Source organism: Myodes glareolus, chromosome 13 (genome assembly GCF_982192425.1).
Source record: "Myodes glareolus chromosome 13, mMyoGla1.1, whole genome shotgun sequence".
Classification (NCBI taxonomy): Eukaryota; Metazoa; Chordata; class Mammalia; order Rodentia; family Cricetidae; genus Myodes; species Myodes glareolus.
Genome location: NC_142038.1, coordinates 57,663,314 through 57,735,402, shown reverse-complemented (window position 1 = coordinate 57,735,402; position 72,089 = coordinate 57,663,314). Strand labels below are relative to the sequence as shown.

The window sequence follows — 72,089 nt, the reverse complement described above, 5'->3', positions numbered from 1 at the left end:
AGATAGTGTGCCATGGTACTAAAAGGTACTTGGGGCTTCCTTTCCGAGATTCTACGGAAAGAGGAGTTTGGTTGCTAATGACATAGTGAGAGAGGCTCTCTGCTTTAACTGACAGGTCTAGTTATATTACTTTTTTCTAATGTGCATGTCCCTGCTCCTAATGCACATCAATATTTGAATAAGCATTAGATGCTAAATAAGCCATTCTCCTTGAAAGTTCTCTTTGAGAACACAGATGTACCAGCCTAAGAACATTCAGTCAGATCACTGCATTATCTGTAATTTTCAGAATGTGTTCAAGGATTTCCTTAAATAGAAGTGAGTGCTGTCAAGTTTGCTAAGGAGAATAGTTTATTTCCATTGTTTAATTCCAGGATATATGAGCTCATTGTAACTGGGGATTCTAGGTCGCTAACAGTTTGCTATGTAAATTGTTCATAGAGGACTGTGTTCATGGTGACCTGGGATATTTAACTACACTGTATGATTCTCTGCCTTACTTGGAATTTAATCAAAAAAGCAGAATACAAAAGCAATTAGAAAAAGACAGAATGAGAGATCTATACTTAGACAGATGATATTGAGTGTGATAAATCAATAACATGAAACTGACTTCATACGAAGGATAGCTGGTTTTAGTTTTGTTTTTGTTTTGTTTTTCTTAACCAAGCTGCCTTAAATGGTGCTGGTATCCAAAAGTGAAGCTCCAGGAATTGAGCAGGGTACAGGAAAGACAGACTGAAATGAAAAATGGTGGGCTAGAATCTACAGAGAAAGTTGAGGTTTATGTCTGTTCTTCTTCCCTACTACTCTGAAGTGAGGAATGTGTGCAGAAGCCATAACTTTCTATCTGGAGTTGAATAGGAACAGACATGGCCCAGGATCCAGGACAATGAAAAGTCTGGGAAAATTACAGACAAGGCTTTCCAAGCATATACTGTAGAACACTCACTACCAACAAAGTAGCGTAAAGTAACACACACTTATTTTATATTTTCTGTGCCATAATTTCATGAGTCCTGCCATTTTTTACCATTGGCGTGGCCCATATAGGTGTGGCCAATATAGAACATCTTTCCTAAGGGTTAACTGTTGAAAAATGAGCATTAGACAATTCAGTTTCTTGCACTGGAGAATTCAGTTTCTTCCTCACTGTTAGCCAGTGTATTCTCATACCCTCTAAAGCACTTGTAGTTGCTTTCCATGTCAAATGTCAAAAGATTTGCTTGTGCTTGTTTCATGGTTCTAGGAAGCGAGAGGGAATGTGAGACTCCAACAAGGCGGACACCATAACTTTGTGAAACACTATCTTGCAATCACACATGTAACTTTACACACATTGTCATTCTCGTTATATTCCATTTCTCAGAAGGAATTCCCAGGTCCTGTCCACTACTGAGACAGGGGCTCATCACGATCAACAAGAAGAACAAATCATGAGGACACTGTCTTCAAAGTAATACCTGTACTCCTCAGTACGTCATGCTCTTCATGCAGGTAAACTACATCAACACCATCCCAACACTCGGAATCTCATTTTAATACAGTATCTGCTTACAATCCAGATTCTTATTGTCTCAATCAGGTTCTTCTGATAATAAGATCACTTGCATAAGTGTTATTTTGGCTGCATATTTTAAGGCCATTGATTGATCAGGTGGCAAATGGCCTAAATTCCTGTTGTGATGCTTTAAAGATGACTTTGCTTGTAAATTTATTGAAGCTTGCATTTCAGAAATATGACTATGTATATTGATACCTCCAGCAATTTATTCACTGACTTACAAATACTAGTCATTCTTAGATAGTGTTGAATGGCTAATAAGCTTACTTAAACAGATGACTTGCTGATCATAGTTAGAAAGACACCATTTATAGAAAATCATGGCTGCATTTCATAGGTCATTTATTTTTGCTTCATGCCCTGTTTATTTTTCTATTTATGTTTTATATTTATTAAATATTTTCTTAGAAATTCAAATATTAATCAAAATTTATATGATAAAAAAATAACATGCTCATTTTATTCCTCAAAATTGCTATTAAGTATAAGCAGAGACTACACATTGGTTCCTAGGCCACCAAGACATGAATAATCACACAGAAACTTTATTAATTACAACACTGTTTGGCTGATGACTCAGGTGTATTTCTAGCTAGCTCTTACATCTTAAATTAACCCTTCTCTATTAATCTATGTAATTAAATGCTACATTTTAGAATTTTTTTTCAGTTTTGTGCTTCTTGGTCAAGGTAGGTATCTCATTAGTGTAAATTTTGTGAGAAATACCATTTTCTAGGTTTAAGAATATTTTGCCTGATTGGCTTACAAGTCAGGTCATTTAAGTCACAGCCACAAATAAAGTATTTCTTTAGAGAAACAAATAACATTCTTCATTTTCTTAATTATATTTAAATCAAAGTGTATCTATTGAATATCACTCTGTTCCAGGACTTAGATTGCAGAGGTCAAATATATTAGGAAATGATTAAATGAATAAATACTATAAGAAAGCAAAGAAATGATGAGCACATGGCAGAAAACACCACTTCAACCTGTCTGTCATCCAGTATATGGAGAAGATTATAGAGGAAGTTGCCAAATAGTAAATTGGAAATGACAAATTGGGAATGACAGATAAAGAGAAAACCAGGTTGACTGAAATCTCAATGACCAAGAAAGTCTAATCGTGTACTGATCAGACGGGTGGGAACAAGGGGGAAAATCCACTGGAGAGAAAAAAAAAGGTACAAATATGATAGAGGCTAGAAGGTTCTCACTTGTTCAGGGGACCAGAAGAGATTAATGAAGTATGGAAGGGATGTTTAATTCTCTAGAGCTGAGTACAGGAAGCAGACATACACAGGATAAAGATGGCTTTTAGCACATGACCAATGTTTATGTGTGTGTGTGTGTGTGTGTGTGTGTGTGTGTGTATATATATATATATATATAAACCTATGACAAATGGAATTTATTTTATGACATTCATCATGAGATCTGCTTTATTTGGTCAATACTTTAAAATTACTATTTCTATGAAGTGGTGGAGAAACATTATAAAATTAGGGTTACAAATAATGCTACTACGAACATACTTGAGCAAGTATCCTTGGGGCATGGTTAAGCATCCTCTGGGTACCTGTTCAAGAGTGCTTTCTCTACATTGAGGTAGATTGATTCCCATTTTTCTGAGAAACTGCCATACTAATTTCCCAAGTGGCTGTATAAGTTTGCACTCCCACCAGCAATGAAGGAGTATTCCCTTATTCCACATCCTCTCCAACATAAGCTGTCCGCAGGATTTTTGATCTTAGTCATTCTGACAGGTATAATATGGTATCTCAGAGCTGTTTTATTTGTATTTTCCTGATGATTAAGGATGCTGAGCAATTCCTTAAATGTCTTTCGGCCATTTGAGATTGTTCTGGTGAAAATCCTTTGTTTAGCTCTGTACCCCATTTTTTAATTGGATTAATTTATATGTTGATTTCTAGTTTCCGGAGTGTTTTATATATTTTGTAGATTTGTCCTCAGTCATATGTAGAAACTGGAAACAATCTAGATGCCCCTCAACTGAAGAATGGATAAAGAAAATGTGGTCCATTTACACAACAGAGTATTACTCAACTGTAAAAAATAATGACACTATGAAATTTGCAGGCAAATGGATGGAACTCGATAATATCATCCTGAGTGAGGTAATTCAGACTCTGAAAGACAAGCATAGCATGTACTTACTCATAAGTGAATATTAGATGTAAAATGAAGATAACCAGACTACAATCCACAGCTCTGGAGAAGTTAGGTAATAAGGAAGACCCTAGGAGGGAAATATGGATCACACTAGGGATGGGAATTAGATGAGATCTCCTGGATAAACTGGGGTCAAGATGAAATATTACAGAGAAGGGGTGGGGTGAGTAAATGAGGGAATTGGATGGTTGAGACAGGGAAGAATGGAGTGGAAGAGCAATGAAAGAGAGATCTTGATAAAAAAGAGCAATTATAGGGTTAGGGAAAAACATGGTGCTAGGGAAATTACCAAGAATCCACAAGGATGACCACAACTATAACAAAAGAGGATAAGATGCCTGAACTGGCCTTCCCCTTTAATCAGATTGGTGAATATCCCAACTATCATCATACAGCCTCCATCAACCAGGAACCAGGTGCAGAGATCCTCAATCTAACTCCAGGCCGAACTCCGGGAATACAGTGTGAGGGAGAAAGGAGGGCATGTATGAGCTAGGGAGGTCAAGATCATGATGAAGAAATCTGTAGAGACAGCTGAACCAAGCTCATGGAAAATAATAAAATCTAGACCAACAGCTGTGGAGCCTCCATGGGACCAAACTAGGCCTTCCAGATGTGAGAAACAGTTGTGAAACCAGGATCCCCTGACCAAGATCTATCCCTGGTGCATGAACTAGTTTGTTGGAGCACATTTCCTCTGGTGGAATGCCATGCTCAGTCTTAATGCACAGGGGAAGGGGCATGGTCTGCCCCAATTTAATGTGCTAGGCTTTGTTAACTCCCCATCGAAACCCTTACTCATTGAAAGCAGTGAATGGAGAGTGGGTTGGGGCTGGGGAGAGATTGAGGGAGAGTAGAAGGTGGGAGGTAGAACTGTGGTTGGAATATAAAATGAAATTAAAAAATACTACAGAGAATCTCTCTTGAAAAACAAAAAAATTTAAAAAAAATGTTGGGTTATAGGAAAGAATGCCCTAAATACCTGTGAATATCCTGTTAATACTGTGAAGCTTGAGAAAAGAAAATAAAAATTCCATTTGTCTAAGGATGGGGTTCCTTCATGGGTTCATGTAGAAGACCAATGAGAAAGGAATAAATTAGAGGTAGAGTTCAGGTTTGTTGATATGACAAATGACTGGCAGTGGTAAATTTTATCTAAAAGCACTGGTAGACTGAATACTTAGTGAGTTAATGCTGAGTTTTCATTTTTCCATAATTAAGATTTTCCATTTAAGCATGCTGTAAGTTCATGAGATATCCGAGAAATATCAGGAAGAAGTCTGAAGGAAGGAAACCTGTACAATATAGGTGAAAACTGTCTAGATATGTACACTAAGAAGTTTAACTTGTAGAAGATACTGAGTATCTTAAGAATAACTAAGGTTTCGTGGGGTTCCCTTCTGCTGTAGAAATTCCTACAGCCAGTAGTCTTTAAGTTATCTGCCCACTGGGGCAGGAACTCTTATATTTATGCCCAGGTGTGTCCAGCCTCTTTTCCAGTTGCGGAATTCTGTTGCTCTTAGCTGTTCCAGCAGAGGATATTGATTTATAAGTCTACCCCTAAATAAATAACCCTTTATCATTCTCAATTCTGAGCTAGTGTAGGATTCCTTTTAAACGTTCTTCTTCACCCTTCTCTTAGAATTGCAGTTTCTTTAGTTTATATTAAACTGCAACTACAGAAAATTATGGAGTCTGAATAGCAAATTGTAATTAGTTTATGTCAATTAGGATTAGAAGTGGCTTCATGAATAAGTTCACTGTTTAGATAAATGACTCAGAATGCATGGACGTAAAGATACAAGCCCGACAGCTTCCACTGTTGCTAATAGTTAAGTTCCTGGACCAGACATCAAATACCCATTTAGCCAAGGATGCAACTTCATTGACTGGAAGTTTCCTATGAGCACACAGTACCATGACTTCCCAGCTTGCCATAACACTATTGTTACATTAAGTATGGAAATAGAGATTTCTGCTGCCCACAAGAGGAATCTGGGCATGGAAACACTGCTTCTAATTGTGCTTATGAAGGAAATGTCACACCTGTTAAAATGACTGGAAGACTTCCAACATTCATGCTCCACCCCAATTACTCAGAACACAAGCCTGTAGATAAACACTAGAGATGCATTTGAGTTATACTCAGACAAGTTTGATAGCTAGCAGCTGTTCAGAATGGGAAGGGGAATACTTCACTTATGCGTAAGACTCACAGAGGGGAGATATCTGTGCTTAGTCTGTAGAACCAGGTAGGCAGTTGGAGGATGGCGGTTGGAGGACAGCTACTCTTCTGCATAAGATGGAACTAATAATGTCTGATCACATCTTTAAAGCACTTTAAATTCAATTAGACTTGAAAAATATAGGATAAAGATAACTTTCTTTCAATATTACTAAACTAGCTCTAAGCTCCTTTATTTTCCTCAACCTTCTTTGGATTAGGGACTGTAACAATTAAAAATACCTGTGGTGGAAAATTGAACTGGTGCTGAGTGATGAAAGCCATGTGCTTAATTGCTGTAAGATGGAGAGGTGCAGTGATTCCGGTGTCAATCTGATGAAGTCAGCACTCATATTTTTCATATGATGCGGACTGTGACCTGGTCTCAGATTGATTCAATTAAGTCTAGTACAATTCCACATTTTTGCCTTCACATCTGCCAAATCAGCACCACTTTGTGATTTATTACAATAATTATCCCTATCACTAGTCCAAAGATAAGGGTCAAGTAAAAGTGGGTGATCTGAAAAATATAATGTAAAAAACAATTATGAGACTATGAGCAAAAGTGAACAGCTAGGGCTCACATCCTGTACCAGCATTTGCAGTAGCCAAGCAACTCTTGTCTCCTAGAGACCTGGACTATATACTGTCAAATTAAAGGAATGATACTAACTATAGCTAAGGTTTCCTTTACCCTAGCCCTATAATTCATATGCATACAGTTTATTCTTTTCTCTGTGCCATGGGAGCCTAATCCTTATGCATATTTACCTTCCATAGAAGATACTGGATCTGTTGTAACCTTTTTTCCTCACATAATGACACAGACAGGAGTTAGGGACTCTGTCAAACATAGGTATTGATAATTAGGTATCAATAGAGAGCACTGGAATTGTCAGTAGTAACTTGATCATTTATAGACTTGTATGCACATGTGTGTGTTCTCTCTCTCTCTCTCTCTCTCTCTTTCTCTCTCTCTCTGTGTGTGTGTGTGTGTGTGTGTATGTGTGTCTGTGTGTCTGTGTGTGTGTGTGTGTGTGTGTGTGTGTGTAAGTGCACCCATATGCTTGAATGCATAGAAGCTAGATGAGATCCTCAGATGTTGTGGTGGATTGCAAGGAAATGGTTCCAAAAGGGAGGTACACTATTAGGAAATGTGGCTTTGCTTGAGTAGGTGTGGCCTTATTGGAGGAACTGTGTCACTGTAGGGGTGGGCTCTGGGGTCTCCTTTGCTCAAGCTTTGCTGGGTGTATGATCAGATCACTTCCTGTTTCCTTTGGATCAAGCTGTAGAATTCTCAGTTCTTTCTCCAGGATCATGTCTGCCTGTATGCCACCATGTCTCACTTTGATAATAGTAATCTAAACATCTGAAACTGCAAGCCACCCAAGTAAATGTTTGTCTTTATAAAAGTTGCCATGGTCATGCTGTCTCTTACAGCAGTAGAAAGCTTAAGACAGAGTCTTCATCTATAACTCTTCATTCTATTCCTGTAAAGAGTCTCTCATTTAACCTGGAGCTGATGGATTCGCAGCTTAGTTTCCTGGCTCACAAGCCCAAGACTTTCTCCTATTTCCTATCCCATACAACACTGAGGCTAAAGAGCACAAGGGGATACCCAACTCTTTATTTGGGTGCTGGGACTAAAACTAAAGTCTTCATTCTGAGCCATCTTGCTAACACCTAACTTGATAATATTTCTGTCTCATAGGTTTTATAATACTAAATATTCCAATATTTGCACATTTAGGAAAATCTTAATAATGTTTCTTTGAGTAACGTATTCTTTAACTTTACAAGTCTTCAGGCATCTTCATGCAGGCACATACACCCAAACACACACACATATACACACCTAGAGAAATACGTATTTTTCAAAAGAGTAGGCGACATAGTGCCTGCTGTCCTTGTTTACAATGGTAACATACCAAGTTGGGTTATATCCAGAAAATTAGTCTTAAGAACTGAATAATAAAATGGCTTTTTTTGGTTGCCAGCATAAGAAGAACAATAGCTTTCAATTGGAAGCAGTGCATCTTGTGTTGGGAAGTCTTTTTGGTTAAGGGTGAGTGAGCATGTAACTGCTGGAGACGAGAGCATGCAGCTTGGGAGCTCTGCTTGAGAAACTCATAATGAAGAAGTTCCCACTCACCTTCAAGAAGCAGAGGAAAACCTAATCTCAGGTGCTACATCCCAAGTCAGTATCCCTACACATATCCCTTCAACCTGCTCTTTGAGTTCTTAGCCGCATGTGGAGATTCGCTGTTGAAGCTACGTCACATAATCTACTCAACAGCTGAACTCTACCTGCCCACTTTCTGACTCATACAATTAGTACTCATTTTAAAAGTAACTTTAATCTTTAAACAGAACTCTGTTGTTGAGACCAAAGTTCTTGACAGAAAATTCTGTCAACTTGCAAATATACCCAATTTAAAAATTTTTAGTGCCAGTTCAAACAAATTAGAGAAAACGTCACCAGAGTATTCTGCTCACTGTGACAAAAAGTTCTAAAATAAATAGAGAAGTTCTCGTGCCAGAGATGAACTGGAAATATCTACAGCAGTTGTAAAGGACTCAGGTAAATATTGCCGTATAGGAAAAGGTAGCTACCACCGCTGAATAGGCCTGAATTCTGCCAAAGCCCGATGCTCACTTGCACTGTTCAAAGTCAAAGAAGAACCTTTACCCTCTGAAATTCTCCTCATCCAGCAAGAGGTATATTTTAGGCAGGTTACCAAGATTTTCTTCTCTGCTTTTGGACTTCTATCCATGCCTTGGTTCTGAGACAGCCAGCTTATAGGCTAATGACTTTCAGCTCTGCAGAACTGGTATCTCTGGTTTTTGTAGGCTTTTAAATTCCTCTCTATTTATTCTGCACTCTGCTTTCCATTCTACTTCTCCATTAGAAAAATTACATTGAAGCTAGAGGGATCCCATCTGTGTGACTCAGGGAAGAAATCAAGCAGGCCAGGGACAGGTGCAACAGACAGCAGGAAGGTGACCCTGGACATGCAGCAGGTGGATGGAACAGTTCAGGAATCATCCAGCAGCAGGCAAGATGAAGAGCAGAAGGGCCCAGGCCACTAATGTCCAGGCAGCACATCAAGCAGAGTAGAGCCAGTAAGGAGGTGACAGGAGGGCAGAGCCAGGAATGTGACCAAGAGATGGAAAAACAGAAGGCAATTAGCTAGGGGAAAAGGGCAGATGGAGGGCATCCCTGATAATTATCAGGGGAAAGGGTAGCAGACGTATGGTAATAAGAGGGCATTCTGAAGGGCTCGAGGACACTGAGATGGCAAGATACAGCAGCAGCAAGAAAACCAGGTACATCTTTCTCAGGAAATGTACTGGAGAAGAATTCCAACGGAAGCATCTGCAAGCAATCAGTGGTGCCAGAAGTATCCAAGAATATGTGGTTTCCAGATCCTGTTGCTTTCTACAAACAAGTCCTCAAATACACTGGCCTCACTTTAGGGCTTCAGAAACAAGCAATTTGGTGGGGATTACGGAGAAAGTAGAGGCTAACAGTGTTAACAAGACATAACCCAGTACCCTAGACTGAGACTCACAGACAATGGAAATATCCTGTTCCTAGTGCTGTGTCTGGAAACCCAAGGTCACAGGACCAATAATGGATATGACAGCTTTTTGGTTACAGACTACCATCCCATTAGGGATGAAAAATGAAAGGGTTTTCCTGATATAAAAAGACTCTCCTAGTCGGAGGGATTACATATGAAAGGGCATCACCAGCTTGTGATTTGAGTGCCTGGTCCCCAGATGGTGCCATTGCTTTGATAAGCTAGATGTTGGACATTTTAAGATATTTAACATATAAGTAGATTGCAAGGAGTGTCTCTGGGGCTGTAGCATTTCTGAGCACTTCCTATGAACTGTTCTATGTCTCCCTGCCATGGTGGGATGAACTCTCTCAAAGTATGCATCATAACCAACAATTGTTTCTTCAAGACATTGTGACTGATATTTTATCATAGTAGATACACTGAAATCTCCTTTTAAAAGGCACTTCCTGAGGGTCCCATCCTCATGATTTTATTACCTGGCAAAAGTCTCTACTTCCTACTGTATTAAAGTTGGGGCTGCAATTTCAGCACATGGTAGTCAAACCTCTTCACAAGCTCTTCCCATGCAGCAAGTACAGACAAATCCTACCCAGTCCAGTGGCATCAGATGACGTGAAATTCCATTTCCTTGATGCTTTTATGTTTCATGTTCTATTAATACTTAAGTTTTATGTATTTCTCAACCCCACGAAAATATTTGCAGTCTAATTTTGTCTTTTATTGGAAGTTGAAAAACTTGAGGTTAAGAGACGCTATGAAACGAGTCCAAGCCTCAGGCTTTTTGGCTTTCTATGGTGCTATTTTCTAAGGACTCCTTGAACATTGTAAGCTCTCTTCTAAGTATTAGCAGATAGATATTTTCATATTTATAAAAAGCCTTTGGTGTCTATTATGTATAAATGTAGTCAGAAAAGCATATATTATGAAACAGTTTTTATGACAAATAGGTACTATGTAGAAAATAAAACTAGGTCACCTCTTCAAATCCTAGAGGACTCTGGAAAAGGAAGTGTGAAACACTGTGGTCAGGATTGTAGCTATCTGTAGAGGGAAGTTCCTGAAGGTAACTAACTGTACAAGCTACGTCTGCCTGTGAACTCATTGGGACTTGGGGTTAGTTAGCTACAGGCTATTCCAGATGTATACAAGCCACAGTAAAGATGTATATTTGCCTCTAGAGACATTCTAGGTCAGATGTACCCTGTATGCAAATAGCTTACAGAGAAAAGAGGAAACACTGTGTTAGGATGAGTTGGTTTATTTTGATTAGGCATTTTATTTAGAGTAGCCAAAGGAGGTTTTTGATTGCTGCACTTCAGTACTTTGTTAGCTGGACTTTGGGTGTCAGTTTCAGGAGGAAGAAGTGGATAAAAAAGGGAACAGACCTTGGTGATTAGCATTAGAAATATATGGTTTTTAGCAACAAAGAAAAGAGTAAACCTTTTGGGGTAGCCCTAACCCCCCAAAAAAAAGTAAAAAAAGGAAATTAAAACAAAAACACAGAAGATATTGTTTTTCTACCAGATTAGGAAATTGACTAAATCGTTGACAAACCTCTGATCCAGTTGGTCAGTGTGTGGTGTAAACAGATAAGAACTCATATGAGCGGTTGGTAGACTCTACTTTTTATGTTGATACCTGGCTCATATCTACCTGTATTGCGAATACAGCTGAACTCACTATTTACTTGGTTCTGGTTACAACTGTTCCAACAATATGGTAAAGTCATTAGTTTTTAAGACTTTCACATCTTTTCTCAACAACTTCTTTATTTATATATTTTATATGCTATTGTTAGGAAAAATTCTAAGACAAGTCACTCTGCTGGCACAAAAAAATCCAATCAGGCCAAATCAAACCAAATTAAAATGCCCATGTTTTCTTAAATGCAGCACTCTCAGGTGACCGAGAGCATGGCAGAAGAGACAGAAAACCGGAGAGCACATGCGAAACCCATGTGTTCCTCTTCTGGACATCCACTTAAATACCCTGTGGGAGTGGTCCTGACCTTCCCCCAGGGAGGGGTTAGGACCTGGCATGCGGGGATTTGGAGTACAGACCAATGCAACTCGCAGGCCAGGGGGCTGGGATGGATGCCAGGGGCTGAGGTGACTCTTCCAACTTAACATCACAGCTATTATAAGTAATTTTTTGAACAAAAATTAGCTTTCAATGAGTATTTTCTATTGCATATAAGAAACTTATATATAACTTATATAAACTTATATATGTATGTATATATATAAGAAACAACTTATATATATACATACATATATGTGTATATATATATATATATAAGTTGTAGGCTCAAGTAACTTCAACAAAAGAAATTTGAATGATATGTATAAATTTCTTTTGTTGAAGTTACTTGATCCTACAACTTTAACAAAAATATTTTATTGTTAACCTTTTGTTTATCTTGTGATTTTTCTACGTAGATAATCATATAGAGTGAAATATTTACTTTTTTCTCTTTAGTTAGGATGTCTCTTGTTTGTTTTTTCACACTTGGTCCTGCAGACACTCCAAGAATACAATCAATAGAAGTTATTTATGACAAGGATCTAGGTTTGTGTCTGATTTTAGTTCATCTAATTTATCTTATGCTGCTATAATAAAATGCAACCAGTTACGTGAATTACAAGGAAAACCAAAGCTATTTGTCTCATGGTGTTGTAGGCTGGTAAGTTTAAAATCATTCATCAGCTTCTGAGCCATTTGATGTTGACCAGTGTCATATGTAGAAGGTGATAGCAAGAGAACATCCATGAAGGAAAAAGCCCCAAACTCACTTTTATAACAAGCTGCTCTTCAAATAACAACTTCTGTCCTCAAATAATGACATTGGCCCAGTCAGCTACTGTGTATATTACCTTTTAGTGTTGCTGTATTGTTAAGCTTCTAGCTCACACACTCAAGTATGCATCCTGTATATGATCAGTCTTATACTAACAAGTAGAATGTTAATTAAGAGCTTTGCAAGGGTTGGTTTCTAAAAGACAGTTCTAAAAATTTGTGTGTATGTGTATGTTTGTGTAAAGGTATGCACTGCATACATCAATGCCCTTAGAGGCCAAGTGAGGGCATTAGAGCTCTGGAGTTAGAGTAATAGACGGTTGTGAGAATCCTGATGTGGATCCTGAGAATCGAAGTTGGGTCATCTCTACGAACTATCAGAAGTCTTAATCCCTGAACCATCTCTTCCACTCAACAAAGGTCAATTTTATCTGGCGGATGCAATTCTGGTCTGTTTTTTTTACTTTGTTTAAGTTTTAAACATGACTGAGTGTTGATTTTGTTGAGCTTTTATGCATGCTGACTTAGATGATAATATAGATTTTTTTCTTTATTCTATTAATGCAGTGTATTGTATTAATTGATTTTAGACCTTAAGCTAACTGTGCATTTCAAGATGAATTTAACTCAGTCACAGTGTGTAATAATCTTCATATGTTGCACAGTTTCATTTGCAAATGCACAGCACATGCTCTGTTGAGACTTATTTGTACATCAGTCTGTTGTTTAATTTTCTTGATGTATTTTTCCTACATGTCAGGGTCATGGTAGTTTCAGAGAATGAGGTCTGTTCTCTCCATTTTAGTAGTTTTTATTTTTAATTTCATTTATATTTATGATATTTTGTGCATATGTCTGCACCCCATATAAACGAGGGCATCTGGTCCCCTGGAAGAAAAGTTACTGACAGTTGTGAGCCACAATGTGGGTGCCAGGAATTGAACCAGGGTTCTCTAATAAATCAGCTGCTGCTCTAAACCACTGAGTCATCTTTCCAGCCCGTGTTCTCATTTTTATCTGAAATTTCATGCTGAATCTATTCTTAGTGGAGGTCTCCAACTACAACAGTGTAGCTCTTATTTCACTTCTTTTCTTACTATTAAAGAGTAATTTTGAGAAGTACGGAATTCTGGGTCCATGGAGTATTTTTCTGTCACATTTATTGATCTTTTTTGTTTGAATCACTGATGTATTGTTCTTGATACTTTCTTTCCTCTGTCTCTCAGGTAGTAGAAACTTAGGCATGAACTGACACACAGGATCTTTCAAGGGGAAGACTGCTGCTTACGTCCGCCAGCTTCTTGTCAGTTGGTTTTTTTTTTTTTTTGCATTTTGTTTGCTAGATTTTGAATATAATGCACTTATAAATGTTCTTATTGGCATTTAAGGTGCTTATTTTTTCTGTTGAGCTCTGATCCGATGCTTAACGTTCATTGTGAAATTCTTATCTTAGTCGCTTTGCTTATCATTTCCATCTTTCTGCTTTCAATTCCCCAGTTCCCTATCCTTTCCCATTGTTCTTTAAGTGTAGAACAATGTAGAAAACAGATTTCTGTCAGCAAGCCAGATTGAAACCTAAAGGTATGCTCTACTGATAAAGTTATTTTTTTATGTCTGTACCTTTACTATGTGTAATTTAGTTGTTCTCGAGAACCACATGATTTAGTTACTTCTACATTACATCCATCACAATGTATTGAGATATTTCACTGAACTGAAAATAAAATGTTCTGAGATTTGAGCAAATTTGTTAAATTATTCACCTTACTTTAACTAGAACTTAATAAATTTTCTATTTTAAATAAGTAATTTATTTATTTATGCATTCAAGAAGATATCATGGCCTGCAAGATATTCTGTGATGGAGCATTCCACATCTTTTCTAACAACAAACACCCTTCTAAATATAGTATCTGCCAATAAGTTTATGAAAATGTAAGCCTGGTTAGTTAACTGAGAAATGAAGACAGAGAATGTGTACTGAAGAAAAAGCTGTAATCTTATAATTTTTCTCTTTTAAGCGGATAACTGGGGAAGGAAAAGGAGGGAGAAATAAAGACAGCGAGAAAAATTCATAATTACTGGTTTTACATATCTCTGAGCATTTTGCTCTCTCCTTCCTCTATCCTGCCAGTAATTGGACTATGTGCCATTAACTGAGAGCCTTAGACTCAGCGAGGTTCCCCTCATCATGAGCTTCTCAGAAATCCAGAGCCCCCTCCCCCCAACCAACTTCAGGGCACCTGTAGAAAACTGGCATGGAACATAAATAAATATATCTCTCAAAAATACCAAAATATTTTGTAAAAAAAAATTTACTCTAAGAAAGATACTCAGAAAATACTTCATTTTTCATTTACAGCAAACTATATATTTAGTGGAAAGCAGGGGTAAGTGTCATCAAGGCATCGGTGTTCTTGGATGTTAAAGGTTCTCAATAATAATTTTGACTGAACTTTTAAATCCAGGTTTCTCCATTTATAGATCAGGTCATGGAATCTTCCCCACATAACCAGAACATTCAAGGATGATGAATTGCTTCATATTCCTTTGGGATCTTGACAAACACACAAGCATGACCATTACTAAATATTAGTCATCTTAGTATGTTGCTAGACTGGTAATTACTTTAAAGAACACTTCATAAAACCCTAAGTTACAAGTAACAGATACTTATAGATTCATTAATATTAAATATGCAGTGAATAATATTTTGGAAGAAGGCCAGCATTATACACTTGTCAGTATTTGGAAATTTCAATGTATATTCAAACTTACCCTTACTTTTTTACATTCAACTGTTTTAAAAATAAATATTTTCATGTCAGGAATGATAACGGCATGCATTATATATCACCATACTTCAGTCCTACTTTAATTCTGGAAACTCTGTACTATAAAGTTTAGTAAGAAAAGGTTAGTGGCAGCTAGAGGAAAGTTGAAGTTGAGAGAGAGAATTTGGAAAATCAATGTGTGTTTGTGTGTATGTGTCTGTGTGTCTGTGTGTGTGTGTGTGTGTGTGTGTGTGTGTGTGTATTGTGTGTGTAGTGTGAATGCTCGTATATGCTTCTTTTCATGTGTGTGGACACAGATGTACAGCTTGAATTGATTTCCATAACCATCCTATGTCCTCTTCTACTTGGTTCATTGTAGCAGGGTTTTATTCAAATCAAGAGCTTGCTATGGCTAGTTTTGCTAGGCCACTTACTGTGAGAATGCCTGTGTCTATGTTCCTAAGCTAGGGATTCAACACACTGGGTATTTACATTCACCTTGATACTGGGGATCCAAATGCCAGGTTTCATGCTTGCATGACAAGCATTTAACCACTGAGCCACCTCCCTACCCCCAGGGTAACCGTACTACCATTTGCTCTCTAGATGAGAACCTAAAATCATGATGATCTTATAATTTATACTCAAAACCAGGAAACATGAGAATGAGAAGAGGTGCCTGTTAAGAATTTCCTCAGACCTACTAAACATTTGATAATTTTGCCTTGAAAGTCCAAGGTACACATAACTCCTGACTGATAAATTGAGCAGTGACTTGAATAAAGACTTTATCTCTACAATATAGTCCTAGAAGGCAGCAATTTTCTTTGCCAGTTCGAGAATCCATGGTACAACTCCCCAAACTGACTATCTCCTTAGTCTTATAATTCACTTGTTCTTCAGAAAGGAACCTGGTATAACTAGAGCTCAATAGGTTTCTGTTACTAGGTTGATGATATGATTCAGATGGTTGACACAAGCTAGAATCATCAGAGAGGAGGGAGACTCAATTGAGAAAATGCCTCCATTAGACTGGGCTGCAAGCAGGCCTGTAGAGGATTTTCTTAATTAGTAATTGATGGGAAAGGGCCCCGTCTATTGCTCCAGTGGTGTCATCCCTTGGCTGGTGGTCCTGGGTTCTAGAAGAAAGTATGCTGAGTAAGCCATGGAGAATAATCCAGTAGGCAGCACTCCTCTAGGCTCAGCATCAGCTCCTGCCTCCAGCTTCCTGCCTTGTTTGAGTGCCTGTCCTGACTTCCTTCAATGGTGCACTGGGATGTGGAAGTGTAAACCATATAAACCCTCACCCCCAATTTTGTTTTTCATCAGGGTGTTTCATCACAGCAATAGAAACCCTAACTAAGACAGATAGATAAACGGCCAGACTCCCCAAGCACTGAGGTCAAATTCTAAAAACAAATTGTCATGTATACTTTAAATGGTAACTCGAGAACAAACCACAACTTAGCTTATTTCTTGGCAACACCCATCTTTATCCCTAAACTACACAACTCCCTTTCTCTAGGAGACTATTTGTGCAAGTGCAATTCTCCACCTGTGTCTGGGTGTAACCTTACAGAATTACCCCTGTGGATTCTACCACAGCCTAGTGTAGGTACGTACACCATATAAACAATTTCTCCATTATTAGTAGCCAGATGTCTTTGTAAAAATAATATCAGAAAAGTTGGAAAATTGATGCAAACATGAGTATTATTGGCTCAGCATAAAGAGCAGAGTAAAACCATAAAGAGTGAAAAGAAACTTAAAATAGTATCATTAAGGCATGGTAGTACATCCTTGTAATCCACGCAATCAGAGACCGAGGCAGGACGACTGCTTCAAGTTTGAGTCTGGAATTGGCTACATTGGTAGAACCTTGTCTCAAAGCATAAACTATGGTCCCCAATTACAAGCATAAACCAACAAAAATAATAATCTGAATTTCTTTTGAGCCCAAAGCAAGCTGAGATGGATGACAGGGAAGCTCAGTCTGATGGGAGCTCTGTTTCTCTGACCTAAAATATGATCTCGTTGACTGCTACAGACCTCTCTACACATGCCAACTTTTGCTATGTGTAGCCTGGTTACAAGATCTGAGACAACTCCATGCTCCAGCAAATATGAGCAGAGTAACGTCAGCTTGTCTAAGAAAAAGAGGGCGCGAACATGAGAAACAAATGTGCTGACAAGGCGTCACACAGCCACTAGCTGTTCTCACCCCAGAAAGCATCTGGGCTCTGGACCCCTCAAGTCTCTCAGAAAGCTGTGCTCACTGACATTGTGGCAGACAATATGGACAGCCAAGTTTTAGGGAAGGGACATGAAAAAGTTGAAGTGAATCATAGATGTGCTGAGTGGATACATGCATTTGTAGATTTTGTCATGGTTTCTGTCATCTCATTTCAATCATTTAATCAAGTTCTGGTGGCAAATCATGAAGTACCAGAGTATTTAAACTATATACAAAGAAGCTGAAGTATGGCAAAAATTAATATACTTAATTCCTTTGAAGTTTTAATTGACAAGTTTAGAAAACACATATTTTGATGTCTTACTCTTATACATACTTAATTTTTTTCAGATAACTTTAAAAGTCTAAAGAAATCTGCCCAGAAATAGCTGTTCAGAAAATAGATTTTATATTCAAAATTTGAAACATTTCATTATGTAACGTTGACTCTAAAAGAAAACAAAATATTTGACAAAAGAAATTTAAAGTGCTTATTTTGTCTCAGAGTCTGATTTTTAGCCCATAATGCTAAGCTAGACATGATACAGGAGAATGAGATAACTTTCGTTCAGTTGATTTTCCCCTTTCTATTTAGTCTGGTCCCCAGTGAACGGGATGGTACAACCATGGTTCAGAGGATCTGTTCCCTGTAAATTAAATATTTCTAGAAACATTGTCAAAGTCAGACACAGAGTTCTGATTCCACAAAACAGTATTTCAAGCTGACTGTGAAAGTTAATCATCACAATGGTTGAAAACAAAGCAACTATAGAAGTAAAACTGGAGGATATGTGTGGTTCCCAAAGAGAACCCTTGGTCCAAACAGGGATGCCACTTACTACAACTACCCAGGTAACTACCCAGGAACACAAATTCTCTGAGCTTTGAATGGCTTCGCCTGAGTTATAGGCAGACCTGAATGCAAAGTATGTATTTGGTTTTACTCTTCTCCCTTTCAGTTCTCCTTCTTTCCACCTTCATCTTCTCAGGGTCTTGTTTCATCAATACTTCTTGAACCCTTGTTCATCCTCAATGGATCTAAACTTCCACAGAACTTACCTACAAACTACAAATGGACATAGCCTGTTCTCTGGGCATTCAAAAGAACTCAAGTCATAGGGTCCCTCTGAGCCAAAGCAGAGAGCAATTGTGCTAAAATCAGGCTGCAGACTTTTCAAGGGTTCATATTGCTCTATCCTTGCTCCTTTTCTGCAAAACTGGGAATCAGTTTGCTCTCTAAATTCTTTGCCTCCTAACCTCCTGTGTTAGTTACTTCATATTTTATAGGACTTTGAGTGTGGACAGATATATTTTCAAAAGAATCTGTGACGTCTTTAATCCATCTTTTCAAAAGTGAAAAGAAAACACAAGAATTTACTACATGTGCATGTATAAGCCCTTAGTGCCCTCCACATGTTTCACTTAGAGCCAGTGCACAATTGAATTTTCATCTAGCACCAGTTTTGACTCCAAACTGGGAGTGCACAGGTGTTTGGAGATTTGAAGCTCCCACTTTTCACATGCAGGGAATGAACAATGTCCCATATGCCTTGGCACCTATGATCAGCATTAAAGGGAATGTTCAGCTGATCATCCCGCAGTTTGGCTCCTTTCCCTTCATCCCTCTTGCTTAGGCCCGTCATCTGCCAAGTTGCTCATCATTTGGCTCTGCTTTATGAAACTGGCAAAAACTTGAACATAAGATATTCATACTTTGTCTCATAAACACCGCAAAGGGGGAGCACTGCTGTCCTGGTGCCACTTGGAGCTTGAGCTTTGGCAAGTATGATCCTGAAATCCACACTACAAATGGTTGTTTTGGGTTCAGTGGCCTAGATCTTCAAAGATAAGTAAAACTTTCTGTCCTTCCTAACATAAAAATAGAGATTGTTTATAGGGTTTTAAGCCAAACAAATCATACAATAAAAGGGTATGTTCAGTCAGCAGAAGCAGGGATGCTAAGGGTAATCACATACACCTATAGGCCCTAGCATAACTTTTCGTGTGCTCATTGGTGCTATGAACTGTTTTCCGCTCAATACTTTACAAAACACTTGTAATGTGCTTTTTATTTTAACATTTTACATTCATATATTTAATAATAGTATTACAAATATTATCAAACACAGACTTAGAAATGCTGATAACTTGTAAATGGACTCAAAGCACCAGGGTATCATCAACTACAACTTAACCTTAAGTCTAGTTAACTCAAAGTTCCAAGCCCTCAACTCCTTCTCTACATAATTTTCAGTATTCTGTTGTCATTTCTCCCTTCTCAGAAGTCATCACCCTCTCTTCAATACATATAAATTTCCGGTTAAAAATATTCAAATTCATCTCCTTTCAAAAGGATACAATTAAAAAAGTCTCCCCTTTGCCCCAAATCCTTCCATCACTGTATCACAATGTTTTGTGTTTCCTCAAGCCTGGGGCACTGTAATGCAGATAGAAAAAGGTGTAAATTACTGTCTGTGTCTTTAAGACCATTACCCAGAGAGATAAAAAATTAACATTAAGGGATATAAGGAATAACGAGTGTTTCATCAGAGATTTCTACTGAGCTGTAAAAGTTCCAACAGTGGAACTTCCTTATGGTCTGTAATTAATAAGTATGTTTGTGTTCTTTCTGGCCAGTGGTTTTTCACAGAAGTAGTAGAGGTATAAAAGGCTTTAGCTCGAGGCAAAATAAAGGTTGCTGTTCTTCGACCTGAAAAGAAGCCTCCATGTCTCAATTCCAGTAGCCCCTGCCAGTCTCAGCATCCAGGCCCTGCCAACAGAGCACATAGGGACAGGACAGGAAAGAGATAGTCTGCCTGGAAGAAGATTAAGCTGGTGACGTAGAACAAAATTATGTTCTCTACCATTAAACTGCATAGTCTAAGCAAGAGGGACTCATCACCCAACAACTACATGTAACTCTGAGCCATATGCCCTTTAATATCCTTTAGTGTTGTCACATAATTCCATAGCATATCATTCTATGTTTGTTCTTTCCCACTTTGAGGGGATAGTTGAAGTGGGATTCCCCTCTGTATGCTCTGAATACCACTGGTTAATAAAGAAGCTTCTTTGGGCCTATTGATAGGGCAGAACTTAGGTAGGCAGGGAAAACTAAACTGAATGCTGGGAAGAAGGAGGTGTTAGAGAGAAGCCATATAGCCCTTCCAGAGATAGATACCAGAACTTCTTCCAGTAAGACACAGCCTCGTGGTGATGCACAGATTAGTAGAAATGGGTTAAATTAATATCCCATAAGAAGCTAGAGCTAATGGGCCAAACAGTGATTTAATTAATGTAGTTTCTGTGTGATTATTTTGGGGCCGAGCAACCAGAACAACCAAGCAACCTTCCTCCTCCAACAGAGTTCCTAAAAAGAGAAAAAATTTGTGTGATATCTCTCATGCCTAGTCTTTATCATAATGTAAGAATCAATGACTTTAGATAATGGTGGTGATGGAAACATAAGAAGAGATGAGATTAAGAGAAGGAAAAATAGACAGTAACACCAGTATATATTGACAAGAATAACATTTGGGGTTAAATGTCAAGCTAAGAGCATGTCATGTTACCTTTCTATTTGCTTACACAGGTTGAAACTTAAAAGTGACACAGCAAATACAACACCAATGGCTATACCAAAGTAAGCAGAGAAATACCATGTGTCCTCAATCCTACACAAAGAACTATAGGCAACTGAGGAAATCTGACAGCAAGAGAGGTGGTTTTCCCTAAGGAACGGTCCAACAATTGGTTGTCCAATGCCAAAGAGTCAGCCCAACCTGAAGACAGACATACAAGCAACTTTATATGTGCTGAAACCTTTATATTTAGGAATGTGTGTGTGTGTGTGTACGTGGTGTATATGTGTGTTTGCATGCCACAACAATTAATTAAAGAAGAGGCCATGAATTTAAAATAGAGCGGGGAGGGTTTGGAGGGAAGGGAGAAGTGTTGCAATTACATTACAAAAATAGAAATTGTAATAAAAAAGAGGACACAAAACTTAACAGATTTTAGAACATTCCCTCCCCTGACTGTTCTCTCACCCTTATACGTTTCTGAATAGTGACTAAGGCATTGTTTCAGAATACTTTGCACAGAAGAAAGATCTATTTCCCTCAAGACTGTAACAGAATCTCAGCGATCCAAGACAGCAAGCCAAAAGGGAAAAGGGTCCATTTGCTATGGGATCAGTGTTTGTGCCTCCAGTATCTGTTTATTTCTTCTTTTAGGAAAGAAACTGATTTTTTCTTTAAAAGAAAATCAGAAAATACTAATCCAAGTTATGAGTTCAGAATAATATAAAGCAAATAATATTAGTATGAGAATTGAAAGAGTAAGACTTTGTGGTCAGTTATTTGAATGATACTCAGAGAATAAATTCAAGAAATTGCTAAAAATAAAAGTTAAATGCTAGGAAAAGGAATATTACACAAATTTATTTTCAGGGCATTACTGTTAAATAGGATACTATAAATAGTAAACATTTGGTAGCCCACTTGAACCATGAATACGTATAAACTGCATGCTGTTTTAAAAATTAAATGTATAATTTAATTTTCTATAAAAGTAGCATCAACCCTGGGACAAATTTAACTCTACTTCTACTCTTCCATCATCATTATTTTTTTTATACTAACAGTGTACAAAGTCTGACAGCTTTACTCACTTACCTTATGTAGGACACTATGTGAAGAGAAACAGAGAGCCATGCATAGGATCCCTGGGGAGTGTCTCTTGCCTGAGTTTCCAAAATTCAGATGTTGTTCCTTCTTGGTCTGTTCAGTCCAGCAGACCTCCTTTTGCCTTGCTTGATCATGAAACTTATTACACATAGTACTCATTTTACATTTCGTTACTTTTAATATGAGTCATGCCTTCTCACACCAATTAAAGGATAAGCACATGAAAGGCAAAGAAACAAAATTGATAAGACAAGATGAGAGAATTTTATAGAATATCTTGAATATGATGAGAAGGAAAAGTAAGAAATTCATTGGTGGAGAGAAAGTCAAGCTGGGGCAGCAGTATGGCTGCTTTGTCCCTAGCTGATTTCTCTTAGATGCAAGTTCCCAGGTTGATGATGCTACTTGCATTTTCTTTTTCAATAATGTTCTTCTAGTTATCTCTGTTGGGTGCTAATTCGATGGTGTTTTGCTATTTCTAGCTGTTTCTTTCTTCCTGCTACTTGCTATTGTGCTTTTAATTTTGCTTGCTGCTTCCTTAATGAACTCACCCATTTGAAACTGAAAATATGGCTATTTTAGATCATTCTTCAGACAGTCAGTAAAGAACACCTTTTGATCAAGCCAATAATCAATATGTTAATGGAGAGTGACATACTTAAGTAATTGAATTGATCACTAAAGAATATGAAATTAACTGGTCAAAGAAAGCAAACAACCTGTTGTATAAAGTAATATGGGATATTCTGTAATATAAAACTTTAAAAGGAAAATAGTATCATATAGAAGTCAGATGTGACATTGCACAACCACAGTTCCAACACTGGCAAGATTGAGACAGAAGGACAGTGAACTCAAAGTCAGTTATTATATACATGACAGTACTAGAGTTAAAGAAGTTGAAATCTTTTTAAGCGTTTATCAGTTAAAAAATGAAAATTAGCATTATTAATAATATGTTGTCTGGATCAAACAAAGAAATAACTATTTGTTCAAACAAAGAAAAGGCACATGGCTTCACAGTGATTTTTACTAATGTAAAACGATACATAACTTAAATGTTACCCTGAAAGAGAAAGTTATATCAAAGGTGGAGGAAGACTAAAATATTAGTGAAAAAACAATCATATAAATAGGAAAATCAGGGGTCATTTCCTTAGAGATGGTTCCATGGGCACTTTATGAGAATGAAAACTATGAGACTGACTTAGCTTGGACCTCTTAGTACCTGCTATAAAAGAGGCCTACGTACTATGTTTAGAGTTAAGAAATTTCCCAGATGAGATTGTTGTCATATGGAAATTAGATCCCCAAATTCTACCAGTTGGTTCTGTGACCTAAAGACCATCTGTTATAAAGCTTGACAAATGTTCATCTATAAGTCTGTCAGAGTATCAATTTATGTGTTTCAGAAAGCAATCAATCACTTATGTTTTCTCAACAACTTATCTACATTTTTCTCAGGATTTATCTAACTTTATACTATAATTTTTGATATCGTGAGGATTTAAGTCTTACATTTTGCATAAAGTCCATGAATTTTCTGGAGTTTATCACAATTTTTAGTGTGGTTATTTGTTGAATTCAAAATACATAATGAAAATCTGAAAAAAATGCTTTTATTGCCTATACCTTGACAGAACATATAGCGACCAAAGATGGAGTTTGTATAACACTAAAATTTGATAGCTTATTGTATCATATGAATGTTTCTTTGTAGACAATCTAACACACTGAAGCTGCATTGTACTCTCAGAATCAGATTATAATAAATTAAACTGAAAGTCACATTTCAGGACTACTTCTGTCAGATTAAATTACTCCAATATGACAGTAGATTTGTTGTCATTTTCTCATATTTTTCAGGAAGTTCCCTAGTACACCTAAGGCTATGTATCTATATGCACATTAGATTGTTGCTTTCATTCATTTTCTTCACATTTATATTTTCTTCACATCAGGTTTTCATATTGACCCCTTTTAGTGTTATCACTTGAAATTTAATTTTATGTTATTTTACACCAGGATTATTTGATTTCTTCTAAACATACAGTGTTACTTTGCCTTATTTGTGGCACTGGGAAACAAAGTAGACATTTCTACCTGTCCCTTCTTTTTAAAATTATAATGATAAGTATAACCTATGTATGCCTATAATGCTTATATTTATTTATAATTGTCTGTATTATTTTGTTTTTGATCACCTCGTTTTCTCTCAGTTCTGCCTTTGTCTTGACTTCCCTTTAGTAATAAAATATACATCATTTTAAAAGAGAGATTAGCTTGAATTCTATAGTTATTTTTCTTTAGAGATTGAATAGTTTAGTATGTACTCTGAAGCTGTATATATCATACCACACAAAATGTATGTACATATGCAAAAGTAAAGTCTAAAGCCACTTAGTCACTTTGTCATTTTCCTAAGTAATATAGAGACTTTACCTTTCCCCATCTTAAGACTAACACACATGATTGGGTTTTTGTTGCTCTTGCTATAGTTGTTATATAGTTGTTTACTTTGTACCTTCTTTCTGGAAGAAAGAATACACTGAAAGAATTAAGGCTCTTCTATTTTCTATCTATCCCCTTCTTTCTCTTAATTCTTCTGCTGTCACTTTGACCTGTTAGATGGGAAGTCTGCCATTATTCTGTTATCATGAATCTTTAACCTTTAATTATGGTAGCTTGCATCTCCTCTGCTGTATTTATATATAAAGATTTTACATTTTGACATTGCACTCATTAATCAATGATTTTTATCATCAACATCTCCTTGATCTTTTCTCTTTTTCTTTCTCTCATTTCTGTCTGAATCTCCTACTATAGAGTGTTGGAATCTCTTCATCTGCCTCCCATGGTTTTATGTGTGCACTGTGTTGGCCAGAACTTTATGTCCTTCTGTTGTGTTGTTGAAAAGATTTTCTTTCCCACCTCTAATTTCCCCATTATTTTTATTCAGTTGAATTTGCTATGTAGCATCTTCACTGTTTTCTATAATAAGATTCTCATTACACTGATAATGTCTTATTTCTAAGATTCTACCTAATTATTTATACTGCCATTTGGACACCTCCTATGTAAATTACTTTCCTCATCGATCTAACTAACTACCTGAGAAGAATTTGTGTGAAGTAGAAAAGACTTGATTTGTCTCACTCTCAGGGTATTTAGTCAGTCATGGTTGAGAAGACACAACAGAATGCATCTGTTTGCTCACATTTTAGTGGATGAGGAAACAGAAAAAGAGGAATGTCAGTATTCATGTGGATGTCTCCTTTTTCCCTTTCTGGGAAGTCAAGGACTCTAGCCCATGTATGTATATACTGCCTATCTTCAGAGAAGTGGGTCTTACCTCTTCAGTTAATCCATTCTTAATATATTATACCACACAAACATAGGCATACTCCTTAACACCCTAAGTATTTCTTAGTTCAATCAAGCTAACAAACAAGATAGAGGCACACAAGTCTGTTACTTGTCAACCTGACACCCAAGACATCACTTCACACTAAAGCATTTTTCTCTCCTCCTTTATTTGGATGTTTTAAACAAAATTATGTTAAAATTCTTTTCAAATACTCACTCTCTTCTAATACTATGTGGACTTTTCTATTCACTATATTGTTTACTAGCATTTCACCATCTACTAGATTTCACTTCTAACTAATATCCTATTCTATAGACTGATTTCCATCAAGAATTATTGTTTGTCAGTGACTCAAGAATGCATGATGCCTGGCAGACATTTCTTCCTTTCTAGAAAACAACTCACTGGTCTTAGCTGTCTGGGCTCCAGAAAGTTCACCAGTGTCAACTTGAAGTGTATATTATTTTCCTAGAATTTCTAGTTTATGTTGTTGTCTTTCTTTTTACAAGGCATATAACTTAGGCATAAATGCTAAACCTCAGTCACTGATTTGTTCCCATCTGTGACAAAAGCTAGAAACCTGGAACATATTATACAGCCTGTAGTGATAAACATGATGGAAGCTTGTCCTTTCCAGGTGACTCAATTGATCTTAGCCTCTTCTAGGTAGCATAACTGGTCTCTGTTTCCTTTACCCTTCTGGGCTTGTCTGAGAATCTTTTCATAGCTGAGTTTATCAGAGAGTGTCTTTCAGAAGTCTTGGTGCTTATTTTCTCTAGGGGATGTAGAGAATTTAGTAAATCTTGTCAGTTTCAGGGACTTCCTGAGCCAATATTGAATTGTTTATTTCTTTCCTTAAATTTAAGATCCTCAGTGGAGAACAGACTGTTTCACCCCTCCCCCAGTTCCATCCACTACCCTGGAAGATCCTGTCATTTTACATCCTTATAAACATCCTGTTTTAAAGTATCCTGTTCTTTTCCTTTTCCTTTAAATCCTATGTATTAAGAATTTTCACTCAAGGATGGAAGGTTTTAATCTTGAAGGAAACTGCTAGGCAACACGTGTGCATTCAAAGGCCCATTCCTCAAATCAGTATAGATTCTGTCAAGTTGACGGTTAATACTAACCATCATAGTGGGTAAGAGGTGTGGAAAGTTAAACAGTACTTGTTAATGTGTCTTCAAGTTCTAATCTTCAAGGTTGTTAATCTGTTCACTGCATAGAGTGTATACTCATCCTCACAGATCAGGATCCTCACCTGATGTGGGATTTCCTCTGTATGCTGTGATTATCATTGGTTAATAAAGAAAACTGTTTTGGACCTATACCAGAGCATAACTTAGTAAGGCTTGGAAAGCTAGGCTGAATGCTGGGAGAAAGAAGGGCAGAACCAGTGAGAAGCCATGTAACCTCACCAGAGACAGACATGATGAAACTTTGCTAGTAAGCCACTGTCTTGTTGTAATACACAGATTAATGGAGATGGGTTAAATTAACATGTAAGTTTTAGCCAATAAGAAGCTAGAGCTGCTCAGTGTCTGGTTTGACTGCGGAGGTGTTGGTCTCCTCTGTGGGTCTGTGAGTGGAAGGCGCGCCGGCTCTTTTGTCTGAGTGTGACCCGGTGGCTCGGTCCCAGGCCTGCCAGTGATTTTCCCCGGGCAGTCCGCAGTGGCTGCCTGCGTTCTCGATTCGGTCCCCGCAACCGCAACCAGGAAGGACCGAGCCCGCGTCACGCCCCTTAGCCCCCACCGAGTCCCTTCTCTGTTGCCGCGTCCGAATAGGGTTCCCGGAATCAGACGGTGCCCCATAGATGGCCACCTTTTCCCCCGAGGGTTAACAAGAAAGAGATCGTGAGATCACGTACTGTAGGGGAACTTTTAGCTCCGGCAGCTCTTTTTGACAAGAAATGTGGTGGTGAGAACTGGACTGTGGCTTTTGCTCCAGATGGTTTCTACTTTGCATGGTCCCAAGGATATCGCATAGTGAAGCTTGTCCCGTGGTCCCAGTGCCTTAAGAACTTTCTTTTACATGGTTCCAAGAATGTTGCCAATTCAAGCTGTCTAAAATTGACAAGACAAAATAGTACTGGTGGTCAGAAAAATAAGCCTCGTGAACACATTATAGACTGTGGAGACATAGTCTGGAGTCTTGCTTTTGGGTCTTCAGTTCCAGAAAAACAGAGCCGTTGTGTTAATATAGAATGGCATCGCTTCCGATTTGGACAGGATCAGCTACTCCTTGCCACGGGATTAAACAATGGTCGCATCAAAATCTGGGATGTATATACAGGAAAGCTCCTCCTTAATTTGGTAGACCATGTTGAAGTGGTCAGAGACTTAACTTTTGCTCCAGATGGGAGCTTTATCCTTGTATCAGTTTCAAGAGACAAAACTCTTCGCGTGTGGGACCTCAAAGATGATGGAAACATGATGAAAGTGTTGCAGGAACATCAGAACTGGGTGTACAGCTGTGCATTCTCTCCCGATTCTTCCATGCTGTGTTCAGTTGGAGCCAGTGAAACAGTTTTCCTTTGGAATATGGATACATACACCATGATAAGGAGACTAGAAGGGCATCATCATGATGTTGTAGCTTGTGACTTTTCTCCTGATGGAGCTTTGCTAGCTACTACATCTTATGATACTCGTGTGTATGTCTGGGATCCACACAATGGGGACATTCTGATGGAATTCGGGCACCTGTTTCCCCTGCCTACTCCAATATTTGCTGGAGGAGCAAATGACCGATGGGTACGAGCTGTGTCTTTCAGTCATGATGGACTGCATGTTGCAAGCCTTGCTGACGATAAAATGGTGAGGTTCTGGAGAATTGATGAGGACTGTCCAGTACAAGTTGCCCCTTTCAGCAATGGTCTCTGTTGTGCCTTTTCTACCGATGGCAGTGTTTTAGCTGCTGGAACACATGATGGAAGTGTTTATTTTTGGGCCACTCCAAGGCAAGTCCCTAGCCTTCAGCATCTATGTTGCATGTCAATCCGAAGAGTGATGCCCATCCAAGAAGTCCAGAAACTTCCGGTTCCTTCCAAAGTTTTGGAGTTTCTCTCCTACCGGGTTTAGAAGGAAGACTGCCTGTCCTGGTGGGGCCTAACAGACACTCTTCACAAGACAGCACCTCGAGCTTTACCAACTTAAGCGTTTGTTCTAGAAGCTCGGAAGATTATTTAATTTGATTGACTCTTCATTTCTTTTGTTAGTTGAACTTTTAAAGTATTATTTATAGACCATAGAAATACTTCTGAACATTTTTTTAAAGATTAACTTTAATCTTTAATATTTAACTAAAATTTAAAATTTAAATTTAAAATTAACTTTAATTTTTTTTAAAGATTAACTGTGAAAACATATACATACCTGTATATATTTAGATACAAGCTGCTATGTATTGAATGGCCGTTCTAGATTTCTAACTCTCAGTCCTGACCTGTATATATTGCTCCAGTAGAGCCACGGTGTATATATGTGCTGTTTGTTGGAACAAATTCAATGGAATTTTTGGTGTTTTTTATTGGGACACTGAGTTCAGATGTCCCAGTGATGCTGAATTAAAGCAGAATCGCCTCATAGGAAATGGGATTAGTCAGGGTGGGTGGTATCAGACTGATGAGAGAGTTTTTATGTAACAAAAAGAGTCTACAAGAATTGTGTCAGGGAGTTTGAATGTGACGTTTTTAAAAAGCCAGTACAAAGGTAGCTAGAAAAAAGTTGTTTTCTCTGTAGGCCTTAATTTTGGAAAGCAGCTACTTAACCCTCAGAGAATAAAGTATTATCCGTTCTTGTCAATTTGAAAAGATACACCCACTGCATTATTGCTGAATATTTTGTTAATACTAAGGCACAGTTGTTTTAAGACATGGGTTGTTTTTTAAAAAAACAAACACATATTCTGTTTTTTGCAGAGAATGATATTGGTGACTTACCAAAGAGAAGCAATACAATATGTCTGCTTTTGCCTTCTGTTATTTATCTCATCTGCAGATGTTGAGAATGTATGCATTATGTAAAAAGCTTGTTTTATATCTTGAGTTTTTTAATTAAAAGACATAAAAATAATACGTTGCAAAAAAAAAGAAGCTAGAGCTGATGGCCAAGCAGTGATTTAAATAATACAGTTTCTATGCGATTATTACGAAGCTAAGCAGCCAGGAACTAACTAGCGACCCTCCATTCAACACTCACGTGGAGGAATGTCTATCCTGTGAAGTTTTACTCTTCCTAAATTTCAAGATAAAACTTTAAGAACAATCATGTACCTCCATACCTCAGCAAAAAAAGAGATGTAGACTAAATAGAGATACCAGGTCTTCCCCCTGCTTTTATTGTTCCCCAATGAGGACTCAGTTCTTTTTTGAAAAAGTACCTTCCAATTCCCTATTTTATAGCATTTTTGAAGATGTTAACACGCTCATTTTCAAACTTACCTTAGACACATTTTCAGCAGAAATGTTCATAGATATACTACATGTGTATGTACTGGAGCTACTTAAGTATAATACTCAAAGAAAGGGCAAACAGTTGACGTTTACTGAATTGCAAAAAGGACTAGGACTTGACATTACTCAGGATATAAGGTGATAAAATACTAGAGACTACAAATGGGTGAGAGAAGAAACAAAAGTTGTGTCATTCACAGAGGAAGCACTTGCTCTCTAGCCCTCAGCATAGGTGAGGGATTGCATCAACGCCCCTCTGTTTGAGAAATGCACTTTACCTACTGTCTTTACTTTTATATGAGCTAATCTTGTCTGGATGTTAGAATTCAAAGAAGGAGCCAAAGGCAGTATTACCAGAAGTTTGTGGGGAAGAGTCACATCTGGATTACCAGATACTAGAAAAATTGGAGTCCTTTCTTAAGATTGTTAGAATCATTAATGAAAGAATTTAAGGATTGGCTCAAATAAAAGCTTCAGGATGGTTTTATTAGAAAATAATAGGGGAAAAAATCCTAAAACATGCAGGCTGTAAATCTCAGCAGCCATCCTGAGGAAAGGACTGAGGTAGGTAGCAGTGATGGGAAGTCATGCAACTTGAGTTAAGCCCACTTGGAGGTTGGCCTCATAGCAGTGTATAGCTATAGAGCAGGTAGGGACAGTGGTATGCAGAGAAAAGGAAGCCCAATGTTTTATGGAAGCATGATTAGAAAGGAGATAGAAAGGAGAAAATGAAATCCTACCCCTTTCTGTCTAATTCTGAAAAGCAGGAAAATTTAGAAAACTGCATGACTGTGCTCAGAGACTTTATTGTGAGTCAGGAATTCTGGAAAGGAAAAGCCTGTATCTCATAAAAAGAATAACTTTCCACCTATCTCTCTCTATGGCTTAAGGCTGGGCTCACTTAATGGTGAACATTCCTGGCTGAGGGGTAATCTTTTGGCTTGGTAGTTGACCCACTCTACTTTAATATTGAGTCTTCACCAGTTCAGCAATTCTATTATCTTGACCGGAATGAGGCCTCCCACAATGGATTTTTATTGCTGCTCTAACAACAGCATCATGAGTGAACTATACTGTAAAGACTGTAAAAACTGTAAAGACTGTTCTATTCACATAGGAGAAACTCAGAGCAAGCCGGGGGATAATAAAACAAAGGTAGGAAGTGGGAAGAACATAAGAGACTTTGTTTCTGAGGCTGATATATATATATAGATAGATAGATAGATGGATAGATAGATAGATAGATAGATAGATAGATAGATAGATAGATAGATAGATAGGTAGGTAGGTAGGTAGGTAGGTAGGTAGGTAGGTAGGTAGGTAGGTAGATAGATAGATAGATAGATAGATAGATAGATAGATAGATAGATAGATAGATAGATATAGATATAGATATACATATATATCAGGGCAGCAGAGCACCACACTTTGGTGCTGCTTTCTAACATAACGTTGATCTGAAATGACCCCTGTGCAAGACACAGATTTTAAAAGTTTGCTCTCAGTTTGGTGCGGCTGGATGCTATAGAAACCTGAATCACTGGTGACCTAATGCAAACTTCCATATCGCCAGGAGCTTGCCCATGAAGAGAATTACAGGAATTTTTCTTCCTGCCTCCTTTACCCATGTCCTTGCCATTAGGTGAACACTTTTGCTCTCTCTCATGTCTCCCTCATGTATAGCCTCCTGATAGGATGGGAAGATATATGGTCAACTGACCATCGACAGCCTCATCACGGTGAGTTGAAATGAACAGTTCTTCTGAGTTGAGTTTCTCTGCTATTTTGTATCTGCAGAAGAAACATGACTAAGAATGTTTGTGAGCTGCAGCAGGAAGCAGCAGAAGAAGAGGTACAGATGGAAAGTTATGAGGAGGAAAATGTCACAGGAAAGTTTTGATTCTGCTTGACTGGGTCCTGGTTGAAGGAAGGGCAGGTGAATTTATATGAAGTGTGTTTGACTGATTTATAATTCTTATTGAAATTGGGCAGTCTAGTCTAACACAGCTGGGCACTATTTAAGAAAAAACAACCTCAACCAAGTTTTACCAAGAAGAGAATCTTCATTACTTTCCACAGACAATACATTAAGCAATAATACATGTATCCAAAACTCTAAATCCTAATTGTATGCTTTTAAATTATCTTCATTTGTTCCTTTAATCAGGAACGTTAGTGGTGCTCTCATTAATCAATGAGCTGGAATATCATCCAGGATGTGATATTCATGTAAGCCCCTGTTTAAAATTCAGAGCAATAACACCTTTAAAACATATTCATCTTATGCTCCCATGAAAAATGTGGTTTCATTGTTTTAGAAAACCTTTGTCACAGATAAAGAATTGCATAACAAGATTCTTATGGAATCATTTGTATTTTACGAATCAGATAAATATAGTTTCTTCATAAGAGATAGATATGCACTGATTAATCACTGATAATGACTCTTGATTTCCACCACAGTTAGCTACAGCTCCTCAGTGATTTTCAATCAGAAATGTCGCGATGTTACCTATGGACCTAAAAGTGACAAAACTATTGACAGAGACATGAAAAATAAACACAGCACAAGGTTTTATTCTCTAGGTAATTGTCCACAGAAAGAAGAAGGCTTGCCTGGAATAAAAGAATAGGACATTAATTAGAACAAATTTACACAAAAATTCATAAGACAGGAGGTTTCATTCCTAACAAAAATGGAGTCAACATGTGAAAAGTTGGCCAGTGTCTTTTTCCTCAATTTTTTTTTGTTGGAGATTTGTTTGTGTCCATGGGTGTATGTGTATGTGTGTGTCTGAATGTGTGTGTACTATGAGTACCAAAGTTATGTTTCAAGTTTTTAATACTGTGCTTAAGAGATCTACAAAACAAAAATCTCTCTAACTTTTAAGCCCCATTTTCCCTAAAATTAGCCTGTAAGCCCCACTTGCACAAGGATAGATAACTTCCTGGAATGACAGGGACTGTTCATGTAAGAGATAACAGCCTCCTGTTTTCACTTCCACAAGCAAGGTTAGTTGCCCTGAATGTACAGCATGTGATGATCATGTACAGGCAGGAAGTATATCAGGTTGTATGCTCGCCCCCACTGGACAAAGGCGGAAAGTATAGTCTTGTAAGTTTTGCCTTTATAGGTGTTATGAATTTGCTGTAGGTCCCCACAAACCAAGGTGGCTGGTCCCCTGGGCGTCCCCAGCGGCTAGCTATGTGGGCAGTGCGTGGGCAAGGGGCAGACAGATAGGCACATTATGCAGATGGTTTTGCTACAAGCTGCTGGGGTCCCAAGCAGGGAGGGTGCACGAGACCACGCGGCTGACTCGATGTGACTGCGGTGGGTGGGTGAGAGAGATGGATAAACATACCATACAAAGTAAAGTTAGATAATTATTAGATGGGTTATCGAGGGAAAGGAAAAGAGGGAGAAGGAGGAGAGAAAGAGAAAGAGAAAAGAGGGTGAGAGGAAGCCTCTCTGGGGACAGGAAGAAGGAAGAGTCAGGGTCTGAGGCTGTAGGCAGGAATGGAGTGGACGTGGCTTGTCTCTTAAAGAAACAAAACAATCATAACAATAGGCACCTGACTAACATAGTTCAGGCCCATTCTCCAGGAATCTTGAGTATGGACCTGGTCAGTTTCCATCGTCCTGGCCAGTATTAAATAAAGCTTGCTTCAAATTTGGCTGAAATAATGTGGTTGTGGTCTTACTCTCACCTGGTAGGACTAATACTGTGTGTTCTCCTGAATAACAATAACATCAATATTTCTCCAAGGAGCTCTGCCCAGACCCCTGGAGTTACCACAAGCAAAGGCTCCAAGTGGAGCCAGTCCTACAGTTTCTCTGCAATTTTACTTGTTTCTTTTTTGTTTTTTTTCCCTTTCAAGCTTATTTTGGATTGTAGAACCTTGAATTGGAAGCTCCACATTAGCAATTCAAATCCTAAACTGAGCTTTTTAATGCTAAATACTTGTGGATCTCATTTGAGAAGATTGTCAAGTTAAACAATGTAGATTTTTCCTATCTGCAGCAAAGTGGCTTTGCAGACTTTACTCAGTTAAGATCCAAGCCATGATATTCATCTTGAGCTCAGGCATTCAATCCAGAACCAACAGATGTATTTTGTAAATTCAGCGTTTAGTTATCTCTTGCCCATTAAGAGGAAGCAAAGCAAACATTGCACCCCTCCCCAACACTTTTATTCATGCCTGAAGCTAAGCAAGGAAAAGGGGGAAATGTTTTCAGAATTACAAATAGAACCTTTAAATTGTAGAAAATTGCTAATTTCATTTATGCACTGCCTAACTTCTGCTTTCTCTCTCAGTTGTTATTCAAATTTCTATCTGCAGTCAAAGAGAAAGGGAGAGAATAATCCTACTAGGAATTTAGTGAGTTTTCTTTTAGGGATCACACATAAATGCTGCATATTTGAATATGCAAATTTAATAGAACAGATTGGGAAGAAATGAAAAATGGTTGTATGTTTAGCCACAGGAAGCTAGCCCAGTTTAATAAGCTGACAACGAGTTAAGGAGTGCCCACTTGCAGAACTCAAACCGGGAAGAAAGTACGTATAATTTGCTTACCTAACAGGAAGGTGCTGAACAGTGAGCAGATTTTGAAGACCTAGATTCTCCTGAAATTAGTTTCAGAATTCTCTTAAGAGGCTTCCTTTTCCTCCTGAGTAAAATAAAGAGGTTTTTCCTTAGATAATCCTGGAGATTATCCTCAAATTTCAAATAAAACTTTCTCTAAAGTGTATTCCAGAATTCTTGAATCTGCAGATCTCACATCTTGATGCAGAAGATGTGACGTGGTTTTTCAGATTATGCAGAAGTGGAAACCATTTTCCCTTATTTGAAGATCAACTCATCATTTGTATGCTGTATTTCAATGTTGTGTAGCTTGCACTTTTAAAGCACAGAAAATGTACTTAACACAAACAAGGAGCCCCCATTAAGGATGCCCTATTTTCAGACACTACAGTGGGTCTTTAGCTACAAATTGAGCCCAGATTCACAGGCTTTATTTATTTATTTATTTGCTTTCAATCATACATTCACTCACTTATTTTTATGTTTTCTCTCTCTCTCTCTCTCTCTCTCTCTCTCTCTCTCATGTGTGTGTGTGTGTGTGTGTGTGCTCCTCCCTTCTTCCCTGTAGTGTTTAGCTACCCAGTATTTCAAGTTTGAAGAATTGAATATTAGTGGCTCTTTTGGATTTACAGTAATCATTTGGGCAGATTGTCAATATCAATTTCCAGCATACATGACTCTTCATACCACTCAAGGAATTATGTCAAATCTGTCTGTAGATAGAAAATTGGGCAAAATAAGCCAAGATTTTTTTTAAGAAAAAAAAAAGGTCAAATAGCTGAAAGGGAAGTAAGAGAAGAAAAATACCAATTTTCTTAGTATCCAGTTTAAAGATCCAGAAACATCTTTGTATCTTGGTGATGTTACACACCTAGACACTCAGGATGCCCAAAAGAATTATAGTACTATGTGGGCTTCCACATTAGAGTCAAAGGAAGGCCTGGGTAGACTGTCCATGTCATCAGGCTCAGGATTCCTCAGGCTTTCCCTTCCCAGGGTACTGACTGAAAGGACTGAAGACCCAGTAAGTTACAAATGAACTGACTGTGGAAGACATGAGAAGAAAAGCACAACCCATGAAGAAAGCTGAGACTGGTAAGCTTGGGGACTAGTTTAGCAACTTGGGACTTTACTTGACTTGGACTAGGCACATGACCTTTTTCTAATAGAGTAATTGGCAGTCTAGCTCCTTTATCTGTAGACTCCATCTATACACACCCCTCTCAGAACAACGCATCTAGTGTGATGGCTAAAGTTATGTTTTAAGTTTAAATTCCTGTGTTTAAAGATACCTATAAAACAAAAATGCCTCCAATCTATAAACCCCACTTGGCCAAGGACTTGTAACTACCTGGAATTCTGGGGTCTGCTGTTCATGTAAAATAGTAATCCACATGTTTCTCTTCTGTAAACAAACTTGAGTTAATCAATTACATAGGATGTTCTTGATCACACATAGGCAGGGAGTATATGGCCAGGGAAGAGTATATCAGTATGTATGCTTCCTCTGAGTGGACGATGGCAGGAAGTATATAGACATGTGGGTTTTGTATTTATAAGCCCCTGAATAATGTAATTCATGGCCATAGTCTGGGAATCCTGGGTATGGACCTGGGCATTGTTCATTGTCCTGGTCAGTGTTTAATAAAGCTTGCTTCAAATTTGGCCCGAATATTGTGGGGAAGGTTTTAATCTCACCCAGTAGGATTAAGACTAGCAATCTTAGACCCCCCACTTGTATAGGCAACACCTAAACTCCTCTCTGAAGAATGAATTAGGCATCCCTTCCACAAACAATGATCAGACTTAGACAGTTTCTACTCAAATATATTTTCAACATATCAGAGTACAAAGAATGGAAAATTCCATTCATCCTAAACTTGTTTTATATGCATGTACAGTAAAATAAATTTATGCCCCTTTATGTACTTTCAGGGTGAATCTCTTATTTACCACATGCCTATCTATAATAGGACATGCATATAATTAAAATCAAATGCATGTGGGAAGGGACATGATCGGTAGGAAAATGGATGTAATACCTAAGTTCTCAATCCAAAATAGAGGATGACCCTCATCATAGCCCATAGGACCCAAACTCCTTCTCTTTAATCCTTTTTAATTTAATTTTGACAAAACTGTTCTCTTTAAAGTCATATGGTAAATTCTACCCATCACTTTGGGTTATTCATCATGGTATTTCCTACATAAGTTTATTCTGTCTAACTTGTAAAGTCTTCTCCTAAATGGCCAAAGAAAGAACTTTTTCTTTCCTATACATGCATGGAAGTGTATTTCCCTTTTCTCTTGAAAACTTCCAAATTTGAGTTCATGAAATGGACTGGTAGCAGATATATTAACAGGAGAAAAGTATACAAATTTATTATATACCTGAGGGCATCACAACATCATCTTAAAGATAAGTTTATTAATTACTTTTTATTGTTCTGAAGTGTAGACAGAATTTCTGCCCTTCCCAGTCCAACAGCTATTCAGTCCCAAATAAGCATACAGAGGCTTATATTAATTACAAATTGTTTGGCCTCCTAGCTCAGGCTTATTAATAGCTAGCTCTTACAACTTATATTAAGCCATAATTCTTAGCTATGCTTAGACATTAGGCTTGGTACCTGTTCTCATTAAGGCATTCCCATCTGGCTTCTTCTGCTTCTGGCTGATGACTGCATCTCTGCCTTTTCTCTTCCCAGGATGCTCCTAGTCTAATCACCCCATGTATACTTCCTGTCTGGCTACTGATCAATCAGCATTTTCTTAAACCAATACAACTGACAAATCTTTACAGTATACAAGAGCATTATCTCACAACATTTCCCCTTCTTGTCTTTTCAAAAAAAGAACTCTGAATCTAATATCCTTTGTTCAGCTTTTTTCCTGACCATTATCCATAACAAGTTGTAATGACTCTAAACAAAAACAGACATTCATAATCCATTATTGGGGAATGTGAGTGTAGTTTTCTAGGCTACTTCATGCTGATTGTGAGCACTGGTAGTAATATGGGGACCCAAAGAAAATTTAGCATTATGGTCATGTCCTGACTAGAGTATTCTGTGAGGTTGGATCATCTCGGCTAGAAGCCTTGAAGCTGATCTGGATGCAGAACTCAGAAGAAACTGCAACAGAGGTGCTCTAAAACATTGGATCATCAGGGCCACCCCATCCCACTGGAGATTTTTCAGGGGATCTTCCTTAATCTAATCTTATTTTTTTTTAACACAGAATGAATCCACGGTCTCTCATTTCCTATAGAAACAAGAGCAAAGTAACATATCTTTTGTTATCTCCTGCAAAGTAACATATCTTTTGACTTAAATATTGAAGTCAAGGCATTTTCAAAACATATAGATTGAATTAATCCAGCAGCATCTATAATCAAATGTCTCTTAGCAGCTGTTGCTCCTTCCTCAACAGTCAAACAATTCAAAAATAACACAATAAAATACAGTATCCAGATTCTCTCTGTATTTTCTATCTTAGCATGACATTTTAAAAACTTATTTATTTATTTATTATATATTAGATATACAGTGTTCTACCTGTATGTCTGCCTGCGCGTCAGAGGAGGGCACCAGGTCTCATTACAAATTGTTGTGAGTCACCATATTGTTGCTTAGACTTGAACTCAGGACCTCTGGAAGAGCAGTGAGTCCTCTTAAGCACTGAACTATCTTCCAGCCTTTTGTTTTGAAACGAAAAAAGGGAAATATAGATGAGATTAAAGAGTAGAAACTATTTTTTAAAAAAGGATGATATAGACATAATTTAAAGGAAGAGTATTGTATCTACTTTTAGAACGCAACTATAGTTTTAAATGTTTTACATTGGACTGGACTTTTGCATACTGTTTACAAATATTTTATATAGATACAAATTTGAAATTAATTTTTTAAAAAACAGACTGTTTAACAATGTAATGCAAATTTCTAGTCCTTAAAAGTGTTATCATCAACTGTTTAGGATAATAAAGAAATGCAGATTAATACTTAATCAGCTATTACATAGGACCAGTAATAAGATTAGTTATATGTTCAAGGTCAAACAGAGATATATTTTAAATAGGTAGTTCATCTTTAAACATTTCGGAGATATAGAATATGGTATTTAAGATGTTTTAATAATATAGGTACTTTTTACTTTTTTATGATAATGAGAAATGTCTCCTCCTGGCAGTGCCAGTCTACTTCAAGAAGATAATGGGCATTGAAGAAACTCCATGTGGAGTTTGATTTCTTTGTGGCAAACATAAGCCATGTGGCAAGAAAGTGTCCTTAGCCTCAATTGTTGATAGCATGCTGTTCTAAAGGAATAAGCGAGGCACAAAAGAGAGTGACTGCCACACCTTGCCCAGACAAGATGGGACAATCCTTCAAAAATTCTGCTCCATAGAAAAGTCTGTCATATAGTCTAGGCCTATACACTGAAGACAGATGTTCCAACGTTGCAGAGGAATTCTGGGTGACTGTCCAGGAAGCCAACTGTTTCAGTCATTTCTCACATTTTTTGGAAGTTACTTGCTTACACTTCTTGCTTACTCACTTAATGCTATTTTCTTCTTGAGTATCTGAGGTAGTTAAGATTAGATAGTTATATTGTTTACAAAACTCAAAAAAGTAATTCACTAGTGAAACATAAATTATATAAGGTTGAGAGATATTAAAAGTAAATTAGATACAAGGCTTTGGACTCATTAAGGTTAGATACTGAGTATTTTCTCTGAATTTGTCAAATGCAAATGGACTAGACATTGTTGTTGTATTTATTGCCTATATATATATTAGTTATTGTATATAGTTTTCTTATATTAATTGTAGTCTTCCTTTTTATATTTTATACAAAAATGTGAAGTGTAGTGATATTTTATTTGTATTTTAATAAATAAACCTTGCCTGAAGACCAGAAGGCAAAAATAAGTCACTAGAGTTCAGACAGTGGTATCTAACACCTTTAATCCCAGTACTAGGAAGTCATAAGCCTTTGATCCCAGCTCTAGAGAGGAATATAAGGTATGGTGGGACAGAAACTTGTACTCTTTTAATCTGAGGGTTTCTGAGAGGTAAGAACTCTCTAGTGGTTTGGCTGCTTTTCTTTTCTGATCTTCAGGTTGAACCCAAATATCTGTCTCTGTTTTTTTTTTAATTAATTGTGCTATACGAAAGAGACACCATGATCAAGATAATTTATAGAAGAAAGATATTCAGGGCTTGCTTACAGTTTCAGAGGGTTGGAGTCCATGAGGATCATGGTGGGAAGCATGGAAGTGGGCAGGCATACATGATTAGTAGCAGAGATCTTACATTGGGTCCACAAGCCCGAGGCAAACAGAAAATTAACTGGGAACCAGTAAACTTTTGAAATCGAAAACTCTACCCCCCACTCCATGAAACACCTTCTTCAACAAGGTCATGTCTCCTAGTTCATCTCAAACAGTTCTACGAACATTGGAGCCTTTAGGGGGTCATTCTCATTGAAAGCACAAGTAAATAAAACCATACCCAGCAATATCTCCAAGTACATATGTTTTCATAGGAAAGAAAAGAGCGACATGGCTTCTTAGAGGAAAAATGATGATTGGGGGAAATGAATGGATCTTCAGAAGAAGCAGCAGCCTCTTATCCTGCACCCTGGCTATGATGTAGACCTGATCTCTTCTAAGACCTGCTTAGTCTTCCCTGATGGGTGCGAGTCCTGTACAGGACGTTCATGACATTTATTGCCTTTTTTAGAATCTAATTTTTAGGAAGTAAGAAAAGCTCATTTCCAAAACCACATGTAAATTGAATGTAGTTTCATTTTATTTAAATTTTATCTTTGAGACCAGCCCTTATGTAGTCCAGGCTCCCCTTGAACACATTACTACACAGTGGCCTTGGACTTATGATCCTTTTACCCTCCCCATCACGTGCTGGAATGAAAAACACCAGCCACTATACCATACTGGAGAAGAGGCATCAGCCATCTACATGCCAGGCAAATAGTTTCCCAGTTAAAAACGTTCTTATCCCACAAGCTGAATAGGCTTTTATTTTGACATAAAATGCTCCTTCTGTTGTTCTCAATGATATAAACCTGCATGCTTACTGTAATGAGTGGTAACTCCTTTGTAAAGATCTTCAAGAACACGGAAGCTTAGTTTGCCGAGTCTGCCAATCAGTTACTTTCCTTATTAAAGACTGTGGAGGAAATCAAAGTAAAACAGACCCCTGTAGAGTACACACAGACAGTGGAAGTGTTGAAGAACAGAAATGGATTGTGGGAAAGGAACAGGTTGTTCTGTTTATCTTTTCCAAACAACAGAAAAATTGGAACAGAAGTAATTGGTGAGGGAAGAACATTTCTCCTTGAAGAAAAAGGCCACTTTAGCCTCTCTTTCTGCTCTGCCATCTTCAAATGGATTTAGGTTTTATCATTCTGTGAAACTGAGGACAGTTAAATATTTAAATAAAACAAGAACATCCATGTTAGTCTCCTTCCATTACACCTACCTCATTGAGGAATTGATTTTCCCTGGCTGCAGCATGTCGATTAGATTATGCTCCATGGATGACCATGTTAGGAGGGGAGAAGATGCAGTTCCTGCTTTGGCTTTCTGCTTAAGAATACTTGGGGTTCAATTATTTTTGAGAAACAGCATAAAGAATCAAATTCTGAATATTACCTAAGGAAATATTTTAAAGGAAAGTCTCATTTGTAAAATGATTTTTGATTTGTGAAAGATTTCTTCTGTGAAAAAGAAAAATATCAATATTGTAAATAGAGAAAATAATATTTTAACTGTACATAATAGGCCTTTACAATATTTACTACTATATTTTCTGGTCATGATTTCAAGTGTTCAATCCCACAGCCTTCTTCTATATTTGTGTACAAAATTGTTGACAGGAAATTCTTGCTCTAATAGGAATGTGAGTTCATTTTGCGATATAGTATTGTAACTTACGCATGATATCACAGATTCAGATCGTCTTGAATGACAAGGTATGCTGTGAAATGGTTTGCACAAACTTACATAGTCACAAAGAAAAGAAAATCATCAGTTAGTGCATCTGCCAAACTCATTGGAGGTAAGGGCATGAGGTTAGAGCCCAGTGGGAAAACACTTTCTACACATTTCAAATCCTGTCTGATGGTATTTGTAGCTGTAGTGGAGTTTGCACCTAATGTTCTGTTAAGTTAATAAATTCAAAACTTTAGTAGTCACAATGATGTTAGGTTAAAGACAAGGATGCTAGGTTAGATACATACCTTGTTAAAATAGCTATTGAGGAGTCTAAAGAAAGCCCCAAGTGATGTAAGCTGTAGACTTTCAGAAATCCTCTCTGTATTTCCAGCCAGTCAGACCATAGATCCTCTAACACAGGTGTGACTCTGTCAGACAACCTCAGTTCAAAGCTTGTGAATAAGTCTAAATTTGAAACTATCCCTTTGTCTAATTCAATTTCATTTGATTTCTCCCAATCAGTCTATCTTTCCTTGCAAGGCCCCCAGCAAGGACCTTATAAACATAAGAAAGATTTTTTTTATTGCATACAAACTTCAGATCATACATAACCAAAAACAATAGTGAAAAGTCTTAATGATCTATTATAAAAAGGAATTTTCTAATCTGAAATACTAGGATATCAGAGCTGGATTTCTCATATAAATTTCATAAATATTTAACAGCAGCCTTTAGCTTTCATGTATTCACATATTTTTCCATATGTAATTCAGCCAGCTAGGTTCTGGGACATTGGAAAGAAAAAGACCTAATTAACAATCGTCTAAATTGGAGTAAAAAAAAAAAAAAAAGCAAAGGACAATCTAAATAATTCTGGGATTGAACTCTCTTTGAGAATGGAAACTGAAATAGGCTTTAAAATATTAAAATTAGTTATAAATTTGATATCCTGAATTACTTCCTGTGGTCCAGTTTAGAGGACATGCAGAAAAGCGAGGTAGCTCACTTGCAATACAAGCAGTGTGCTTACTTGTTTCATTTGGCAGAGTTTTAATTTTTTTTTTTACTTTTTGAGATATAATATAATTTCATTATATTAGCAGTGGTCTATAGATGCATCAGGAACGCAGGCTTCTTTTGATTGATTTTTCTGGTCACTTGGAAGTTTATTAAAGTTTTTCTGTCCCCGTATTTGTCATATTGTCTCAATAGTTATCAGCATCATTTTTACTGTGAGTTTGCCATCATCAGAATTTTCTGTTTGAGCTTGCAGCATCTTATGGTGATGTCTGTGAGTTGACTCTCACCAAATCACTTGTGAGTAAATGATAAAGTATGAATACCCATATTCAGTTGGCTATAGTCTAAAGTGTGCTTTACATGGTCAATATATGTGATAAATATATATGGTAAACATATATGGTGGTAACTGGATACTGAGTACATTTATCCAGGGAACTGAAGTTATTAAAAAGCGCAAATTCTCTGAGAAGTATCCAACTGAAAAAAGCAAAGAAGCAAATCTACAGCCTGTAGCCATAATTCTCTTTTCTAGATTCCTGTACCACCACTGTGTCTCATTTATATGTTCATATGGTCCTGTGTAGACAGCTCTCCAAGGAGAGAAACAGTTGAGAATATTATAAATATTCAAGACTTCAATCTAACAGAAACCTACTCACTTGTAAATAAAATTACATATTCTTAATTCGCCTTCAGTGAAAGTAAGATCTCACTATATGTTAAACTGATAAGATATCAAATGTTTAAAATAGCTGGGAAATTTCTAAGGAAAGTCCTACAGAATTTTGAATCTCATCTAGATAGAGTCAGTAGTTCGGGACCATTGTGGAGATGGTCTTAATATAGTGAGTCCTAGAAGTCATTTGTCCACAGCTAAAATGTTACCGTCAGGGTGATTAGTAGAAATATGCTCAAATCTCTGGAAGAGAAATGATGATCTATGGTAAGAAACTCAGGTTCATAGACACACTCTTTGCTTATCACAACTCAACACCTTCAAAGTGTCTGATGATCTTGGTAATGTAAAAATTGGTTATTACATTACAACTGTCACATTCTTTTAAAAGGGTGTCATAACTACCCACATGTCTTTGTTCATGGGTTAAATGCTGTTCAACTCATACACGTGTACACAGGCAGAAGGCAGATAACCAAGGATCTTCAGGAGCGGAACATGTTTTCTATTCTCTAGGCAAAATTTCGCTTGGTTATTCACCTAACAGCAAACTCTTAATGCCTACTATATACTAGACATTATGGTCTTGGGATAAAGTGGATAGGCTGTTTAAAATTTAATGGAGATAACAGAAAGATATTATCAAGTGCAATCAAGGTATTGCTATATTCCATCTTAATAACAGATGTCAATGGCTTCTTCCCATTTATAGCTAGCAAATCCCAGAACTCAGCAACTTTCTTTCTTAACCTCACAGGGCCCCACGCAGCAGTATAAAGATATCTCACTATTGAGGTTCTGCCCCACCTCTGCTTTTCCTGTATTGCTTCTTCTTAGCGATATTCTGCCTTTCATGTAATTTACCAGTACAAGAACAACTAGTTCTCAGGCAGAGCTGCCCAGTGGATAAGACTGTACCTGACCGTCCTCCATCAACAGGCACATCAGTGCTCTCCATTCTGACTATCCTTTCACTGTGCACATATGCACGTGTATGTGTGCATGTGTGTGTGTGTGTGTGTGTGTGTGTGTGCATGTGCATATGTATGTCTCTCCCTATTAATCTTTCAATATCACTTGCCTCTTTTGAGCTTCTTGCACAATAGTGATGGCTTGCTTTCTGCTGCCCTCCCCCTGTTGTTTTCCCCCCACTAGCCTCCCCTCTGCTGCCTTCCCTTAGCTGCCCTCCCCTCTGCTGCTTTCCCCCCTACTAGCCTCCCCTCTGCTGCCCTCCCCTCTGTTGATCTCCTGCTCACTGACCTCTGCTCTGCTCACCTCCCCTTCACTAAGCTGGTCTCCTTTTGGCACCCCCCGTACAGACACTGATTCTTTCCATAATTCTCCTCTAGAGTCTTACAATGGAATTGGTTTGGAAATATGACATTTGTGTCCCTCTGAGATAGAGTAGCTTCCTTTCTCACCCACTGCTCTGTAACCACCTTCACTTTTACTGGGTCTCTTTGTCAGTTTTATGTCTCTAATGTTTCTCTTCCACAGCCTTTAAGTAACCAGTGTCTGGGTCAAAAAGGACTGAAGTAGAATGTTACCTTTCAATGGGAACCACTGTCTGTCCCACTCCAAGATCTTTACTAATCTGCTGCAACAGGTTGTGAGTGTATCAAATTCAGGATTTGTCTTTGTTTCCTTTTCTCCCCTTTCAAGAAATAACTGCTTTCTTTCCAGTGAGTTTCTCTCACCTCCCCAATGTGTTTGCACCATATCCTCATGGCATTTCTGATGTAACTCTTGAGGCCTATAGAAGGTAGCAGACAGAAATTTTCTCATGGGATTTTGGACAGGCTCACACACACTGAACCATTTTGATTCCACCCCTCTAAGTGCTTCAGACATCACGCCTGCCGTAACCACGTGCTTAGGAAATTAATCTACAGAAACAGGGAAGAGGAACTCAGTGATGCCAACTAGTCACCCAAACTACCCTCTTTCTAGCGATTCTGTTACAGTGTCAGCTCTGGGACTTCTAAGATGAGCGGTTGCTCTGAGTAGTACCTGCCTGACTCCATTCTGCAGCCTTCTCATGCTTTAGATCCAATCACTAAATATATGGCCTCTCTTCACTGGGAGGGAGACCCTCAGCATCTGTGAGAATGAAAGAATCATCTTAGACTTCTAGGAAAGTAGGAAGTGTTGCCATAAGAGTGAAGCAGGACAGTCACTCTTACTGTTGTGTCTCAAATAATGCAACGTGTGCAACTTCAGCAGAGGGAGTAAGAATGTCTAGAAGTCGTGCAGTTACACTGTAAGCCACCAGTAGCTCATCCTGTCTCTGATAGAACAAAACTGATAGGAAATGTACTATTTTTATTAACAGTGTTAAATAGTAAATACCCAAATAAAATATAACTTAGTAAACATCACGTTGCCTAATTTTCTGCAAACACATAGAGCAAGCAAGAAATGTAAAAGGTTGGCAATGATAATTTTAGAACTTCGGTTTAATATTGAGGCAAGTTCTGTTCTGGACAGCAGAGTGTCTCAAGACTAGCTTGTAAAACTATCCTACCAGCTTACTTTGGGTTCAGTTCAACTCAACCAGAAGGTGTGCCTAACCTTCAAAAGGTAATATTTCAAATTGAATTTTGGCTGTTTTGCTCCCTCTATCCTGCAATTGATACTAATGTTATCTTATCTGAATATTAATTATTTAGCCTGTTATCAACATTCTTACATGTCCAAATTCCCTCCCAAACAAAAATGAAAAGTTACCAATTTGGGACATGACGTAGAGATGAGCTACAACCGTACTGCAAACACTGCAATAGTCTTCAGATTATTGCTTACATATGAAATTATTAATTCGTTAATTTATAGTTTTATAAGTAGAGACGATAATCTTGAAAAAACACAATGTGACTTTGGTGTTAGTGTGATATTACGTGCATGTTTGAACAAAGAGCAGGGGAAGATCTTCTTCCTAGAAATCCAGCCTTTGTTTTAGTCACATCTTCTGAAGAAAGTCTTCAGGTATCACTTGCAACTCAATTAACTGTTTCTCACCCTACTTCCCTATAATGCAAAGTATGAGGCTTTATTTATCTCTAAGGTTTTTTCCATCGAAGTTTTTAATTGATATTCTAGTTTTAAAAATATTTGTCAAATCTTTTTACCACTTATATTTTTTGATAATTGCTCTCAAAACCTTCAAAAAAGATAAGCAAGTCCTTTGGATACCAATTTAAAAATGATAGAATTCCAATACAGCTGATGGTCTTGAATTGTCCATATCACATTGCTGGTTTAACACGAAAAAGGGCTTTGAGAACTGAAAGGGTTTGATTTTCTTTATACTAGTCTGTAAATACCATAAATTTTGTGTCTACAAATGTAATTCTCTCGGTAATACGAGTCACTATCCCTGTTTTTCTTTCTTTCTTTTTTTTTTTGCTTACTTTTCATTTAAGAAGTTAAGATGTGTTGTACAGAGAGTGGGTCCTCTTGTTTCCGTCGCCTGACTAGCTTACACCCAAAATAAACACACAGAAACTGTATTAATTAAAACATTGCATGGCCATTAGCTCTAGCCTTCTATTGGCTAACTCTCACATCTTGATCTAACCCATTTCTATTAATCTGTGTTCACCACGAGGTTGTGGCTTACTGGGAAAAATTTAGCTCTCTGACTTGGCATCTCCATGGCAGCTCTCTGTCTCTGCTTTCTTCCTCCCAGAATTAAGTTCTGTCTTCTCCGCCTACCTAAGTTCTTCCTTATCAGGTCAAGCAGTTTCTTTATTCGTTAACCAATGAAAGCAATATATAAGCAGAAGGACCTCCTACACCAAAGATCGCTTAGGATCTTTTGCCATGTTTATATTGGGTACAGATGAGTTGACACATAGGTAACCATTTTGAAGGTGCAGCATGCTGTTTAAATACTAACCCACACTCCACACTGAGATCAGAAGTGCCAGTATCAGTCTCAATTGCACATCATGGCTCTATATATTCATTACCAAAACAGTGTGAATGGAAATTCTCATGTTTTCTATGCTGAAAACCAGACAACAGGTAAGTGTTTCAGACCTTTAAACATTTACTAACAGGTATTTGTTTTTGTAAAGTTTAAATTCATGTTTTTCAATATATCCCATGTATCATCAGTAAACTAACCCTGCAGACCAGGAGGTTAATTGGCATTGAGAATATGGAAGTAAACACCAAAGACAAAATTCTTGCATTATGACATATATAATTTAGTAAGGAGACCACCACAATATAAAAAGTAACCAAGAAAAAGGCTAAAATAACAATGATCTATTTTATTTGGAAAAAATGAATGCTGTGATTAATATGGAAAGAAATGATATCTAAGTATCAAGTAGATTGAGGTAGAAATTCAGTGTAGACTATGGCATTCAGCACTGCCTGTTGTTCAAATAGACCTGCATTTGACAAAGAGTTAGGATGCATTTGACCTGAGAAATAACTGTAGAAGGAACTTGTGACAGGCACTCCTTGTCCAGCAAGAAGGAACGATCACAAAATCAAGAATCCTTCTCAATCACAATTTATTGGAACCACTTGATTAAAAAGGGGAATGGGGAAAAGGGATGACGAGAGAAAGCGAAAAACCCAAAGGCAGCCGCTTTTCTAGGGTGAGAGGCTCGAATGCTGATTGGTTGATGCCATTCTGCTAGGGCCCAAGGCCACAGGACAGGTCAGGGAACCAAGGCTCTGAAATGCAAAACAAGGCCCCAAGCACACTGGCCTGCATGGTAGCATCAAAGGATTTGTATACCTCCAAGCTGTAGGACCGCTGGCACTATCTCGCCAAGGAGACATCCTGGCAGCTCCTAACAGGAACTAAGTTAACTGGTGATACTGGGAGGCAAGAATAACTCAGTGAATTTACCAGCAGCAAAAACTAGTTTAGAATTTGAGGCTTCTATGTGAGGTGGGAAAGTGGAGAATATGAACAAAGATACACTGCTAAAAAGACAAAGTTGTACATACCACAATATTCTGTGTCTGTCAACTGTGAAAACTTAAACAATGCTAACAAGTTGAAGCTAACCTACTTCATTGATTACAGAAACAGAGCAAAATGTATTTAATCTTCATTTAAAAACTATACCAATACACATGCTAATTCATTGTGTTGGTGTGTTCATGTAGTTCAAAATCCACCAAATAGCAAAAATTATAAAATGGGAATATGAAAATAATAAAGGATTTAAGAAAATGAGAGTATATTAAAATATTCATGAAAGGAAATGTTATATCTAACTTCTTCAAGAGATGTCTGAGCAATTCACCAATGAGACAAATGGGAAGAGAATTCCATACTATATACTGCTACAATTTTTTAAGGGGGGGGGAGGAAATATTTCTTTTCCTCAACTTCTCAAAGTCTTCCATTCAGAGAATTATCTGAAATGAACAAAATTTATGCAGATTTTTTTGAGGGACCTCACAAGTCATCCTCCCATGAAGCAGTCCCTGGCCCAGGAGGATATAAAGGTGGATCTATAATGCTTTTGTAGAAAGTAGAAGTGATAAACTAAAAAGAGAGTAAAACGGTTTGTGATACATGTCCTTAAAATAACCTACCTTAATACAGGAATAGAAATTTAGTGGAGAAATTGATAGAAAATACAGATGCTTCAATTTCTATGATAGCTGGAAGCAAAAGAAATAGAAAGTATATTAGATGGAAAAATCAAGATCCATAGACATACTCATACACTTGTGAGGTGAAAATAATAATAAAATTTTATAGGCCTAAAGTTAATGCTTATAGTGAAGCCAATATTAACTATACAAATCTAAGCATAGAGGAGATTATATATATATATATATATTACCATTACATATAATAATGAAATAAAGGCACTTCTTAAATAAATTGCTAAGTGTGAACAAAAATATTATGATACATCCAAATTATAAATCAACATAGGTTGAAATTTACATCCATCTAACATTAAAAAATAATGATCACAATTTAATCTTCATTTTTCAGAATTCAATTTGCATGTCTCACATAATTATAAGCCCTAAATTTTAAGAGAAATTAGCTGGAAATTTTTCAAATGATTTTGCTTCAAGAAACTGATTCCATGATGTAGGAGATTTTGTTAAAGCAAGCATCCAAGTCTGGCTCAGAATATGATAAGGGTATATTTTGTCATATGAAGGTTGACTTTCTCCAAGTGGCTGGCAATGATTTGTTTACCCTTTGTGAATACAAAAAGTCTATTAGGAAAAGATTTTAAAAATAGAAAAAGGCTGGTTTTAGCTTTGCATAAGGAAACTACTAGGCAGTTTCCTCGAAGCCTGGAGTCTATGAAAGTGGGACTTTGGAGTTTCCATCTTCAAAACAATACAAAAGTGATATATGTATGTTACGAACTGTATTTCAAATTTTGATGTTTAATCTTTCTTAGGCTGTTGTGTTAGGCTAAGCAACAGCAGTGAGCCTCCAACTTATCAGTCACACAATCAACAAGGGAAACACCCTACGGTGCACCCATTTGTTGCCAGAAGGTTCAATAGACCAGCGTGATTAAAAACATGTTCATGTTAACTTTCAGTTTGTAACACTTCAGTGTATTCTAGTTTTATTCGGACCTCACCCACCTTCTATGTGGAAAGGCATGTACACAGTTAGGTGGGCTCCATTTGGAGGGAAGAATTCTCATTGGAGGAGTGAGTTCAGGCTGAGGAGGATACACGTTTCAAGAGTAATTACACTAGCAGACCGTTCAGATACAAGTTGATCCTTGATAATGTTTAAAGTTAAAAAAAGAAAAAAGAAAACAGGAAGATGGTAAAGTTTTCAAGCATCTTTAGTTGAATTTGAAAGTGTTTTATTAGAAAACGTATATGGTTACAGTTTCTCAAGAGGTAGGTCATTTAAATTCTCCCTGTTATTTTAACACTCAAATCCAATCTCCCAGCACAGAAAGACCCTGGGTGTGCTGATATCAAAGTCTTCCTTTAGACAGAATGTATCTTGTTTTCCCTTGTTGCCACAGACCCATGTGAGAGAAGATCATTCTCAGAGCATCAGTTTTTGCACAGGGCATCTTTTTTGTTCCTGCCCCCATCACCATGGAGCTCTCTCATTTTCCTCCCAGTACGTGGTTCTCTGTAGGGTAATGGGTGGGTAGCGGGGCAGCTGATCTCAGCTCTCAGAGGACTCACATTGAGCAGCTGGTCGAATTTTGTTTTGAACTTGTTTGCACAAAGCTGCTGTCTGCAGCTGTTTCCCCATCAGGTTTATCTCCCAAACAGCATAATATAATTTATTTTTATAGGAAATTCTTCATAATAAGGGACCACAAATGGCTTCTTGGGGAGAGTCAATCATAGAATAAAGAGTAACGGATGAACAGAAGGGGAGCTGTAAAGTGAGAAAGTGACACAGGAGAGGTGGGTGTTCCAGGGACAGCTCCATTCCAGCAGGCCACTTAGAAAGCTGCTGGGAACACTGAGAAAGACGTTTGTAGGTAAGATGTATCAAGGTGCCAGGACCCTGTGCTTGAGGCAAAAGAAGAAAGAGAAGTATCTGAGAAATTCTCAGTTCTGTATTTCCATAAATCCTGAACTAACGAGCATGAAGTCAAGAATATAATGCTATTTTTTATTTGTTAAGCAGGGTATTACACAAACCAGACGATCTTGAACTCATTGCACATTCTCCAACAACTTTAAAATTATTTGTCCCAGAGCTTGGTAAGGTCCTTAGTAGCCAGAGTTTTTATTAAATCAGTTTGGCCTATACAATTTTATCTTTAATACATTTACTATAAGCATCTGACTCCCAACACTTCATTCACCCAGGAAAGGAGGGAGATGAAAGGATATAAATGAATTGAAGGAATTATCTTCTCTTTTATGAGTAAAGTTTAACTTTATCAATAAAATTAATTAAAGAACACCAACCATGAAAAACTGTCAAAAAAGTAAAGCCAGATAGGCCTAAACAAATGAGAGAGAGCTCAGTCTATAAAGAGTTAGCATAGAGTACTTGTCTTAGTGCCACAAGTAACTGAATTTGTCATTCAGAACCCACTTAAAAATACTCCAGTGTGTTTGCAAGCCCAGTGGAGGATTGGTAGAGTCATATAGATTCATATAGCTTACCTAAGAGCTGGCCCAAACTTTTTTGTGAGTTCAAGGCAAGTGGGAGATCTTGTTTCAATAAAATGGTGGAGGGTACTTCAGGAAAAACATCCAAGGTTGTCCTTCTGCCCTTTTGTCTTAGGGTTTCTGTTGCTGTGAAAAGAAACCATGACCATGGCAACTCTTACAACAAAAAGGTTTAACTGTAGCTCACTTACAGTTCCAGAGATTCAGTCCATTATAATGATGGAAGGGTGTGGTGATATGGGGCAGATATGGTGCTAGAGAGGTAACTACCACAACAGGTAGCTACCAGAACAGGAAATAGACTGTCTCACTGGATGTGCCTTGAGCATATGTGAGACCTCAAAGTCCACCGTCACAGAAACACACTTCCTCCAATAAGACCGCACCTACTCCAACAAGGACACACTTCCTAAAAGTGCAACTCCCTTTGGGGACGATTTTCATTCAAACCACCATGCCTCTCCACACATGTAAAAAACATTTACATGTATACTCCATAATCATGTGTATTTAAAAGCCACAATCCTTATCTACCCTGATTTGCACATGTAAATGATACCCTGATTTGCCATTTATTAGAAATATTGAAAGAAAACAAAATTCATGTTGAACCAATTCAAACCACCTATCTTGTTATATAATGAGGAATTTTTTAGAAGCAGAATACATAAGGCAATTATACAACTCTAATGAAATATCTATTTCCATGTTCTTTCTGTAAGGACCTTCCCTTTCATTCTCTGGAGGAGGTCCCTGAACCACTAGCTTGCATACTTAAATTCATTAAAGTTATAGTATTTATAAGATTATCATATAAAATTCTTTCAAACTTATCATCCACTGGCATTTCATTGTGTGGCACTTTCATGGACCCTCTGCTAAACTCAGAAGAGACCCAAAACACAACCTTTATGTCCTCTCTATCAAAGGGAAATAAAGTAGGGAATTCTAAGTAGTCGTGAGTCAGGTAAATTATCAAGCTTACTACATTGATTTAGATCAATTCTGAAATTTTATGGACAAAGTTTATCAGGTTCATTGAATCATGAGGTTTGTTTGTAGTAAGAAAGGGTGAAAATTGCACTCTTCACTCTGACTTCTGTTTCCTGTCCCTAGACCTACTTTAATGTCACATCTCTTCTACAAAGTTGGAAGTCACATTCTGAACTCTGCATGTCCTTCCTCTAGGTTCTAGTTACAAGTCTGTGAGCCCACTTTAGCAGTGGGATAGCAGAGACTCCTCATAGTTTGCAGGTTATGTTAAGTAGCAAGATAGAAAAGAAGACTTGGGTATCCTAAACATATGGTTATAAATATTTTAAACCTTTCAGAACTGTACATCTGAGAAATTTACCCAATATATCAGTCACAATTCTATTGTTGTAGTGAAGCACCATGTCCAAAAGTATGGTTGAAGTATTTATTTTGGCTTAAGTTTTCAGAGGGATGAGACACAGGATAGCAGGTGACCAGAAAAGGATGGAACTCTCATCAATCTCACACAGGCAATAGAGACAATGAGTTGAGAATGGGGAAAGTCTATAAATTCTCAAGGGACTGCCCAAGTGACTTGCTTTCTCCAGGAAGGTCATTCTTTCTAAACATTCTATAGCTTTCTACAAACAGCACCATTGTATAGGGACCAAGCATCCAAATGCTAGAACCTACGGGGGACATTTCTAATTTAAACTCCCATACACAGAGAATACAGAACTAGTCAAGTTCTGTTTTACTTCTGTTACCAACATGAAGGCAAAAGATTTGATTATGAGGACATTGAAACCCCAGAAACATCATAAGGGAGCAAGCAGCCTTTCAGTACATTATTTTGAAGTTTGAGGATGAGATGATTGGTGGTATAAAGAAGCAAAGGAATCAGAAAATTCTTGCTGGCCTTGAGATCATTCACAGAAACATACAGGATGGTTGAAAATCAGAAATGGAGCATAATTTGTTAATTAAGAATATATAGTACAAAGGGGTTTTATCACAATGGTTTTCTTGATATGGTTATCTTCATACTACAGCAGTGGTTCTCAGCCTTCCTAAGGCTATGATACTTTAAGACAGTTTCACATCCTGAGATGACCCCCAACCATAAAATTATTTCATTGTTGTTTTATAGTTCTAATTCTGCTACTGGTATGAATTGTAATTCATCTATCAACATAATGAATGAAGGATATATGATTTGCAACCCCCAGGTTGAGAGCCACTGTGAGAGTGATTCCTGATGGCTGCTCCAGTTATGGGTGTCATGGTTTGAATGAAAATAAGCCCCATTAGATCATTAGGAGTGGCACTATTAGGAGATGAGGCCTTGTTTCAACATGTGTGGCCTTGTTGTGGGAAGTGTGTCACTGGGAGTGTGCTTTGAGCTTTCAGGAGTGAATGTTGCCTGCCAATATGGATATAGAAATCTTCCTTCTTCCCAAGCATCTTATCTGCCTGCATATCTCCATGCTTCTAGCCATGGTAATAATGGACTACACCTCTAGGACAGTTCCATTTTTCCATCATAAAAGTTGCTGTGGCTATAGTGTCTTCCATATCAATAGTTACTTTAAACAAGACAATGGGGCTAGATTTCTCAACAGTGTAAACTGATGCTGGAAGTTCAGAGAGGTCCTGGAACTCAGCTGGTTTCAGTCCACATTGGAAGTACAGAATCTGAACCCTGTTGTCAGTAAAGGATGAGAGCAGCACTGGCAGGAGTGTAATAGATAATAGATATCTTTCACAAACAAGGAGAGAAGATGGGTGCCTATCCAGCATCTGGGCAACAACATCAGCTGGGCCCCACCTGGCTTATTTGTCCATGCTTGGAGGGGAGCATGAGGATTAGGAAATAGCAGGTGGAATAAACAGAGATACAAAACAAAAGACAGAGACACAGGATACATAAGGGGTGAGAAGGCAACCCAGGGAATATTGAATCCCCCCACATTTGTTTCTCATAAACTTTATAAACCCCAATCCAAAAAGGAGGGGGAAGACAAAAGACATTTTTGTCAAGATACAAGGAACAAATGAAGTAATCACCTTCTTAATACCCAAAGCATTAAGTCATGATACCCTAGGTCAAAACATCCTATTAGTAGCCACAACCTGGGTCAAACTTCCAATCAGTAACTTTGAAGGAGCAAGAATAGGCCTGAATTTGCTGACCTTTGTTCAAGGTGGAATGAATCCACATCTGTGGGCTCCGACATACCCCCTTTTATTTATTTATTAAAACCTGTGCTTCTGCTATGGGACAAATGATTGTGCCTATCTTAGGCTCTCTTCTTCCATATTTCAGACCTCCCTATTATCAGTACTTGCATTCTATCATGTATGCTCTGTCTTAGGTACCAGGAGGGATAAAGATCTTACCCATCATTGACTACTAGCCTCTGTTCATAAAGGGTTAGGAGAGAGTGTGTAGCTAGACATCATGCACCTCTGAGCCAACTTTCCATCAAGAAAGTTCACAAATATGCCTAGATAGCCATAGGCAAGCAGGTGATGCTCTGTGATACACAAGCTCCTATAGCCACAGTAGCTCCTAAAAAAGGAGTAGAGAATGACCAAGATGGAATGGGTTTTTTTACATTGGTCTAGGTTGTTTTTAACAGTTTTTTAGCTGCATCAAAATCCAAAGTTGTCTAATTAAGTGTATAAAATCTAGGGACTCATTGACATTATGTAAAATTTTTTCAGATACGGTATAACCTTTTTCTAACCAGTAACATCTTCATAGTGAACCAAAGCAACTATGAACATTATCAGAACCATACCATAGTTCTAGTTTGAACATTAACGATAAACATACAATTTGTCAAGTCACAGTTATTACTACATTATTCTAATCAAAAACCAAGAAGCGTTTCTGTGATTGGTGAGCTATGAGTCTTTTTCCTCTCCTATAGTCCAATTGTATTGCTGCTTCTCACTTTCAAAGATAAGTACCTGCCCATATAGTCCCATCAGCAAAGTTTCCGTCCAATTCCTTTCCATCAATCTGGGGATTGATGTCCATCAGTCTGGTCTCTTCAGTAACTCCAGTGAGGTAGAGAGGCTTTAGCCACTCTCCATCTCTACAATAGTATTCAATTATTTCAATGAGTCTATTTCCCACAGAGAGTAAGTCTTTGAGGCACCTGTTTTCCAGGCTTTCCATGTCAAAAGTGACTTCTGTGTCACAAGATATAATGTATATAAACTTCCAAGAATTCTGTTTTTGGCTGAATCCAGAGTGATTGATACTCACTGAGGTCTGGGAAGGTGGTGTAACATGTTTGTCAAGAAGATAAGAATCACTAACTGTCATCAAAACCTCTCTCCCTTTCCACACAGCAAAGTGAGGACATCACAGGGTCAGAAACACAGGTGAATATCATTGCAATACTTTTGGGGGAGGGTACATACCAGCAGCTACAGTTTCCTCAGGGATGTCACTGCTCTGTTCCACACACTGCACCAAGTTTTCTGGAAGCCATTGAGCTTCATTCTTCTTCGGTGAGCAAACACAAACTTGCCTTAAAAGAGGATTAGATCCGTTCTACAATCCAGTGCAAGGGTATTTCCATTTTGTTTTAGCAAAGGCATAATATAAGAGGTCCTTCCATATTTGTGTTGATTTCATTGGTTGAATAAAGAAGCTGCCTTGGCCTTTTGATAGGACACCCCTTACGTGGGCAGAGTAGACAGAATAGGAGGCTGGGAAAAAGGGAAGTGTGGTAGATGCCATGCTTCTCCTGCCCAAGGTGAATGCTGGTTAGACTCATATTGGTAAGGCAGAGTCAAGTGGCAATACACATGAATAGAAATGGGTTAATCAAGATGTAAGAGTTAGTCAGTAAGAGGTTAGAGCTAATGGGCCAGGCAGTGTTTAAATGAATAGTTTCTGTGTAATTTGGGGGCTAAGCTAGCTGAGCGGCGGGACAGAGCCCACTGCTCCCCATGCTACAGAATGGTGCCCAATGTGGATAACTAGGACCTTGCTGGCCGTGTGGTACCGGGTGAGCCAGAAACACCAACAAGCCAGCCCACATGTTACAAAGGCCACTCTGGTGCCATCATGCTGAAATCTATCTGCGGCAGATTGCTCACGGACATCCACATTCAAGAAATTTAGAATTAGAAAAGCATAATTTAAGGTATTATGTGGTGACTGAGTCTATAACTTCCCCATGTTTATCTTTTGAAATTGTGTTTTCAAGGTGCCATGGGCACACTCTACAATTCCTTGTCCTTGAAGATTATAAGAAATGCCTGTTTTATGTTTAATATTCCACTGGGAACAAAATTGTTGAAATGATTTACTAATATATGCAGATCCATTATCTGCCTTTATAATTTTAGGAATTCCCATATAGCAAAACCACTTTTTATCTCTGACAGATGGGCAGGAAACAGCAGACCCACTTTCCCTCAGAGATGTTTATATCTGAGTCCCACCAGCATGTCTTTCTCTGGGGGACCAGCTTTCCCCATTTCATCATTCTTGGAAACATTTTCAAAGACATAAAATAGTGTGTCGCTTGGTTAAGTCCGTATTCAATTGAGACGACAATCACAGTTATTGACCTAGAAGTATAATTCATTTGAAAAAGAATATTAAAAGATGTTGAGAAAAGACATAGAAAGAAATTAAGAATTACAGCAGACAACCATATACACTCATATAGTCACAGTCACCTTACTAATGTTTTACATAAATACATTGCAATACTTTTGCATAAGAACATTTGCATAAAAACTTTCAATATTCTATAAAAGTACCATATTACTTCCCCTAATTCACATTCATGGCATCCAGAGAATATGACAGACTGTAGTGGTATATTATTTGTATTTTGATGAAAAGTCTTGCCTGAAAATGAGAGGCAAAATTAAAGCTACTAGAGGCTAGGCAATGGTGACACATACCTTTAATCCCAGGATTTGGGAGACAGAGTCAGATGGATCTTTGTGAGTTCAAACCCACCCTGGGCTACACAAGATCAATACAGAAATAAATCCAAGTGGTGGTGGATCACCTTTAATCCCAATCCTAGGGAGTCACACACCTTTAATTCCAGCACTAGAGGGAATATAAAATGGAAGGACAAAGAGGCTTAGTCTGTTTAGTCTGCAGTTGTCCAGCCTTGATAGAGGTAATCCTCTAGTGGCTTGTCTGCCTTGCTTTTCTGGTTTTTGTGTTGAAACCCAATTTTTGTCACTGAGTTTTTATTATTCACACTACAAAAGGCTATGAACAGACCACACAAAAAATGTATTCTTACTGCCTTTTCCATCCTAATTCCACATTCACCATGTACTGTTGCCATTACTATTAAAGTTTCAAGTGTGACTAAAAGCTTAACACAAAACCTTCTCTACAATTCTCTTATTATGAGTTCTATCATCCTCAACACATTGACACAAGAACACAACACAAGAACAACTTTCTTCTTGGTTGTTGTCGTTTATCTTTTTACTGAAAGGATGCACATTATAGATTCTTCCTGTATTATCTGAGTTCAAAGAACCCGGATTATATTCTTTGGGACCATTATTAAGTTAAATGAATGTCTCTAGAAAAAAAAACATGAAATCTAAAAGCATTTACCACCAAGTGGTTAGAGGAGTTGGGTATTGTGCAGCCTATTCATGAACATCAGGACCATTCCTATCCAGGGCAAAGCAGGGCAAGTCAAAATCATGCCATGCTGTCTGGAATGACATGAAGAATAATTTGTACATCATTCACTTATAGTAGTTTTCATTCAGTATTGTTAAACCGTGACTAACTCTAGATTAGTGACATTGGAGGATATGAAATCTTCGGGTAGGAAGACTAACAAGAATTTGTAAATGTTTCAGTAGTGTCTTGGAGAAGATTGAGATAAGACATAAAAGATGTGATGTAGTACAGTGGATCCATAGAGGTTTGTTCCCTTTTAAGTGATCAAAACTATTTATATTCTAAATAATTTGAATTTTTTGAGTAACATTCTGTCTGTGTTGCTATGTGATATACATATGTGGTATACATGTTTAGATTTGAATCTTTTAATTTTATTGATTTGGAATTTATCATTCGTAAATTATTTGCCTCAGACAAGCATTTTAAAGCAATTCTTAGGAACACATTTTTTTTCTTCTAATAAATCTAATAGAAACTGCAGACCTTAAAATACTAACAAAGCATGGACAAGAAGTGTGGGCCATGGTACTTCCTAATCTGCTTGAGGTTGTGATAAGATTTTTTTATATTTTTTTATCATATAAGTTGAGATACTCAGTAGGTAAACATTTGAAAGCATTTGTGACCATAATTCCTTTCCTATGTGTGTTCTGATATTAAAATGAATAAAATTACAAGTAAGCAATTTTACTTGATTTTGTCTTAAGAAAATAATCCTCAAGTATATAGATGCATCTTTACAATGGAAACAATGAAAATTATCTTCAAATAATTTGTTTGACCTCTGCCTTAGAACATGTACATTGTTGTGGAGTATTCGTTTAACTATGTAAAGATGTGTTGCATTTGTTTACCTCTTAAAAATGAGCTGCATTTGTTTAACTATGTAAAGATGTTCTGCTGTTTTACCTTGATTGTTCAAAGCACCTGATTGGTCTAATAAAAGCTGAAAAGTCAGTAGTAAGAAAGGAAATACAGGCTGAACTTTCCAGCATGGAGAGTAAGTAGGAGGAAGAATTTAGGCACTGGAGGAAAATATATGACAGGGAGACACAAGGGGCCAGCCAGACATACATACAGGTAGGAAGCAGGAAAGTAGGACACACAAATTGAAAGAAAGATAAAAGGTTGTGTGTAACATGAGGGCCAGCTTGTTGGGGTATGTGTCCTACTCAATACCCCACAGCTGGCAAGCCCCAAAGAAAATGACATAGAGGACTCCATAAGATTATAAAACTGATTGGTCCATTAGTTCAGTCTACTTATTAACTAATCCTTACATCTTACAGTAACTCATAATTTTGTCTGTGTTAGCCATGTGGCTCAGTACCTTTTTCAGCTGTCAGCTCACATGTTGCTTCCTCAGTGATCTGGGCAGGAATGGCGGAGGGAGCTTCCTCCTCCCTAGCCTTCTCCTATTCTCATTGCCCGCCTCTACTTCCTGTCTGGTTGACCCGCCTCTACTTCCTGCCTTAAAATACATGGTTGACAGAATACAGACAATTCTCCTGCACCAGTTGTGAGGCAAAACATAGATTATAGGTTAAATTAAGTTTTAAAAGCTAATGGAACAAGCCTACGCCAAGACAGAGCATTCATAATTAATAATAAGTCTGTATTTTTACTTGGGAGCTGGTTGGTGGCCCAAAGAAAATTCCAAATACAATATACTGTTCTGCTTCTTCACTCTGTATCTGTGAGAGTCCCTTCAAAACATTTATGTGTTGGAGCAAATGCACTACTAAGTATGTACAATCAATCATTATGTGATTGTGTGTGGGTGTGGATGTGCCTGTGTATGTGTATTTTTAAGCTGGAACCACTATCTTCACTATTTCTAACCCTACTTAATGAAAACCTGTGAAGGATTACATGATTGAATGCATTAAAGTTATCATATTTGGGATCTTTATTGATAAGGTTTGCATATTTAATTAAAAATACTTGAGAAATACAAAAAAGAGAAAGAATATACAGCTTAGTGTGAATCTGACACCCAAAAGTGACTTCACATGAAGCTATCATGAATTTTATTCTATTCTTTTGAACTAAGTGTAAACTTAAGCACGCCATTGTGAGTGTATTTTATCATTTATTTCCCTCCCTCCTTTCCTTTCTTTCTCTCCTCATTGTCTTCTGCTTTCCTATTTCCCTCCCTCCTCTTCTACTCCTCTATACTTCCACCCCATCCTTTTCTCATTTTTTTTTCTAAATAATTTAGAAAGGAGAGACTTCCCATGGTGAGAATACCTGGACACCAATTTTATTCTGTATTTCTGGGATGTGGTCATGCTGGTGTTAAATTCATCAAAGCAAACATCCAGCTAACCTCCAATCACCAACAGAAGCCTACTCTATGAGAGTGTCTTCAATATTGGCTTTTCCCTGCAGGAAGCATGGAGCAGGGCAAAGTACACCAATAGAAACAAAGCCTTCTTTCCTGTGGCAGCACCCCAGCATGAACATGTTCTATAACCTTGGATGACTAAGGGACACAGTTATAGCATAATGGGCTTTGCATATCTCTGAAACTCATCTGTAGCATTGTACAGTGCACTGTGACACAGTCTCATGTATGGATTTATATGCTTTTTTTGTGGACAGACACACAGACACTGTTGATGGATATTGAGGACTTTGTCACCTTTTCATCATAAATGCTTCTTTATGAAGTCATTTTATGCATAGACCAAGTATGCTAAGTATTTTAGATATTGATATCCATGTTTCGTTTGACTTGAACACCATCTTGAAACAGCACAAATTTAAAAATCTTTAAGATAAGGTCGCCTTCTGAAATTGCACTAATTAAACTGAACAAGTTCAAGTTTAAACATAAAAATGATATGAATCAGCTGAAATTTTTCATGTCATTATTAAATAGTCATCACTAATGTTCACATTTATCTCCACTTTAAGTGCACATGTGACACATCCCTAAGCCCAATTAGTCAGCTGGTGTCTTTGCTTGTTGTTGATACTAGCTAAAATGTGAAATTTCCTCCACAATATCCAGGCAAATAAGTAGCATGTTTTTATCATACAAATTAACGAGAGGTTATAGGCTAGGCTCAAAAAAATAATTACACCAGGTTAAGGTAACCATGCTTTGGGAGAGTTAGAATTTTAATTAGAACTGTTATTGAGTTCAAATAAGGGGTTTCTGTCTGTAATTAGTGAGTAATATCTTTCTGAATTAATCAACGTCACAAAAAAAACTGCCTCAATTAACACTTTACTCTTCCTATATTTCTGCAGGTTTGTGGGGATAGGGAAGACTAAGTTATATAAGAAAGTAATTAAGATTAGAAGGACACATTTTAAAATCTTGCTTTTCTACCCGATTTAATCTTGGGTACAAGATTGAATTAACAGACCTTATTGAATACATTCTACAAGACCGTAACAGCTAGAGAGTCAAACAGCCCAACAGCTGGGATGGACATAATATAATGTGTGGTGTATTAGGCAATGAATTGTGTTTTGAAATCATTGGTTTTTTTCCATTGTTGTTGCTTTTGTTTTGTTCTTTTTACATTACTGCTCTTATATACCTGTGAGAAATAAATGACTTTGCCAAAGTCTTAGCAATCAGTTATATTATTAGAATATTTGACTGCTGTGATGGGACAAAGAAGATTGTATTCACACTCAGAATAGACTCTTCTAAGAACACCCAGTTTTGCCCCATCTGGGTGCTGGCACAGGTGGAAAACTTTAGCACAGCCCCACTCCTGCCATTCCCAACATAGATCTGAAAGCAAGGAACAACTTTCCAAATGGAGGGCCATGAGATGTATCTTATTTTCACCAGGCAAATCAACACGTTCCCTTGAGGATTTGATTAACATGGGAGAAGATATCAAAAAACTCACTCTTACAGATCTCCGATAGATAATCCATGCATGTAAAGCATATCTCCAAAAGACTTTTGGTTTTGATCATGTGAATTCTAAAGCTAGTGATCTCCCCATTCACTTTTATCTGACCATAGTATTATGGGATCCCCAATAGGAAGGAATATACATATATTATCCTATTCCAGATATCCTGTCAGTAAGTGGACTTCAGCTTTAGTCCTTACTTCTGTCTCTAGCCTGAGGCACTAGTTTCCACTTAATGGAACATTGGTGAGGTTTCAGGATGAGAAGAGAGATTGTTTGGTTGTGAGTATTGGAGTGTTCAAGGGTCTTCCTGATTCTCTGTTCTTGTAGGCTTTTCTCAAGGAAGGAATATGACTCTTCCTTGATGTACTGAAATAAGTGGCAGGACCTGAAGACTGTCCCGCCTCACTCCTCATTCTTTCCTTCCTTTTTTCTCTCTTCCTCCTCTCCTCCTCTCCTTCTTTCCTTCTTCCTTCCCTTACTCTCTAACCCTTCTTCCTTAACTTCCCCATTCTCCTTTTTACTTCCTACAAATATTTACTAAATATTTTCTATATGCTAGGTGGAAAAGTAGGGATCAGAACGTTACCAAGGACAATACCTTTATAAAAGTCTTTGCAATGTTTCATAGATCCTTCCCTTAACGCTAATATAACCGCATTCTGAACATTCCATAAAAATACAGATTCTTTGAGCAGTTGAAAAACTGTTTTAAATCAAATTAAAACCAATATAAAAAGGGGTTAACATCACCCATTTATATCCATGAAGAAGTCACATGAATGCTTCATACAGTAAAATGAAACTCCAATCTAAAGAGGTTTTCATGGCGTTGTGTGTATTTTGGGTATTCTGTTCTGATTTCCTTTGGTTTGTAAAATTACTTGTTTTTTTTCAGAACTTAGGAAGACTTTTTGGGGATGGATTTGGACACATGTATTGGAATGCTGAAAATTGAGGCATTCCCTTCCTCACTGGCTCTTTCCTAAAATTCCATAGCTACTGCATGCGCGATTCAGAAACATTGATAGGTAGGAGGGTGTAAATGAAGACTTGGTAGTTTAAAAAAAACATATTGTATAATAAATAGAATGCAATTTAGGAAGAACATTTGAAGAATATCACAGAAAATGACACATGAAAAATGGTCTCCCTCTCTCCTAGAATCTGATTTGTGACAGAAAATGGGTATGTTGGCTTGATCCACAGTATATGGGCCCTAGATCCATGATACATATCTGCTTTATGAAGAAGAGGTAAAGATATAGTCATCTTCTTGTGAAATTATCTTTGGGTTTCTGCCCTTGCACATCTTAGGAATTTCTGTTTATGCTAATGTTCCAGGATTAGAGATCCTCCTCAATAAAGTCTGCTACATACTGAAAAGCATGAAATAAATGAATCATTTTGTTTAACGATATTTGGTGACTGGAAAACTCTCTTTAGGAAGCCGTTTCTATGTCATTATGCTAAAAGTTATAAAGTGAAATGATGGCAAAAGTCAGGTGTGATTTCTTCCCTGCAAAAGTACATATACTCATGCAACAAGACTTGTGAAAATCATACAAACAACAGAATGCTGAAATGTCTTAGAAACAAAGAAGAAAATTACTAGAGTATGTATGGGAAGTAAATGAAGGGAAGATCATTTACATAAGACAGCATGAGCTGAGATCCAGAAGTACACAAGAAAGAGGGGAACAGTATGGAAAGGGTCTGGATCAACAGCGGCAGCTTGTAACACGTTGGAGTCTTTCAGCATTTTAAGGTCCCATAAGAGAGCATCTGTACCGGAGCAGTTGACAGTAGAAGCATTCAGTCCTCTTTTCATACTGCACCATGAACATGCATTAGATGTCTTTGGCTTCATATTGAGAAACCTTAAGAGATGCGGTCTTTGAAAGAGGTCCCTGTGGAAGGAAAGAGGAGAAGACAAAATAAAGGCTGAGGAAAGACACCAGGGTCCAAATTCTCCAAGTTCCCACTGCTGTTCAAGACAAACAAGGAGAACTATAGACAGCAGCCCAATAGAAACTAGAGGTTTTCTTTGGAATTCCTCATCCTCAGTTCATTCCTTTCAGTTTTAGGAGAAGTCATTGAACACATTGGAGCTTTCTGGTCTTCAAATCGGGAATAAGCCAAGATAGATTACAAATTGTACAGTATAACCTGTAGGGCTTTTTCATGATTGTTACGTGAGCTAGTAATGTAGTAGTGATGTCCCTAGGCATATGGCCCTAGGCTGCACACAAACCTGGAAGTGTGCCAGTAGGAACTGTCCCTTAATGGTCTTGGCTTGAGTTCCTGAGTTCCCCCTTTGGTTTCCCTCAGTGATGGACTGTAAACTGTAGTATAAAATACAGTCCTCCTTAGGTTGTTTTCGTTCATGTTATTTATGAAAACAACAGAGAGCCAACTAGAACAGCAAAGTTCTCTGTATTTAAAAAGAAGAAAGATGCTTATATTCAGTCACTTCAGAAGCCCGAAAATATAGGATACTAAAGCAGAGGAAATGCAGGAATTTCTCAAAATTAGGGCAAAATAATTCAGGTTATGCAGTAAAGCAGTCGATTAAGCAGTATTGTCTAACAAATGTTCTGTATATCTTTTTTTTTGTTGTTTTTGGTTTCTCAAGACAGGGCTTCTCTGTAGCTTTGGAGCCTGTCCTAGAACTAGCTCATGTAGACAAGGCTAGCCTTGAGCTCACAGAGCTTCAACTGCCTCTGCCTCCCAAATTCTGGGATTAAAGGCGTGTGCCACCACTGCCCAGCTACTTTTGTATATCTTGATTGAAGAAAAGGTTAATGAATCAGAAACATTTATGATTAACTCAGAACCATAATAGGTAGCTCCACTAAACTGTTCACAGGTCATCTTCCACAGCCTCAACAATTAGCTTTACGCTGCCACACAGCCATCTATGGAGTAGCCTGGATTATAACATTTGCATAGAGAAATACCAGGAAAACAAGGGTCTCCTTTTGATTATACACTATGTATTAATCAAACCATAACTCTGCCTGTATATTTTGAGTCATTAATTGACAAAACTTATTTTCTTCTTCAAAACATCAGAGGTTAATGCTGGAATAGACAATTATTTTTTTTGTTTTGTTTTTCTTTTTTTGTTCTTCTTCTTCTTCTTCTTCTTCTTCTTATTATTATTATTATTATTATTATTATTATTATTACAAATTTTCACCTCCTCCCCTCCTCCCATTCCCATTCCCCTCCTCCCCATACCCCCTACCCCTCCCTCTCCATTCCAAAGAGCAGTCAAGGTTCCCTGCCCTGTGGGAAGTCCAAGGTCCTCCCCACTCCATCCTGGTCTAGGAAGGTGAGGATCCAAACAGACTAGGTTCCCACAAAGCCAGTACATGGAGTAGAATCAAAACCCAGTGCCATTGTCCTTGGCTTCTCAGTCAGCCCTCCACATCAGCCATGTTCAGAGAGTCCGGTTTGATCAAACACTCCATCAGTATCAGTCTCAGTCCAGCTGGCCTTGGTGAGTTCCCATTAGATCAGCCCTACCATCACAGTGGGTAGGCGCACCCCTCGCGGCCCTGACTTTCTTGCTCATGTTCTCTCTTCTTCTGCTCCTCATTAGGACCTTGGGAGCTCCGTTCAGTGCTCCAATGTGGGTCTCTGTCTCTATCTCCTTCCATCGCCAGATGAAGGTTCTATGATAATATGCAAGATATTCATCAGTGTGGCTATGGGACAAGGCCAGTTCAGGTGCCCTCTCCTCAGCTGCTCAAGAAACAAGCTGGGGACATCTCCTTAAACACCTGGGAACCCCTCTAGAGTCCAGTCTCTTGCCAACCCTCAAATGGCTCCCTTAAGATATATACTTCCCTGCTCCCATATCCACTCCTCCTCCATCCCAACTGTCCCATTCCCCCAAGCTCTCCCCATCCTCCCCTTCTCACTTCTCTCTCCTCATCTCCCCTTTCTCCCGTCCCACCCCCACCCTCAAGCTCTCAATTTTTGCCTCAAAATCTTGTATACTTCCAATATCCAGGAGAATAACTACATGGGTTTTTTTTGGGGGGGGGTTCACCCTCCTATTTAGCTTCTCGAGGATCATGAATTATAGGCTCAATGTCCTTTATGGCTAGAATCCACTAATGAGTGAGTACATACCAAATTCATCTTTTTGGGTCTGGCTTACCTCACTCAGGATAGTGTTCTCTATTTCCATCCATTTGCATGCAGAATTCAAGATGTCATTGTTTTTTTACCACTGAGTAGTGCTCTAATATAATATATTCCACACTTTCTTTATCCATTCTTCCATAAGAAATTGAAGAGGACACCAGAAAATGGAAAGACCTCCCATGCTCTTGGATGGGTAGGATCAACATAGTAAAAGTGGCAATTCTACCAAAGGCAATCTATAAATTCCATGCAATCCCTATTAAAATCCCAACAAAATTCTTCACAGACCTTGAGAGAACAATAATAAACTTTATTTGGAAAAAAAACCCAGGATAGCAAAAACAATCTTATACAATAAATGGGTTAGGCAATTATAACAATATAATTAAAAGCAGTAACTTTCTCACTGAGATTAACTTAACAAATAATTACAAAGTACTCAGTTACAAGTACCTAGTTAGTTTTTGTGATATTTAACTATATAAACATTTAGCTCCTATTTTTGTGAGCAAGCTGAGATGAAAAGTTCCTAAGAAAAATCTCAGAAATATAGACTGTGTTCTGGGTATACTTAGATCAATAACAATCTAAATTTTGCTCAAACCCAGTAGATCAAAGCTACAGAACCACACCACTTACAAGTAGTTTATGGAACTTGGCAACAGAAAGCTGTTTTGGTAGTAAATATTTTTCCATAACAAGGACAGTTATAAAAAGCAAAAGAAATGAAAAATTGCTATATAATTTTTTGAATCCAAAAGCTAAAAGCATAAACTCATACATACATCTAATTTGTACCTTAATTCAGATGCATTGTTGTGAATATTCAAGAATCCATCTTTATATTGAGCTTTATTTTAATGACATGGTATGTGTCTTCACTCAAAGTTTGACAAATAAGTAAACCAAGTATGAGAAGTGCAATTGCACCCATTGTCAAAAAGCCTGTATTAGAGGAGGACCAACTCTTCCTCCTCCCAAGTCTAACTGCCCCCACTGTGTCCTCAAGTACCAGAGATTAATGGAACAGTAATTCTCTTTTTGGTAAAATATAAAATGAATTCAATTTTAGCAAGCAAGTTCTGTCTTAACCTATAATAAAATAGATCCCTTCATTGTAGGATCATACAGAACCCTTAATGTGTAGAAGTATATTTTAAGTCTCTAAAAGAATACAAAACACTTTCTGGTTTCCAGACTTATTTAACTAGACAGACATTCTGTTCTAGGTCTTCAAGAGAACACATTAAGACATTTAAATTCCTCCATGAAGTTACCAGTCATAGCAGCAAAGGTTCTCCTGCTATGGGCTTTACTGCATTTTTCATTTTATATTATTGATGGTGAAATCTTGTATACTTGTTTTCAAATCTTGTATTCTTTCCATAAGATATTTACAAAGCTGTGTAAGAAATACCTGTGGCAGTTCAAGGCATTCCGGTTAGTGGTTCAAACAGATGATTTTTAGAAACAGTCAGCGAGCTGCAACTGGAACACCATGAGAGAGTCTGTTCCAGAATGAATCCACATGCATGGACAGTCAGGATCTATTGAGTGTTTATAATATGGTGGTTCGTTTGAGAACTTGGGAATTAGAGTGGCTCAGTTCAGTTGAGAATGACACCTCAATGAAGAAGTAACAGTCAAGAAGTTTACCCAAACCTAAGGGTGTTGCATTCTGGCTTAGCCCCAGATTCATTTTCTAAAAAAATGGCACAGCTCAATTCACTGGAGCAGGCAGCATATGCAAAGAAAGACATTGCCAGAAAGACAACAGGGGTGCCCTACAAAGGCAAAGAAGACTTCACCATCAAACAGAAGAGTCTTGACATTTCCCTCCTTAGAGAACCGTAGAGCAGATAAAAATGCTGCTTTAATAATTGAGTAATACTGAACTTATTTCATCTAGAACAGAGATATTAAATCATTTCATATTATTCTGCCACTCTTTTAGACCAGATTTACCAAGAAAACCGTGACCGTGGGGTTTTACTGACATCATGTTCAATTTATTTCAAAAAGGAAAAGAACAGGAAGAAGAAGACCCACTAATATAAAAATTTGGAAAACAGTAAACGTTAGAATAATTTCAAAAGTTCACAAATTTACACGAAGACTTTTACAACTGTCCAAAGAAAGTACACAGTGAACATTTTATACATAAAAAGTCATGGTTAGCTCCTCCTTTTCACATACTCTCTAATACCAGGTTTGGAACTCATGTGTTTATTTCTTTATAGATTTCTGTTGTCATGTACTAATCTCTGTTCACTGATTCTCTGTCCACCCTCTCTCTTTCTGTCCTACTTAGGCAATTACTAGTCATGATCAATGGCCAGACATGTAGCTTAACACAATGAGTGCACTTGAATAGATTCAAGCAAAAGCAAGATGACACTTGATTCCTTTTCTTATCACTGCCCACTCCCTGTTATTTTTGCCCACTTCCTCTGCTTCCCCAACCTCGCTCCCTCACTCTGTTTTTTCTACCTATTCTCTCTGTTATCCCAGTCCACTCCCTCTGTTATCCCTCACTCCCCCTGCTGTCTCCATCCATTCCCCTTCTTATCTATGTCCACTCTTTCTGTTATCTCTACTCACTATTTCTCTCATTCCTGCCCACTCTGTGATCCTTTCCCACTTCCTCTGGTATACTGTTATCTGATTCTTTAACATAATGTCAAAATGTCTCTGTCTCTTCCTGTTGCTCCAGTGCATTCACCATGGAGTTTGTCTCAGTACTGACAACAGGGTGCTCTACTGTGTTCACCAAGCCTTTATTAAAAAAATAAATAAATCACTTAAATACTAGAAATTGAACTGGAGGTACTTGAGGACTTTCAGTCTCGTGTCTGTAAAATAATGGTTAAGGGAGAGCCCTCCTGCTTACCCCTGTGCTAAATTACTGTTTTTTAAAAAAACATTTTAAAAATATAATTATTATTTGTGTGTATGTATGCTTGCCTGCATAACTTCATGTGAACCAAATGTGTGAAGGGAGTAGAATTCCTGGGAGTTAGAGTGTAGGCAGTAGTACACCACCTGATGTGGGTGTGGGCAAGCAAATCTTGCCAACAAAATCAAAAAAAATATGTATATCAATAAATTATATGTATCTGTGCAAACATCACAACATATATATTTGTGCACATATATAGTGGGTGTATTAGCCATGGTTCTTTAAAGGAACAAAACTAATATCAGTTCTAATATATACGTAACTGAGAAATAGCTGTTTATGTTATGTAATAGAGTGACTGAAAGGCTATCCTCCAAGTAGTCCATCAATTACTGTCTCCTGATAGAAATTCAAAGCATCCTATATTGTTCAGTCCACAAAACTTAAAGTGGCTTTTAATACCATTGAGGGAAGGAAAGTTGCAGGAACACAGCAGATGATCTTGCCAACAAGAGTGAGTGCAAACAGCCAAAAAGCCAAAGCTTTCTTCTCCCATGTCCTTTTCTAAAGACTGCCACCAGAAGGTGTAAACCAGGTTAGGGCGGGTCTTATGACCTCAAATGATCTAAATTCAGGGGAGTTTTTTTTTCACTTTAAATAATTTAACCAGGAAATATCCACCAGAGTTGTGTGCAAATCCTTGGGTTTCATATAATCTCAGATGTTTGTAGTTAACTTGAAAACCAAGATTGGCCATCACAAGTCCACTGTATATACAAAACCAGATTATGATTATATATAACATGATATAACTATGTGATGTACAACTGGAAATATACTATATGTTTTAAAATATGTGGTAAGGTCCATTGAGGGACATTCTTTAGTATCTCCTAACACAAAAATGATAACCACTAATATTCTTTCAATTGATGTTATACTATATGATAAATATGTAGAGGGAAGAAAATACAAATATCTGCCATATAATCCTCACTTCAACAACTGATCACATGACCTTAGTAGTTCTTTATAACTATCTGCCCCTACTACATATTTTATATTTCCTACACTTCAGCAAGCACCTCATCAGGTCGTGTCTCTTTTTTGGATGAGAGACCCATACTTTTTCATTCCTGAAGAATCTGTGCCCATTTATCATCCTGCCTTGTTTGGGTAGCTGTAGTTTCCCATTGACTTTAAACACAAAACAGACTTAAGGATCTCCTGGATAGAGTAGCCACTAAGCCATCCCCCAGAACCAAAACATCTAGGCCAGCAGAACTTAAGTTAGCAGGAGCAGGAAACAAAAATTTTCCTAGTGAATCACTAGGAGTGATAATGAGTGTATCTATTCCCTTTTCCACTGCTTCATTCCTAGACTCTTGAATTCTGGCTACAAGAGAAACTTCTGCACATTGAATCCTGATTCAAAACATGTATTGTCTTCTAGAGAACTTTGCCCCAGCTTCTCAGGCTTCTGCCCCTTTATTTGCATTTTAAATGTGTTTTCCAGAGTTATTCCATCATTCTATCAGTTCAGCTACTTCAGAACATCAGGTAAGACCAGTGGATTCCATGATCGTGAGCCCATTGTCTCACTTCTCTGGCAGTGAAGTGAGTTCCTTGGTCAGAAAAGAAATAATAAAGGCTTCTAGAGGGTGAAATCATTGAAATAGTAATGATATAGGAGAGAATCAAATAATTTTCTATAAACAAATATTAAATGCTCATGTTTATATGTTGTGATAATTGCATATATACATATAATTTTTGACATGAAAGTTCTTTGATTTTCTTATGAAAATTGCTTTCTGCCCAGCCATTTCCTTCGATTTTGCTTTTCAATTTTTTCCCTGCTAATCACTTTAAACTTATTAATTAAAATGATGCCTTCATTTCAGGTAAATGCCAAAGGTGAACTGAGTTCCAACAACTTAGTATTACCAAGTATTTTATTTATTATTTACCATGACAATAATGAAGCAAAATAATAGTCAATTAAATGTGACCAGAAATTATTATGGTCTAAGTATCAATAAAACAGCATACACACTATCAAAGTCTTAGCTACAATAGAAAGAATGGGCAGAGATATGAAGAAAAAAAATATTTTGACCATGGTCAGCATACTCAGATATGAAGATCATATTCTTAAATTACTATTCTAACAACAGAGTTGCTCTAAACTCTTCAAATCTAAACAGGGAAGTAAAAGTACATGAGGCAATGCTTAAAGAGGTAGAGCTTTTAAGAGTGAGCAGAGGTTCTCAACCTTCCTAATGCTGGGACCCAATACAGTTCCTCATGTTGGAATCCCAACCATAAAGTTATTTTGATTGTTAATTTGTAACTAATTTGCTACTGTTTGAATAATAATGTAAATATCTGACATACCTGATGGCCTAAGGTGATCCCTGTAAAGGAGAGGCTTGAACCTGAAAGGCATTGATTCTCTACCTGTGAGTCATGATGCTTTTGAGAGAAGGGGGGTAATAATCTCATAGCAGATATTCACATTACAATTCATAACAATAGCAAAATTACAATTATGACGTAATAACAAAAATAATTTTATGGTTGGGGATCACCACAAAATGAGGATCTTTATTATAAGGTTGCAGCATTAAAAAGATATAACCAATGTTTAAGATAATAGAGACTATGGAGGAAATTTTAAAAATTAGCTTCAACCTAAAATGTTCTAGGTATGTCAAAAGAAATGGTTATTTTTTCCTTTTCTAATTCTAAGGAAGCATATTCCAAAGACTGAGTTACCTGTCAGGTTTTAGTACAAAAAATATTGCAAAAACAAGGCATTTATTTTTGTAACAATTTTCTTTTTTGAAAAATCATCTTTCTTTTCAGCACATACTAAAGACAACAAACAAATAAGTAGATTAAAGTATACAGACCTTAAGCTAGAAGTCAAGAGAAAGATCATTGGGAACTTTTGAAAGAATGAATTTGTGAGTGAAGTAACTTCAGAAATGAAAAGAAGTTCTCTGTTGTAGGTAACTCTGCACATCAATGATTATCTTAGGGTTTCTATTGTTGCGAAGAGATGTCAAGGGAAACTCTTATAAAAAGAGCACAGTTAACTGGGCCTGGCTTACAGTTTCAGAGATTTAGTCCATTTTCATCATGATGGGAAATGTGGCAGTCATTTTCATCATGATGCAGAAAGACATGGTGCTGGAGAAGGAGTTGAGAGTTCTACATCTTGCTCCATAGGCA

The 72,089-nt window shown here is 37.6% G+C and overlaps 1 protein-coding gene across 1 annotated transcript; it reads left to right on the top strand.

The window, feature by feature from the left end:
* The first annotated feature begins 18,121 nt into the window (after positions 1–18,121).
* Positions 18,122–28,689, top strand: LOC125405837 (WD repeat and SOCS box-containing protein 1). Its single transcript, XM_048442582.3, has 2 exons — positions 18,122–18,226; positions 27,214–28,689. Exons 1-2 carry the CDS (start codon positions 18,122–18,124, stop codon positions 28,507–28,509), a joined length of 1,401 nt encoding a protein of 466 aa, XP_048298539.3. The 3' UTR covers positions 28,510–28,689.
* The last annotated feature ends 43,400 nt before the right edge of the window (positions 28,690–72,089 follow it).

Bases quoted from the DNA above. Each gene is read 5' to 3' on its own strand.
- LOC125405837 (XM_048442582.3), top strand. From the start codon at position 18,122: ATGGTTGAAAACAAAGCAACTATAGAAGTAAAACTGGAGGATATGTGT. The intron at 18,227-27,213 runs GTAACTACCCAG...GCGTCCGAATAG, and splicing joins CACTTACTACAACTACCCAG to GGTTCCCGGAATCAGACGGT.